The 69,842-nt window shown below is 34.7% G+C and overlaps 3 protein-coding genes across 3 annotated transcripts; 1 reads left to right on the top strand and 2 right to left on the bottom strand.

Moving 5' to 3' along the window:
• Positions 1-183: 183 nt before the first annotated feature.
• Positions 184-13,464, top strand: LOC128551457 (sodium-dependent dopamine transporter-like). The gene is made up of 5 exons (XM_053532316.1): positions 184-396; positions 1,036-1,135; positions 1,953-2,053; positions 2,483-2,650; positions 13,244-13,464. The coding sequence occupies exons 1-5, from the start codon at positions 283-285 to the stop codon at positions 13,451-13,453; spliced, it is 693 nt and encodes a 230-aa protein (XP_053388291.1). The 5' UTR covers positions 184-282; the 3' UTR covers positions 13,454-13,464.
• Positions 13,441-21,100, bottom strand: LOC128551458 (uncharacterized). The gene is made up of 3 exons (XM_053532318.1): positions 20,914-21,100; positions 15,651-15,769; positions 13,441-14,389 (listed from the first exon to the last, which is right to left on the bottom strand). Exons 1-3 carry the CDS (start codon positions 20,927-20,929, stop codon positions 14,165-14,167), a joined length of 360 nt encoding a protein of 119 aa, XP_053388293.1. The 5' UTR covers positions 20,930-21,100; the 3' UTR covers positions 13,441-14,164.
• A 19,366-nt stretch (positions 21,101-40,466) lies between these two features.
• Positions 40,467-68,340, bottom strand: LOC128551456 (uncharacterized). Its single transcript, XM_053532315.1, has 3 exons — positions 68,157-68,340; positions 62,070-62,188; positions 40,467-43,404 (listed from the first exon to the last, which is right to left on the bottom strand). The coding sequence occupies exons 1-3, from the start codon at positions 68,170-68,172 to the stop codon at positions 43,177-43,179; spliced, it is 363 nt and encodes a 120-aa protein (XP_053388290.1). The 5' UTR covers positions 68,173-68,340; the 3' UTR covers positions 40,467-43,176.
• Positions 68,341-69,842: the final 1,502 nt, after the last annotated feature.

The following is a 69,842-nucleotide window of genomic DNA, read 5'->3' as shown; positions in this document are numbered from 1 at the left end:
AATGCAAATTTAATTCATATACCGTGTCATTTTCTTTTTTTTTTTGTTTTAATAGGGCTGATATGTAATTTGCTTTTTGCATAGGAGCGTGAATGTATAAATAGAATTGCTAACGTTAACAGCATGTTATCTTGTTAACACATCTTTACTCTCATGTATAAAAATAATTACAATAGGTTGATATTAGAACATACATTTGGCAAGATACTTACCTATTTAGAGCATAATGTACACTTTTATTGATACTGGTTCATTTTACAGGTGTTATCCACAGAAACGGTCATGAGCTGCTTGGAAGATATGTTCCCAAAATGGTTCAAAGGTACAAGAAGACTTTTTATGATTGCCTTTATCAACGCCGGCTTCTTTCTCCTAACTATTCCATTTTGCACGAGGGTAAGGATTCTACCTTAAATACATTCAAGAAAAAGAAGTGCGGTTAAAAAGATGTTACACAGCTGCGTATGTCATAAGACGGTGTCCCATCATTCTGTAGAGCAATCTATTCATCTATAACTTCTATATATAATTTTCATTATTCTGCCTTGTATGCTTAGAAAACAGCCATATCCTTTTCTTCCTTCAATTTTTCGTTTCAAAATGACTGTAATTTCTATAACCATGAATAATGTAATGTGGGAGATATTGCCAGATCACATCGCAAATCTATAACTCGGAACATTTCCTAGAACACGAAATGCATCGCATCAAGCTACAAAATTACATTAAAGTGGGCAAATAAAGGCAATGAAAGACAGAAAGCGGATGGTTTATTGAAACGGGACTGTAAACTCGTATTTTGATTTATAACCATCCGGCCAAATTAAAGCATTAAACATTCAAGAACCAGGCAATCCGCATTCTTGTTTCCTTAAATTCATTTGACAGGTTATTCTTAGACTGTCATGTGACAGGTTATTTTTATACTGTAACTAGATCGAGTGTGTAGTTATCAAAATCGACAGCCTATCATTACTATCTTAATACTTCAAATTTTAAAGTGAAAGTTGACCATTTTCATTCTTCTGTTAACAGGGAGGAATGTATCTTTTCCAACTGTTAGACTGGTATGCTGCTGCCTGGACACTACTGTTTGTTTGCTTCATAGAATGTGTCGTGTTTACCTGGGTCTATGGTAAGTAAACCAAACACACACATTTCTTTTGTTCTATAAAAGTAATCAATAGAGAAATTCAAAATTCCCGGGATTTCGTAGGTCTTGCCGACGGACCCCTTGCGTTTTATGCGCGAAAACATAAGCACATAGTTTCTTCTCCATGTATGTGAGTTAGAAAAGAACAGTAAAAATGTAACCGTTCTGGAATGGGTTTTTGTTGTCATTTTTCTGAGGTTAAAGTCTTTTTAACGCACGTGTATTTCAACATTCAAATAGAAAGTATGCAAACCTATTTCTTTGTCTTTCCATGTTACAAATTGTTCTGATCTGTGACGTCAACATAATATCGTTGTGATGATCAAAGCATTGTTAGTCATATTAGAATGAATGTTACTCATTGCAGAGTTGGTGCAGCCGTTTCTGCGCATGCGCAGAATTATTATCAATTGGAGGGCATGCAAAATTACTCTTTTTTTTTGCATGTCCACACGCATTTAGTGTATAGTATGCATAATATACTGACTAAAGATTAGGGTTAGTATCACCATGGTTACAAAATATATACATTTAAGATGTTTTCGTTCAAATTTAGTTAATCCGGTATATACCGGAGTCTGTAATATATCACAGGCGCACCAACTCTGTTTTTAGTCACAGCCTATTAGAATAATTGGTAGCAACTTTTGACGTTACGTCATTAAGAATAGAACCGTTCTGAAATGGATTTCTGTTGTGATTTTTCTGAGGTTAAAGGCTCTTTAAGGCACCTGTATAGAAAGTATCAACTCTATTTCTTTGTCTCTACATCTTACAAAATGTTCTGATCTGTCATCAGGTACTGAACGTTTGAGCAAGGATATTGAGATAATGGTCGGTCGTCCGCTACCAACGTTCATCCGGATATCAGGCGCATTTATTTCACCTTGTATCTTTTTGGTTAGTTGCATCAGTTATCATATAGTTACTATCTTAGTAAAGGGCGGAAGATAACTTGTCCGTTGATTGCCATCATCACGTAAGAAAGTTTTTTTTGTTTATTTTTTGCAGTATTCGTTTCTTTATGGAATGCTGTACGACCGTCGATATTGCGTGCAAGTATTTTTTGTCATGTTATGCCTATGTACAAATGGACCTTGCTCTTTGGTAAATAATTGCAAAGTCTTGGTTTTCTATTTAAGACGCACTTTAATAATATCCGCGGATAAATTTATTACTTTGTTTTAAAAGCAAAACTATTACAAAATGATGGCCCAATATCTTTACAATCAAGGGGACCTTGATTGTATTGAAAGTTTGTAAATAAAGTAAAAGAATAAACTTTAAATAATTTCTAAACGGAATTAATACGTGTGTCTTTTATTACAGGTAGTGCTGATTCTGTCTTTTGTTCAGTACCGTCCACCAACATACGGGAGCTATAGTTACCCTGCATTCGCTGAAGGTCTAGGCTGGTGTCTGGCTTTCCTCGTTGTCTCACCCATTGTTGTCGTCCTTGTGCTCAATTTGATTATAGCAGGAAGATCCACGAAAACGGTAATTGAGTTATTATTGTAAATGATCTGACACTTTTGACCTATGATGACTAACCCGATTTAATTTTCCAAATGTTATTTTGTGGACACCATTCTCTAATGTTGCTGACTGGACACGTTTTGGAAATTATTAAGTTCACGACTTAGTAAGCGGTTTTTTTTTTTTTTTTTTTGTTTTTTTGTTTTTTTTTTTAATAAAGAAATAAAAAACGACAGCATTTATAGCACTTCTTGGACAAATGCAGTCAATGTGTGGATTCGAGTCGCACTCTGCGGCTGAAGTCGAATTCACCACCAATATATCTTGCAGAAGATTGGTTGTTCTACACAGGTGCCCGGTCACGTTTTAAATAATGTCCGGGATCACTTCAAACTTCAAGTATCAGTAAAAATGCTAGAAGATCGTAACTGTGCTGAAAATTAGTATTTCATTTACAGTAACACTCAGATAGAGATCGTAAGTGGGAAAGACGATAATGCTTCAATTTTCTAGGGTTCTAGAGATCAATCAAAACATAGAAAAGATAAGAAAATGGATTGCTCGAGTAATCCCGCGTATTCAAATAGAGAAAAGTGGAAACTTCACAGGTCGTCACAAAAGCCATATCTATTCAAGAAAGCGGTGTCTTATGTATACTTTTGGTTTGTCATCCTCCTCTGTGGATTTGATTTTGATAAATATTTTCAGTTATCGGAAGAAATAAAAAGACACTCGATTCTGGGACCATATGATGACATTGCCATGGAAGAATACACTGACAAGGCAGAGAATATAGGATTTGTCTGTACTTTCATATACAACCTTACAGGCAGATCTAAGGAAACAAAAGCAGCGACATATCATAGCAACGAACCACATTTCTATAAAGATATCAATCAACAGATGTTAGTAATTTTCGATTTTGTAAAACATATTATTTCAGTTTTTTCTGAAGTTTAGACTAATTTATATCAAATCTTGTTTTCTCATGTAATCAAATTTCTATGAAAAATAATGGCACGTGTGTAAACAGAGCAATTACATGCACTCTTCTCATATACTTTATCTCCGTTTTGTGCAACGTGTCATCCTATTCGTAACGATACCGGTAGTTTCAATATGTGAAATCGGCGAATTTTTTGTAGACTAATTTTGCTTGTATTTCACAATATGCTATTTAGAATGCATAGGTGACATTGATATTATAAAATATTGAAATAAAGTAGTATTATAAATAAGCTGAAATTGTTTTCTTGTTTTTAAAACATTTTAGATTTATGGATATATCTGATTGTACATTGAAACATTTGGTCTCATGCTCTCGTATGTTTTGAATTATTGCGAGAGAGAGAAATAGAAGTTGAAGTGTCACAAAAGGCAGGATTTGTCAAAATACAAATGTATATACGAGAAGATGCTATATAACTCCCTTGTCTTAATATAATATTTTGTGTCGAGTCTCATTCAGAGCTTTGGTTCGCATATTCACTGAACGACTCCGGTAATATTTCGCCAACATTGTATTTGTTACCTCCAGCACTCCGGTGCTCTCAAGTTCATTAATGTTTATAAATAAGGCTATATATATACTAGAAGTTGGATCTCATTTCAACAAAGTAATTTTTAAACACAGATAATCTGTGCTTTTCTAGAACCAAGGTTTTCTCTCCTACTATCCTGACTATTCTCGATAATTGTACCATCTGCTCTCTCCTTCTTGTCACTTTGTTGTTACTCTTGAGTTTTGATATATGTATCTGATAATCTTCGACTTGAACCAAGGTAATATCCTGAGTCTGGACAACAACTTCGCCTATATATTGATTAAGACGTCCAAACTGTAAGCTGAAACACAAAAAGGACAATTTTCATTGATATAAATTCATGAACTAACTGCTATATTCAGTATTCAATTTACCAATTGTCAGAAGCCGCCTTTGCAGGAGATTGTGTATTGGGATTATCATAAGGATTTATCATGTGCTGACATTTAGTATATCTTGGATATGCTCTGTTCTTGTGAAATATCAGAAACGTGTTAGAAAAATATCGAGAAGCACAGTGTTGTGTAACAGACGTTTTCTTTAATTTAGCCGATCATATTATTATTCAAAAAATTTGGTGCTTATCTCACACCTTTAGTAGAATCTCCAAAAAGCGAATGTGGTTTTGTGGTTTCCCGCAGATCGTAATAGACACTGGTTTAAAAGTACGCTGTGTTCTCAAAACATATTCCCTTAAGCATCTAGTAATATATAAATAGAACATACGCGTGAAAGTTTTGCTCAGTTAATAAATCGGTAGTTGTTTGCACCTGTACTTGTCTCGTTAATTATTAAACTTAGCAGAAAATAAAGAAATTAAATAATTCATTAAAAGAATATAAAAGTTTTAGATGAAAATTATAAAAGAACAACAGAAAAAAACAAACATCGACCATCGGTATATTAAATAAATGTAATAGGTCTAGCTATGTAATACGCGTTTCGCAAGTCTACTGAATGGCCAAAAACGTTTTTTGCTAAACAATGACTGATTTAAATTGATCAGGCAGCATTAAGATCATGATAATTTCGTTGTTAAAAAACACCATTAAAATCTTCATACTTCTAGTTTGTGCACATATGTGGATAAATTTTTGTACTGATATTATAAATGTACGAATTTCTATTTGACAAACGGTCATTTATGAAAAAATGGCCCTTTCCCTCGTGTTTTCCATTGTGGGAATAGGAGTGATAGTATCAATTTTATAACGAGTAGGGAAGCATTAAGATGCTATTAAATCACAAAACGTTTTACATCATTATAATAATGAAAGATTAAAGTTTGTGCTCATATGTGGATAAGTTATGTGGCTTAAAAAATGAAAACGTTATTACAAATTAAAAAGATATTTTCCTATATTTCTCTATAGTAGCAAAATCAATCAGATAGAGAAATCGATAACGTCGATAGCGTATTTTCAACGGAGACAATTTCATTGATAAGCCAGCGATTTGGTTATGAAAGCTGGCAATGATTGTATCAGATTGCTGTATGCTTGGACCAATAAAATATAAAAGCATACTGAATCTAAATGATTTTCAATAGTATTCTTACCTTGATAAACCCAAATAGTAGATTTCCAAATCCAAGTCTGAAGCCGATAATGTAGTATATCATATCACTGAATGGAACTCCCATGCACACGATTATAATCCCAAGTAAATTGAAAACAACTGAAATCAATATAAGAATAATAAATAGTCTCAGTTTCATTTAATTTTCTAACTTGTTTTAGCAACTCCATGTATGTGTGTTTGTCTGTGTATAACTTCTATGTTACTATTGCTGTCGCAAATATCAATGTGTACATACACATAGCTATATGGGCACACTTACATATATATGAAAAGTGATTAGAATATGAGATTTTTAAGCAATGCACGTATAGACTTGATAATCGGGATACTGTTTATTTGTTTAAAATTCTCCTTCTATTCATGAACACAGTTTCTGTAGAAACAATAGTCTGATGTCATCATTATTATTTACAAAAATGAACTTTATTGATAAACTTGTCACTTAAAACAATATATATAAAGATAATACAGTCTTTGAAAACGACTACACAGGACAATGTCAAAACTTTTTTATGGCCGAGATTTAGAGTGGTTGACTTTAAGAGAAGTAACAAAGGAAACAAACTAATAGAGATAGAGCTTACCCTAGCTCTCCAAAAAAGACGGGTTTTGTATTCGAATGTCAGAAAATAAAGTTTCTTATACAAATACTGCGCGAATGTTCTTAGAATTCGTCCGCCTCCAAAAAGCAGCTATCCGGCACCAGTTTGTGATGTAAAAGTGTTAAAGTTTGTTTGTATATGGAGAAAATGAAAGCATGGCATGTATTACACAGATATTATGTTCTATAAAATACTGGTATAATTGCGTTAGTGTGAGAGTTAAAGCAAGCACAACATGTATGTTCTCTTAAAATGATCTGACCTCCTAACCATATTAATTGGGTATATAGTGTTAAAAAGTTATTGGTCAACGTTAGGTTTTTATGAGATATGGTTAAACCAAGGAGTTGGTGACAATAATGTATTCTTACAAACCTTGAAGATAGTCTTTATGACATATTTAAACCAAAAACCGGGGATCCTCTCGGGCTTTATTTCACAGAATAATTGCTCGTATTACTTTTAGAAATATTTGAACGACGTTATTGTTAAAAACATAAATAACTTTTTGTCTCGATTAGGAATGTCATTTATAGGCTAGAAATAGAAAAACATGTAAGCGTCTCTTTAGATCAAAGCCAATGTTATTTTGTTATATACCGAAGGAAGAATTTACCATTTTGTTTATCGAAAACTCTCTATATACTTATTAAAGACAGTACATTAGAAATACAATTGCTTTCATCCTAATTTTATCAATGTTATGGACCTGTTAAACTGAAAATGTCAGTTTGTGTAAACAAGGTGTTTGAAAAACGAAACTGCTTTTGAATTCATGTAGCAACCTTTTATAAATGTTATTTATTGAAAGTCTCTGTTACGTTGTAACACTTCATATTGTCATAATGTTACATAATGCTCCCACAGTCTACCCGTCTTTCACGATGTAACATATACTTGATGGATACTAGATGGTACTTATTTTTTTCAAGTCAAAGGTATGAAGTTAAAAAGCTTTGAAATGCAGGAAATTATCCATTTATTTCTCAAAAATAGATATATTGATAATATTTTTATCCAAAACGTATAGTTATGAGTATTGATATTTTGATATTTTCGTATAAAAGAAATTTTTGATCAAGGAAATGTAACAGGGAGAGCAGAACACTCAAAGGGACATAATATACTGGATATTTTCTGTTTGGGTGTAGATCTCTATTTCATTTAACATTCAGCAGTGATCTGGATTAAACTTATAATACTTGGTATGAAGTATGCATACATTGGATTATCACAAAACGACCAAGTCCTAGCAAATCATTTAGACAACGTACAATATAACAGTAAATACAATTCACTAGAAATCCAAAATGAATTGATTGGTATTTGCGCAAACCAGGTAAAGACACAACATTTGTAAGGCTGTCGGTCGTGTCCCTATCACGCCATCATGTTTGATTAAGCAAAAGACAAAACTGCAAAAAAACAACTGTCTTTTTGCGTGCGTTTCGTCGATGGGAGTTGTGCAGTCCGAGAAGAATTTCTTGGATTCGTCGAGTGTGAGTCTATCAAAGGAGTTGCACTTTGCGCAAATATAGTGGAGTTCTTGGAAGAAGCCAATCTCGATATATTGAAGATCAGAGCTGAGTGCTATGACGGTGCGTCTAACATGTCTGGGAAATTTCGGGGACTTCACTTATGCGTGAACGTTTGCCACATGCAAATTACGTGCATTGTAAAACACATTTTTGAATCTGTCTTTGGTCCATAGTTCTAATATTCCATGTGTGCGAACCATGAATTGTCAACTGTTCAAGACATAAGTTTCCTCTTTGATTATTCAGCAAAACGGTTGTTTGCATTCCAGGACGAGCTGTTGCGGGATGTTGCTACGCAAGACGAAATGAACTGGCGCGCTGTGTGCAATACGTTGATCTAATCGGACAGATGCTCTTGAAACGTTCAAGAATGCGTTCCCTGTACAATAGCGGTTCACGCACTGGTGACCTTGCAGGCAGATGGCGGCGAAAAGGCGGGACAATATCTTGCGACCACATTGCGCTTTGAGTTTATCATCGCGCTATTTGTGGCGGAACACATTCTGAATAGCACCGTTCCCTTGATCAAACTTTTTCAAAAGCAGGACATCAATTTGTTGCACGGTGGTGAGTGAAACATGCGCTGTTATTTAGTTTGTGCAACGATGAAAGGGCTGACAGTATGTTTAGATGTTCGTACGACAAGGCCGTGATGTTGGCGCCAAATTTGACAATTAACCATTATGCGAGGAAGCTGGCCGACAGCAGAACAGGCAAACCCTGAGATCCAAACGTTGTCCTACTACAACAGGGTCACTTTATATAATGTCTTCCAGGACCATTTACTGCAGGAAATGGAAACTCGCATCCGGTAATGAACATAGTACTGTGCGCAACACTTATTGCCTTCCAAACTGGCTGACTTGCCGGTATGATAGCTACCGACAATATATCGCCGCCTTGCTACCGACCTTCCTCCCAAACACATATGAGACATTCAAGTTATAGATGGAGAGTCAGATGGAGCATGTCAGACATTAAGGCTTTCAGACTCAAAGACAATCTTCAGCAGACGTGCAAGGACTTGTATCCTTTCTTTTGTACCATCATCGGGTCATTTTGACCACACCGCCGACGTTTGCCACAAGCGAAAGGTCATTTAGTGGAACGAAATGAATAAAGAACTATTTGCGAACAACAATGGCGTACAGGCTGTCATCGTTAGCCCTGATCCATGTACATAAGGGCATAACCAAGTGATTAACGTGTTTGCGTCAAAGAAATGCAGAAAACTAGGTTATTTTCTAACCTGACATTGTATTATTGGTACTGTGACGTTGACTGATAACGCATTCAGACCTTGGAACTTTACACATTTATTTTTTACTGTGATGAAACTTAATGTCGCTAGTTTTTTGTTGTTTTTTGTTTTGTTTTTTGTTTTGTTTTTTGTGTTTTTTATTTTTTTTAAGGTATACAAATTTTGCTCGAGGGTCAAAGTACTGCTATAGGGTTAAAATATATTCAGTTGTTTAAGAATAAAGGCAAAACATATATTTAATTCAGTTATTAGTGTTATTGCAGAAAACAAGTCAAACGTCAAGTGGAAAATGTACGGTAGGCACTAAGGTAACTGCGGTCCGGGTTTTAGTAATAATAGCAATCAGACAGTGTTTTAATTCACAGTAATAAATCAACGTTCAATTAAAGTCACATTTATTCCAGTCATGAGACATAAATGTAAGTAAAAAGTAAAATGTAATGATTTATATGGTCTAAGAAACATTCTTAATTGTTCAAATGAGACTCCAAAACACACCTCCGACACTCTAGGACCAAACAATTTTCGTGGTAGTGGGTGGGGGGTGACGAATTTAGTCTACACATTCATTTAATCCAAGCTACGTCCCTGACATGCATTTCGTTTACACTTAAAATTACCTAAACTGTGTATAAAAACCCTTAATTCTCACAGTCTTTTATAGAAGTAGGCTTTAAATATTTCAAATGCGTGTGTAAAATAATTTATTGACAGTTAAACATTCGTTGACATAAAGTTTTTTGTTTATTTTTTTGAAGTGCAAAGCACTTAAAGATTTATTCGTTTTGAATTTTATCTTGAAAATGGAAGCATACATAATTATGGTGAAATAAAGTATTTGATCTTGAATTTATTTGTTTACTTTTAAGTGGACTATTCTAAAAATATGTAGAGCTGTCGCACTCACAGAGGTATGAATCTTTTCCAATCAAGGAAATTTTGTGTGTAAGCTTAAGCTTAGTAAACATTAGTTGGAATGAACTGAAACTTCACACACTCGTTCATTGCGAGGACCTGGCATGTAGTGCATGACGTTAAATTTCTTTGTAGATCGACTATTCAAAGAATAGGTAGAGCTAATGGAGCTAGGTTATGGTATGACCACAATGATAATGGATTGAAACTTCACACACTTACTATGATAATCTGACTTACATTGCACGGTTCCTATAACTGTCTATAAATTATGCCCCTTTTTCGACTTGCATATTCATTCAATTTACAAAGCTGTTGAAAAGCCGAGCGTTGTTGTCCAACGGCAGCTTTTATTTACAAAGTTTTCCTTCTTTATTAGGTTAACATTTTCTATTAAATTGCTGTATGTAAGCTTGTATCTCAACAACCATTAGTTAGAATGGATTTAAACTTCAAATATGTGTCCACTGTGATGATCAGACATACAACGTGGCAAATTTCCTAATTCTGTTTTGCATTTTAATGCCTCTTTTTCTACTCAGAAAGTATAGGTAAGGTTTTATATATGTATATACGCTGATATGTCAGTAACCAATAGTGATAACTGATTTAAATTTCACATGCTCATTGTAATGTTTTTACATGAAAGACATAGGTCGTACAACTCTGCTTTGTTTATTCACAAAGGAATGGTCCTTATTCGACATATTTTTGTCGTGTGTGTCATCTCATTAATTATCACGAGAGTTTCACTTCTAACTGTTTTTTTTGTATTGGTTTTTGTCTATGTTTTCATATCAAACTTTTTAAGTGAAAATGCTTCGTTGTTGACAGTTGACAGCTCTTACTTTGTTCAGCTTTTAAATATCAAAAGGCAATAAGGTAATGAAAGAAACTGACCTTTTGAATTAAAACATACTCACCACTGATTCCAGCCATAATGTACCAACAATTTCCACAACAAACGAAGCATTCCCTAATCCGAGCACAGCAAGGGATGAAGAAGGTTTTAACACAGCATTCGATTTTGAGACTTACTTTCACGACAACTAAGAGTTCAGTAAAGAGGGTGAATACTATAAAAGCAAAATATCCTCCATAGTGCTGAACACCTACAAATCAGAAAGCAAGTTTAAAAAAGCTATGAAACATGCTCTACTGCCAATTCTTTGTGATTTAAGCATATATGGTATCAAAACATTTAGCAGATTGGTATTAAATCAGGCTGAATAAAGGCAGTCTAGTTTATTGGCAACAGTTTCTTAGAAAAATATTATACGAGGGGCGTTCAATAAATAATGTTTCTCCGTATGTTCTTCCGTAATCCATGGTTGTTTTTAATGCTGTTTTCGGTACATTATGGAGCAAATCATTATAAACAAAATGCCATAAGAATGATGAAAATCGGTACACTCAAAGTAAAATTATTAAAATTTTGAAGAGAGAGGTGTACTCGGGTATACTGAACCATTTTATGTCTGTAATATGCAGTTCCTTGATTCTACTATTCAACAACTAGAACTGTAGTTCAATTTTCAGTTTAACATTTGAAACAAATCATCACTTTTTTACATTAACATTTGAAAACCAAACTAAACTAGAATGGGTCTGTAGGACACAGGGTGTGACCCCCCGCCTCCCCCACCCCACACAAACACAGACTCGCACGCACGCACGCACACACTGGCACATTTGTCACTAAAAGGGGCAATAATTCAAATGTTTGCAGTCTTAATGGGGTATAGCCTCAACAAACATTTTTTAAAAAGGATTCATTATTCTAGGCCATATACTTTTTTGAGCTGTGAGCATCACAAACCAAAAATTGTCGGTCGTCCGCTACCAACGTTCATCCGGATATCAGGGGCGTTTATTTCACCTTGTATCTTTTTGGTAAGTTGCATCAGTTATCAGATAGTTGCTTTCATAGTAAAGGACGGAAGAAAACTTGTCCATTGATTGCCATCATCACGTAAGAAAGCTTTTTTGTTTATTTTTTTGCAGCATTCGTTTCTTTATGGAATGCTGTACGACTGTCGGTATTGCGTGCAAGTAACTTTTGTCATGTTATGCCTATGTACAAATGCGCACATGGACCTTTCTCTTTGGTAAATAATTGCAAAAGTCTTGGCTTTCTGTTTAAGACGCACATTAATAATATCCGCGGATAAATTTATTACTTTGTTTTAAAAGCGGAACTATTACAAAATGACGGCCTAATATCTTTACAATCAAGGGGACCTTGATTGATTTGAAAATTTGTAAATAAAGTAAAAGAATAAACTTTAAATAATTTCAAAACGGAATTAATAAGTGTGTCTTTTATTACAGGTAGTGTTGATTCTGTCTTTTGTTCAGTACCGTCCACCAACATACGGGAGCTATAGTTACCCTGCATTCGCTGAAGGTCTAGGCTGGTGTCTGGCTTTCCTCGTTGTCTCACCTATTGTTGTCGTCCTTGTGCTCAATTTGATTTTAGCAGGAAGATCCACGAAAACGGTAATTGAGTTATTATTGTAAATGATCTGACACTTTTGACCTATGATGACTAACCCGATTTAATTTTCCAAATGTTATTTTGTGGACACCATTCTCTAATGTTGCTGACTGGACACGTTTTGAAAATTATTAAGTTCACGACGTAGTAAGCGTTTTTTTTTTGTTTGTTTTTTTTTTTAAATAAAGAAATAAAAAACGACAGCATTTACGGCACTTCTTGGACAAATGCAGTCAATGTGTGGATTCGAGTCGCACCCTGCGACTGGAGTTGAATTCACCACCAATATATCTTGCAGATTGGTTGTTCTACACAGGTGCCCGGTCACGTTTTAAATAATGTCCGGGATCACTTCAAACTTCAAGTATCAGTAAAAATGCTAGAAGATCGTAACTGTGCTGAAAATTAGTATTTCATTTACAGTAACACTCAGATAGAGATCGTAAGTGGGAAAGACGATAATGCTTCAATTTTCTAGGGTTCTAGAGATCAATCAAAACATAGAAAAGATAAGAAAATCGGATTGCTCGAGTAATCCCGCGTATTCAAATAGAGAAAAGTGGAAACTTCACAGGTCGCTCAACAAAAGCCATATCTATTCAAGAAAGCGGTGTCTTATGTATACTTTTGGTTTGTCATCCTCCTCTGTGGATTTGATTTTGATAAATATTTTCAGTTATCGGAAGAAATAAAAAGACCCTCTGATTCCTGGGGACCATATGATGACATTGCCATGGAAGAATACACTGACAAAGGCAGAGAATATATAGGATTTGTCTGTACTTTCATATACAACCTTACAGGCAGATCTAAGGAAACAAAAGCAGCGACATATCATAGCAACGGACCACATTTCTATAAAGATATCAAATCAACAGATGTTTAGTATATTTTCGATTTTGTAAAACATATTATTTCAGTTTTTCTGAAGTTTAGACTAATTTATATCAAATCTTGTTTTCATGTAATCAAATTTCTATGAAAAATAATGCACGTGTGTAAACAGAGCAATTACATGCACTCTTCTCATTACTTTATCTCCTTTTTGTGCAACGTGTCATCCTATTCGTAACGATACCGGTAGTTTCAATATGTGAAATCGGCGAATTTTTGTAGACTAATTTTGCTTGTATTTCACAATATGCTATTTAGAATGCATAGGTGACATAGATATTATACAATATTGAAATAAAGTAGTATTATAAATAAGCTGAAATTGTTTTCTTGTTTTTAAAATCATTTTAGATTTATGGAATATATCTGATTGTTTATTGAAACATTTGGTCTCATGCTCTCGTATGTTTTGAATGATTGCGAGAGAGAGAAATAGAAGTTGAAGTGTTACAAAAGGCAGGATTTGTTAAAATACAAATGTATATGCGAGAAGATGCTATATAACTCCCTTGTCTTAATATAATATTTTGTGTCGAGTCTCATTCAGAGTTTTGGTTCGCATATTCACTGAACGGCTCCGGTAATATTTCGCCAACATTGTATTTGCTACCTCCAGCACTCGGGTGCTCTCAAGTTCATTAATGTTTATAAATAAGGCTATATATATACTAGAAGTTTGGATCTCATTTCAACAAAGTAATTTTTAAACACAGATAATCTGTGCTTTTCTAGAACCAAGGTTTTCTCTCCCTACTTCCTGACTATTCTCGATAATTGTACCATCTGCTCTTCTCCTTCTTGTCACTTCTGTTGTTACTCTTGTAGTTTTGATATATGTATCTGATAATCTTCGACTTGAACCAAGGTAATATCCTGAGTCTGGACAACAACTTCGCCTATATATTGAATAAGACGTCCAAACTGTAAGCTGAAACACAAAAAGGACAATTTTCATTGATATAAATTCATGAACTAACTGCTATATTCAGTATTCAATTTACCAGTTATCAGAAGCCGCCTTTGCAGGAGATTGTGTATTGGGATTATCATAAGGATTTATCATGTGCTGACATTTAGTATATCTTGGACATGCTCTGTTCTTGTGAAATATCAGAAACGTGTTAGAAAAATATCGAGAAGCACAGTGTTGTGTAACAGACGTTTTCTTTAATTTAGCCGATTATATTTTTATCCAAAAATTCGGTGATTATCTCACAGCTTTAGTAGAATCTCCAAAAAGCGAATGTGGTTTTGTGGTTTCCCGTAGATCGTAATAGACACTGGTTTAAAAGTACGCTGTGTTCTCAAAACATATTCCCTTAAAGCATCTAGTAAAATATATAAATAGAACATACGCGTGAAAGTTTTGCTCAGTTAATAAATCGGTAGTTGGTTGCACCTGTACTTGTCTCGTTAATTATTAAACTTAGCAGAAAATAAAGAAATTAAATAATTCATTAAAAAGAATATAAAAGTTTTAGATGAAAATTATAAAAGAACAACAGAAAAAAACAAACATCGACCATCGGTATATTAAATAAATGTAATAGGTCTAGCTATGTAATACGCGTTTCGCAAGTCTACTGAATGGCCAGAAAACGTTTTTTGCTAAAGCATGACTGATTTAAATTGATCAGGGAAGCATTAAGATCATGATAATTTCGTTGTTAAAAACACCATTAAAATCTTCATACTTTATAGTTTGTGCACATATGTGGATAAATTTTGTACTGAAATTATAAATGTACGAAATTTCTATTTGACAAACGGTCATTTATGAAAAAATGGCCCTTTCCCTCGTGTTTTCCATTGTGGGAATAGGGAGTGATAGTATCAATTTTATAACGAGTAGGGAAGCATTAAGATGCTATTAAATCACAAAACGTTTTACATCATTATAATAATGAAAGATTAAAGTTTGTGCTCATATGTGGATAAGTTATGTGGCTTAAAAATGAAAACGTTATTACAAATTAAAAAGATATTTCCTATATATCTCTATAGTAGCAAAATCAATCAGATAGAGAAATCGATAACGTCGATAGCGTATTTTCAAGGGAGACAATTTCATTGATAAGCCAGCGATTTGGTTATGAAAGCTGGCAATGATTGTATCAGATTGCTGTATGCTTGGACCAACAAAATATAAAAGCATACTGAATCTAAATGATTTTCAATAGTATTCTTACCTTGATAAACCCAAATAGTAGATTTCCAAATCCAAGTCTGAAGCCGATAATGTAGTATATCATATCACTGAATGGAACTCCCATGCACACGATTATAATCCCAAGTAAATTGAAAACAACTGAAATCAATATAAGAATAATAAATAGTCTCAGTTTCATTTAATTTTCTAACTTGTTTTAGCAACTCCTTGTATGTGTGTTTGTCTATGTATAACTTCTATGTTACTATTGCTGTCGCAAATATCAATGTGTACATACACATAGCTATATGGGCACACTTACATATATATGAAAAGTGATTAGAATATGAGATTTTTAAGCAATGCACGTATAGACTTGATAATCGGGATACTGTTTATTTGTTTAAAATTCTCCTTCTATTCATGAACACAGTGTTCTGTAGAAACAATAATCTGATGTCATCATTATTATTTACAAAAATGAACTTTATTGATAAACTTGTCACTTAAAACAATATATATAAAGATAATACAGCCTTTGAAAACGACTACACAGGACAATGTCAAAACTTTTTTATGGCCGAGATATTAGAGTGGTTGACTTTAAGAGAAGTAACAAAGGAAACAAACTAATAGAGATAGAGCTTACCCTAGCTCTCCAAAAAAGACGGGTTTTGTATTCGAATGTCAGAAAATAAAGCTTCTTATACAAATACTGCGCGAATGTTCTTAGAATTCGTCCGCCTCCAAAAAGCAGCTATCCGGCACCAGTTTGTGATGTAAAAGTGTTAAAGTTTGTTTGTATATGGAGAAAATGGAAGCATGGCATGTATTACACAGATATTACGTACTATAAAATACTGGTATAATTGCGTTAGTGTGAAGAGTTAAAGCATGCACAACATGTATGTTCTCTTAAAATGATCTGACCTCCTAACCATATTAATTGGGTATATAGTGTTAAAAAGTTATTGGTCAACGTTAGGTTTTTATGAGATGTGGTTAAACCAAGGAGTTGGTGACAATAATGTATTCTTACAAACCTTGAAGATAGTCTTTATGACATATTTAAACAAAAACCGGGGATCCTCTCGGGCTTTATTTCACAGAATAATTGCTCGTATTACTTTTTAGAAATATTTGAACGACGTCATTGTTGAAAAACATAAATAACTTTTTGTCTCGATTAGGAATGTCATTTCATAGGCTAGAAACAGAAAAACCTGTAAGCGTCTCTTTAGATCAAAGTAAATGTTTATTTTGTTATATACTGAAGGAAGAATTTACCATTTTGTTATCGAAAGCTCTCTATATACTTATTAAAGGCAGTACATTAGAAGATACAATTGCTTTCATCCTAATTTTATCAATGTTATGGACCTGATTAAAACTGAAAATGTCAGTTTATGTATACAAGGTGTTTGAAAAACGAAACTGCTTTTGAATTCAATGTAGCAACCATTTATAAATGTTATTTATTGAAAGTCTCTGTTACGTTGTGACACTTCATATTTGTCATAATGTTACATAATGCTCCCACAGTCTACCCGTCTTTCACGGATGTAACATATACTTGATGGATACTAGATGGTACTTATTTTTTTCAAGTCAAAGGTATGAAGTTAAAAAAGCTTTGAAATGCAGGAAATTATCCATTTATTTCTCAAAAATAGATATATTGATAATATTTTATCCAAAAGCGTATAGTTATGAGTATTTGATATTTTGATATTTTCGTATAAAAGAAATTTTTGATCAAGGAAATGTAACAGGGAGAGCAGAAACATCAAAGGGACATAATATACTGGATATTTTCTGTTTGGGTGTAGATCTCTATTTCATTTAACATTCAGCAGTGATCTGGATTAAACTTATAATACTTGGTATGAAGTATGCATACATTGGATTATCACAAAACGACCAAGTCCTAGCAAATCATTTAGACAACGTACAATATAACAGTAAATAAAATTCACTAGAAATCCAAAATGAATTGATTGGTATTTGCGCAAACCAGGTAAAGACACAACATTTGTAAGGCTGTCGGTCGTGTCCCTATCACGCCATCATCTTTGATTAAGCAAAAGACAAATCTGCAAAAGAACAACGGTCTTTTTGCATATGTTTCGTCGATGGGAGTTGCGCAGTCAGTGAAGAATTTCTTGGATTCGTCCAGTGTGAGTCTGCAAAAGGAGTCGGACTTTGCACAAACATAGTGGAGTTCTTACAAGAAGCCAATCTCGATATATTGAAAATCAGAACTGAGCTATGACGGTGCGTCTAACATGTCTGGGAAATTTTAGGGACTTCACTTATGCGTGAACGTTTGCCACATGCAAATTACGTGCATTGTAAAACACATTTTTTGAATCTGTCTTTGGTCCATAGTTCTAATATTCCATGTGTGCGAACCATGAATTGTCAACTGTTCAAGACATAAGTTTCCTCTTTGATTATTCAGCAAAACGGTTGTTTGAATTCCAGGACGAGCTGTTGCGGGATGTTGCTACGCAAGACGAAATGAACTGGCGCGCTGTGTGCAATACGTTGATCTAATCGGACAGATGCTCTTGAAACGTTCAAGAATGCGTTCCCTGTACAATAGCGGTTCACGCACTGGTGACCTTGCAGGCAGATGGCGGCGAAAAGGCGGGACAATATCTTGCGACCACATTGCGCTTTGAGTTTATCATCGCGCTATTTGTGGCGGAACACATTCTGAATAGCACCGTTCCCTTGATCAAACTTTTTCAAAAGCAGGACATCAATTTGTTGCACGGTGTGAGTGAAACATGCGCTGTTATTTAGTTGTGCAACGATGAAAGGGCTGACTAGTATGTTTAGATGTTCTGTACGACAAGGCCGTAGATGTTGGCGCCAAATTTGACAATTAACCATTTATGCCGAGGAAAGCTGGCCGACAGCAGAACAGAGCAAACCCTGAGATCCAAACGTTGTCCTATTACAACAGGGTCACTTTATATAATGTCTTCCAGGACCATTTACTGCAGGAAATGGAAAATCGCATCCCGGGTAATGAACATAGGTACTGTGCGCAACACTTATTGCCTTCCAAACTGGCTGACTTGCGGTATGATATGCTACCGACAATATATGCCACCTTTGCTACCGACCTTCCTCAAACACATATGAGACATTCAAGTTATAGATAGAGAGTCAGATGGAGCATGTCAGACATTAAGGCTTTCAATCTCAAAGACAATCTTCAGCAGACGTGCAAGGACTTGTATCCTTTCTTTTGTACCATCATCGGGTCATTTTGACCACACCGCCGACGTTTGCCACAAGCGAAAGGTCATTTAGTGGAACGAAATGAATAAAGAACTATTTGCGAACAACAATGGCGTCTGACAGGCTGTCATCGTTAGCCCTGATCCATGTACATAAGGGCATAACCAAGTGATTAACGTGTTTGCGTCAAAGAAATGCAGAAAACTAGGGGTTTTTTTCTAACCTGACATTGTATTATTGGTACTGTGACGTTGACTGATAACGCATTCAGACCTTGGAACTTTACACATTTATTTTTTACTGTGATGAAACTTAATGTCGCTAGTTTTTTGTTGTTTTTTGTTTTGTTTTTTGTTTTGTTTTTTATTTTTTTTAAGGTATACAAATTTTGCTCGAGGGTTAAAGTACTGCTATAGGGTTAAAATATATTCAGTTGTTTAAGAATAAAGGCAAAACATATATTTAATTCAGCTATTAGTGTTATTGCAGAAAACAAGTCAAACGTCAAGTGGAAAATGTACGGTAGGCACTAAGGTAACTGCGGTCCGGGTTTTAGTAATAATAGCAATCAGACGGTGTTTTAAATCACAGTAATAAATCAACGTTCAATTAAAGTCACATTTATTCCAGTCATGAGACATAAATGTAAGTAAAAAGTAAAATGTAATGATTTATATGGTCTAAGAAACATTCTTAATTGTTCAAATGAGACTCCAAAACACACCTCCGACACTCTAGGACGAAACAATTTTCGTGGTAGGGGGGTGATGACTAATTTGATCTACACATTCATTTAATCCAAGCTACGTCCCTGACATGCATTTCGCTTGCACTTAAGATTACCTAAACTGTGTATAAAAACCCTTAATTCTCATAGTCTTTTATAGAAGTAGGCTTTAGATATTTCAAATGCGTGTGTAAAATAATTTATTGACAGTTAAACATTCGTTGACATAACGTCTCTCTTTTTTTTTTTTTTTTTTTTTTACTTAAAGATTTATTCGTTTTGAATTTTATCTTGAAAATGGAAGCATATATAATTATGGTGAAATAAAGTATTTGATCTTGAATTTATTTGTTTACTTTTAAGTGGACTATTCGAAAAATATGTAGAGCTGTCGCACTCATAGAGGTATGAATCTTTTCCAAACAAGGAAAATTTGTGTGTAAGCTTAGTAAACATTAGTTGGAATGAACTGAAACTTCACACACTCGTTCATTACGAAGACCTGACATGTAGTGCATGACGTTAAATTTCTTTGTAGATTGAATATTCAAAGAATAGGTAGAACTAATGGAGCTAGGTTATAGTATAACCACAATGATAATGGATTGAAGCTTCACACACTTACTGACTGACTATGATAATCTGACTAACATTGCACGGTTCCTACAACTGTCTATAAATTATACCCCTTTTTCGACTTGTATATTCATTCAATTTACAAAGCTGTTGAAAAGCCGAGCGTTGCTGTCCAACGGCAGCTTTTATTTACAAAGTTTTCCTTCTTTATTAGGTTAACATTTTCTATTAAATTGCTGTATGTAAGCTAGTATCTCAACAACCATTAGTAAGAATGGATTTAAACTTCAAATATGTGTCCACTGTGATGATCAGACATACAACGTGCAGATTTCCTAATTCTGTTTTGCATTTTAATGCCCCTTTTTCTACTCAGAAAGTATATGTAAGGTTTTATATAAATACGCTGATATGTCAGTAACCAATAGTGATAACTGATTTAAATTTCACATGCTCATTGTAATGTTTTTACATGAAAGACATAGGTCGTACAACTCTGCTTTGTTTATTCACAAAGGAATGGTCCTTATTCGTATATTTTGTCGTGTGTGTCATCTCATTAATTATCACATAGTTTCATTTTTAACTGTTTTTTGTATTGGTTTTTGTCTATGTTTGCATATCAAACTTTTTAAGTGAAAATGCTTCGTTGTTGACAACTGACAGCTCTTACTTTGTTCAGCTTTTAAATATCAAAAGGCAATAAGGTAATGAAAGAAACTGACCTTTTGAATTAAAAAATACTCACCACTGATTCCAGCCATAACGTACCAACAATTTCCACAACAAACGAAGCATTCCCAAATCCGAGCACAGCAAGGGATGAAGAAGGTTTTAACACAGCATTCGATTTTGAGACTTACTTTCACGACAACTAAGAGTTCAGTAAAGAGGGTGATTACTATAAAAGCAAAATATCCTCCATAGTGCTGAACACCTACAAATCAGAAAGCAAGTTTAAAAAAGCTATGAAACATGCTCTACTGCCAATTCTTTGTGATTTAAGCATATATGGTATCAAAACATTTAGCAGATTGGTATTAAATCAGGCTGAATAAAAAAGGCAGTCTAGTTTATTGGCAACAGTTTCTTAGAAAAATATTATACGAGGGGCGTTCAATAAATAATGTTACTCCGTATGTTCTTCCGTAATCCATGGTTGTTTTTAATGCTGTTTTCGGTACATTATGGAGCAATTCATTATAAACAAAATGCCATAAGAATGATGTAAATCGGTAGACTCAAAGTAAAATTATTAAAATTTTCAAGAGAGAGGTGTACTCGGGTATACTGTACCATTTTATGTCCAAAATATTGAGATTGTAATATGCAGTTCCTTGATTCTACTATTCAACAACTAGAACTGTAGTTCAATTTTCAGTTTAACATTTGAAACAAATCATCACTTTTTTAAATTAACATTTGAAAACCAAACTAAACTAGAATGGGTCTGTAGGACACAGGGTGTGACCCCCCGCCTCCCCCCACCGCACACAAACACACACTCGCACGCACGCACGCACATACTGGCACATTTGTCACTAAAATGGGCAATAATTCAAATGTTTGCAGTCTTAATGGAGTATAGCCTCAACAAACATTTTTTGAAAAGGATTCATTATTCTAGGCCATATACTTTTTTGAGCTGTGAGCATCACAAACAAAAAATCCACTCTTTTGGCTATTTCAAGTGCCATAACTCTGTAATAAGTGCTAAGATTCTCAAGAAGAGTACCAAGTGTGCAAGGTCACATCATGATAAAGACTTAAGCAAGGTGTCATAAATTAACATCAAATGCTCTTTGAGCTAGGCACATAATTAGGCGAAAATGTGATTTTTTTTACCATTTCAGGGTCCATAACATTAAGGTATTGGACTTGTAATAGCGTACCTCCTTTTTGAAGTAAGTTTTTACTTCTTTCAAGACTTATTATGGATGTATTGTACAGAAGTGGAAAATTTTCATTTTATAAGTGATTTCTTGCTGTTCAAAGTGAATTTATCTCTGAATCAGGAGGGGTAGAGTTAGACATCTTTAAAAATACTGAGTTACATGCGGTAAAAGTTCTCTATTTTGCCTTCATTCTTTAGATTACATATTGTGGAAGAAATGAAGGTAGGTGTTACTTCTGCCCCAAGGTTATTTTTGAATGAAGTGAGAAAAATTCAAAACAGACCCACAGGATTTGACCTTAATTTTTCAATGTTAGAATTCTGTCTCATTAAATCTGTTTACTTAAGGCACCCTAGAAAAAAAAGATATTTACAGTTTTATTTTGTGTTTTATAATTGTTTAACAATAGTTTGATGTTTCTTTTATCAAAATTAATGCTGTAATGAATTCTCTGCAAACGTTTTAGATAGTGGCCATCACATTGAAATTTGTCTCTACTTGAGCTTGAGGAAATTCCATAAATTATACAAAATTTACAAAAAAAACGGCACGGTAGAAGTTGTTTAAAATTTGCAACACAGTGCGAAACATTGTCAACTTTAAGAATATACCAAGCAAATGTCATTTTTTAAACATTACTATTAGGGGTCCAATACCTTAAAAATAGGGGACGGAGCCAACCAGAAAATAAGAGAAGTGCAAGGTTATATCATGATAAAAACCCATGCAAGTTTTCAACCATTTATATCACATACTTTTTGAGCTAGTTGCGTCACAAGGTGTAAAATCTGCATTTTTGACTATTTCAGGGGCAGTCACTCTGAAAATAGGAGGCGAAGAAATATAGGAGGTGCAAAAGTCCATATTATGATAAAGACTCATGCAAGGTTTAATCAATTTATATCTAATATTTTTTCAGTTAGGCGCATCACATGGTGAAACTTGAAGACGTTGTGATTTCACATCTAATTTACCGAGGTAGCACGGTCGTAAAAAGTTGTTACCATTTATTCTTACACCACTGATACTGCGTAGCAGCTTCTTGTGAACACCAAGAGCACGAAGCGCTGGAGTTGTTTCGAAAAGTCCGTGCGCAGGTCTTTGCTACAGAGAAAGGCCGATGTTAAAGGTTAATATCCGACTTACATACCGTCTTTCCTTTTCAAAATGTCCAACGGTAATGATTCTGACGAAATTGTATCGCAGGCATTAAATCTATATAATTGACTTGAAGACAGAAAGATTTTCCTGATACAGAATACATTCATGTAAGGAATTTATGTTACTTTTAGAAAATTGCGTTCATTCGTAGAAGTTATGGCGTAATAATCTTTCTCGTACTTCAGTTTATATAGGTGTAGGAAGTGGAAATAGTGCACATGTAAGACCGGGAAGGTATGTTACCCTATGAAATATTACCTGAAAGGTTGATGTAGGATAATAATCGCAGGCATACCAAAACAGTACTTCGAGATCGGTAGACAATATGAAACCCCGGAAAAGGAAAAAATCATTTCTTTAGAGAAGATTATACATTTTGTGGTCACAAAAAACCAAAGATATTGTCAAAACTGTTTGAAAAACCTTTTACTAAAAGCGTCCATGAAGAAACTTAATATAATTTGACAAAGGTCACTTAAATCCGTCCGTCCCGATCCATATGGAATAAAATTTCATATACATGTTCACCACTATAGGGAAATGGGACCCGTCAATTTTCAGTCGGACTGCCAAAGTAACACCTGAATTATGCCTCTTAGTAGGTTCTAGTGTTAATTATATAGGGTACTATAAATATGGCAATTTCTGCTTCTTAACCTGTGACATATTTTTATTAATTTCAGAGTTATTGTCCTTTAACTGTTTAAAAGCCAACATATGTGTACATTACAAACTAACCAATTGGTAGAATTTCATTACACTTCTTTCATTTTTTTACGGAAGCATTTCTTATCAACATATGAAGTTGTGTACCCACACCCGGTCACCCGAACGCCCTGGTCACACTTTTTCCCCTTCCAACACAACAATCTTTTTCTTTTTTTTCTGTTTTTGAAACTTAAACGTTTCATCAATATTTATCAACATGCAAAGATGTACCCTCTCCCAACCTTACTCCTCCACCCAGCCAACCCACCATGATTATGCACCCTATCCCAACATTTTGTATTTTATTTCTTCCATCAGTATTTATTACATTTATTAAACATGTGAAGTTTCGTACCCTCACCGCCCCCGCCCCACCCCCACACACGTAAAATATAAAACGAATTCAAGTCTTCAATAAATGCTAATCAACGTATGAAATTGTTCTAAAAGGTAAGCCTATTACATTAATTATAATTTCATTCAAAAAAGTTTCATAAGTCAGGACCAACTTAGCATACATTTATTAAGTACAGCACTTGGACATTCGTTTTCTGTTAAATTGATCCTGACTGAAGAAATCATTTGCTTCTTATAAACATCCTTAACTATGTGCCGCATATTTCTTTGCCATTCCTCATTACAAACCCATTTTCATGGGGATACAAATTTGCTTGTTAAAATCTGTATAGCTTAAAATTCAAATTTATTCAACTAAAAATAATGTTATGAGTGGAATATGCTGGGAACTGGTGAATTTAATAACATTTTAGTCTGCCTCGGTGGTAGAGCGGTGATTCTTTATTTTGACTTATTATTTTGATTTCACATACATATCTTTTCCTCTCATCTTTTACTTAATGTGAAAATTAGTTTTTTTTTTTCAATCTTAATTATGCATACATGTAAGGTGCACTTAATAACAAAAAAAAAGTGTTAATGAAGTTATGCACGCTTTTCTTGAAAATCCGTTTTTATTTAAACCACTGGTTATTTTATTAGGTGATCATATGCAATTATGATGAATTCACCATAAAAAGCATGCTATTGAAACATATTAATGTGTTTGATAAATGCTATTTCATCTTTTTTTTCGCTTGCTCAAGTCTGGGTCAGAACAGCTAGACATCCGCACGAGAAATCTTTTGTTCACAGAGGTCTTTCACAAAAAATGTAGACCTCTGTCTAACAAAAGAAGAGGTATCTAAGTACAATGTAAGATGCCTATACTTGTCGTGGAAATTATTTCTATTTCGTTTGCGATAAAAACTTAAAGCTGACATCAGAATTTAAGTACACTAAAAATAGTTAATAGTTTTCTTCAAGAAAAGTGCTAAAGTGAGGAAAACCTACCGACTGGATCATCCACTATCTCATTATCCAATTTTCCCGTATTGTCTGTACTGTTCATACAGTATGCCCTGTCCGCCGGTACATTGTTACACAGTCCTTGATATGAATATGCAACACTAAGCACTTGTAACACTAGTCCTGTCAAACACGAAAGAAACAGTGAAACTGTCAACCACGGTCTGTCCTGTTCATCTCGTGACGGCATGTTTCACGACAGTATCTGTTTCTATCGATTACAAAAAAAATGAAATCAAAATATGCAAATATCGATATTTCAAGTATGCGTTATCTCACAATAATTCTTCCTTATTATTTCGTACTCTACACTAGTTATATTTAAGAAACAAATAGATAACGTTGATCGATGTTTTATCTCTATATATATATTTGTTTTCTCATTCAAAGGCAATGACCTCCAGACATGGACAAAAATTATCTTTTTCAAATTGAAATTCGTTCATATCATGAACATTAGAATATTAGTTTTTTTTTTTTTTGTAAAATATTTTAAATATTCCAAATCAAGAAAAAAAAAAGACCTCGTCGGGAATCGAACCCCGGACCGCCGCGGCAATATAGACATTTTTCCGTCGTCGTAACCAATACCGCTATAGCGGAACTAGTGAATTATGTCTTCAAAATATAGATATTTATAATAGAGACAGTTTACCTGGAGTAAAGCGTTACAAACGTTTTTCGATTTTCATCGTAAAAAGTAGTAAAAACAGTAAAGCCTTATGTGTTTCCGTAACTTACAGTTTGTCAGTAATTAAGTTTTAAGCCTTCCTAAGAAAGACAGCATTCATTTCCAGATATCTAAAAAAGAATTTTGTTGTTGTTGTCGAACGATCTGGCTACTCTCGTTAGGCCTAAAGTCTTTGTTCCTGGTAATATGCTAAAAAGGTTAGGTAATGAAGGTCGGACCTTTTTTTTGGCCAAAAGTTGAAAAAATATTCTCCAAGGCCATAAAAAACATTTGGATCGGGCCGAATGTTTAGGGTAGGAAACCGGAAACAAACAATTTTTACGCTTTATATAACGCGTTTTGAATCATCCGTTGCATTAAAAGAAACCCGACGATTTAAACAACTTAATCTGTATTGTCAATTTTATATGTTTGTGACTTATGGGCATCGCTGCATCAATTAAGCTGTTTAAATCGTCGGGTTTCCTATATCTTATGGCGCTTTATTCACATATATATATACAGTCGAATACCGTTACCTCGATATTCAAGGGACTGTAAACATTGCATCGACGTATCCGAAGTTCGACGTAACGATATCGACTATCCCTTTACTCCATAGATACGCTTTTTACCACCTCTATCCATTCCCTGATAGATACCCTTTTTACCACCTCTATCCATTCCCTGATAGATACTCTATTTGACGCCTTCAAGTTTAAAAGCAAATTATGAATAAAGTACAACATCAAGGAATCCCACAAAAGCATTTTTGTAAAGTTTAAACCATGTACAAATGACATCTGTCAAAAAATATATGGTTTATATTTGATTTTTAATGGTAATTTAAACCTGAAATGAGGTAGTGTATTTATGGAAAATTACTGTGAGGAAAGTTTCATCTTGAGCTAAAATTAGCCTGATCAAGGCTAATTATACCCCCAAGTTTATCTTTACAGATTATGAATTTGTGTAGTACTTATTTGTACAAATTGTGAAATTGTGCAAGCTAAAAATAGTACTGTAAATTTTTTTTAGGTTTCTGCATTTCCCAGGTGATTTAGAAAGCGGAATTTTTTTTTCAATGGATTTATATAAAAAATATACACTTTATGATGGATTAAAAAAGTAACTGTTGCAAATACATATTGGTCTGATTTACCCTGAAGACAAATTAACAGCTAATTACCTGCTGCACTAAGGAATTTTATGACATATGTCTGTATATTACCTATCAGTGTGGGGTATGGTTGGTTGGGGTGATCTTTGGATAATTGGCTTGTGCTATGGATAATTGTAGGCAACTTTGATGTTAATCCAATTAAGAAATTTTACTGATAAGTGTTTTTATAAGCTGATAAAATTGCTTTTGATCAATTATTCTTATAAAAACATTATGTAACTAATATACCAGGGGAAAATGCAGAAATAAATAAGTACCATCAATAGAAAGGTAGCTAAAATTATTATAGAAAAGTAAACTAATGAGTTTAAAGCTTTGTATGTCAAGAAATATTTATCACACTTGTATGTAAAATGTACCATTAGAAAGAAAATTTAATTGTGAAAAAACTTTATGTTGGTTACTAAGTGTTTAAAACAATATTAAATATAGTAATATTGAATTGAATAACACAGGTATAAATTCTGCATTTTTCCCAAATATCCTGTATGGAGATAGTGTACTGATTATCAGTAAAGCTGTATGGATATGATAAGCCTAATTAGGCTAAATGTATATGGAGTAAAGGGCTATCTGGGACTACTTTGTACTTGTGTCGGACGTCTATATTGTCATTATATCCAATGCTTTTTTAAAATAATATAAAACGTAAATACGATTTTAATTTTATTTACAAATAAAACATCTTTATTAAATACATACATACAACTTTTTATTTTTTCAAAATATACATTTAAACATTAGCAATTTTATTCCTTCCCTTAACAAGCCTGAATGCAGCGGTAATGTTCCTAGTCGAGTAGTCATTTTGACTGTGCTTCGACAGCGAAAATTTGCCAGTTAAATACGCATATATTGTTACTCAATCCTAAATGGCAGATTTTTACTCCGTAAAACAGAAAATATTTCATCCAAATTATGTTACATCGGAAAACAGCTTTCCTGCTTGCACGGTGTTTTATAAGAGTAATTATTGGGAATTAAATGCAAACTTCCTGACATTTAAATTGGATTAAAGATTAAATAACAAACAAAACAAACACACAAACTATCTTGAATATGATTAATACATCGCCGGACAACAATAAGTTGATTTTCACATCTTACAAATAATATGGATATTTTTGACAAGCTGTGATATCGACGAAACCAGGTGTAAAAACAGTACAGGTAAGTTGGCGGGACTGAAAAATCTCGAGCTAAACAAAATATCGAGCTATGCATATCGAGGTAATGATAAATAATTACATTAACGACGCTCGCTACATTTTCGTAATTTTTTTCTCAATAATAGATTTTGATGAAATGTTTTGTATTAAAAGATCATGTTATGATGTATTGAAAAATGAAATAAAAATACTAGGTCACCAGCTTTGTTTCAGTTTAATTTGCCCCTAGATATGGTGCTATTTTAAACATTTTTCAAAATTTCTGTAATCCTAAAATATGTTTCAGTAAAGTACAATAATCAACATAAATTTGATTATCTAAGCATTTTTATAACGGAAAACAATATATCTATTTGAAACATGCTCAGAGAAATCAAAAGATCATGATTTTGTAAAGAAAGGAATACTTGTTCAGCAGACCCAAGGGCTATTTTTGCATATTTTTGTCAGTTTTAAGTAGGTACTTCTGCTATTTTATCTAGTTTCACATAATAGAATTTAATCAAACTCTGCACATACCTTTGGTTATGTCTACCTAATCTAAAACAAAAAGAAAATTGATAGGTCACCATATTAGATTTCGCTTAAATCAAATTACAACGAGGTGGGGTGTGGCGGGCATTTATACAACGCAGGTTGACACGAAATACTCTTGAAGTGTTTGAGCAAATGACTTAGAAATGTATATATAAAATTATCAAACGGCAGATTTCTTAATAATCGGATTTTAATGTGTTTCTGAAGCATTTTGATGGCATAGAACGATGAAAGTTTCCGCCTTTGTTTTTAACAAAACCTATAGTTTACGAATGTACGGTACGGGTACGGTACGGGATTAGAAATAGCTGCGACTCAATGCAGAGTCGGAGCGTTGGTATAAATAACAGACTCCAGTATATGTCGGATTGAAGTAATTTGAACTAAAAGTACTTTAAATGTATATTTTTTTTGTAACCATGGTGATACTTACCATAACCTTTAGTTAGTATATTATACATTTTGTACATTCAATGCATGCGAACATCCAATAATTTGCGAATTTTTGCCGTACGCGACATTAGATAATCACTTCCGGGCATGCGCAGAAGACCGCACCAACACTGCAGTGAGCTACATCGAAACCAAACTGGCGCGGTGTTGGGGAAAATATATAACGACCCGTCCGGAAAAACTGTAGCGAGTGCCTTTAAGATAAATAGGGGAAAATCGGGACCGACTCAAACACATCGTGCTAACCCGAGTATCGAGCTAACCGATATCGAGGTAACTATATTCAACTGTATATACTTGACAATCAAAAGACTCGGCACAAGATGGAAGTCTATAAATCAAATAAATAAAATGACTTCACATGCCTTTCCATCAGTATTTAATTATAAAAATACAAACTAGTTTCGCCTATCGGCTCATCAGTGTACATACAATGTAACGTGACGTTACTATGGTAATGACGCGACGTCAATATAAAGGGACGTAATTCTGATTATATATATATAATTCTGAATAATTAAATAACAACATAAGATAAAGGAAACTCGACGATTTAAATTCAAAACGCGTTATTTATCTAAATAGCGTACAGTTTTCTTAAAATATAATTGCGAAAAGTTTCGAATATTATCTTGATAGATGGATGCAGTTTCGAGTATAAATGCAAATTTGGCGCTAAAACATTTTTGAAAAATAAAAAGAAATATCTAGATTTTTTTTGCTGTTATGGGTTCAGAATACGGCACACATTACTTGGAAAATTTAGAATATTATAGTGATAGCTACCTAGCTATCTTTTAGCAGAAATATGCCACCATACTATTGCTCTTACAGTATTCCAGTAAAGTGGAAATAAACAAGAATTTCCAATTTTATAGGCTTGAGACCACCAACTGTTTTCCCATAGACGTCCATTATAACCTTACGGCGTGTACGGCCTTACGGAAGCAGAAACGTATTTCTTGCATACTATACTGTGGTTTCCGGTGATTTCCCCGGTGCTAGAATTTAACCCTTAGCCTGCTGGCGGCAAGTTATTCTGCCTTTGCGACCAGTGCAGACCAAGATCAGCCTGCACATCCGTGCAGTCTGATCATGGCCTGCACTGTTCGCCATTCAGTCAGTATCTTTTTGGTAAACACCCCTTTTAACAGTTAATGGTATTGTCCAAAATGAAAAATGGACCAGTCCATTACAGAAATTTAGCAGGCTAAGGGTTAAAATTATTTCACTGGTTGAAGGTGCAGTAGGGTAAACAGTTCCCTGGGAACCGGATATTCCTATTCCTATTCCTACCTACAGCCAGTGATAGAATGTTTTTCTTGCATGCTAGTTCAACACACAATAGCAAAATAAAATTAAACGAATGAATATTATTTAATCAATCATTTTACAATAAAATCTGTACAAAGATCCTTTGGAAGCAAAGAATGCAACCAATAAGAACAATAGCAGACTCGGTTTGATTGAGTCTGTTCATGAAAGGTAATGAAATGTGCAACACCTCTAAAGCCCCCTAGCACCGGCTTAAGCGGAACCCTATTACACACATGTTGAATGGACTCAATGATCCCAAAGGACCAGAAAATATAACAACACTGAATCCAAGTACGGGTAGACTTTAACAACCGCCACACGGCACTTAAAGATTGCTGTTGTAATAGTTCATAAAATCTGTAAAAAGATCCAAGACACAAAACAAAATATATACAATCAAGTTAAATGGCACAATGAACATGTATGCGGCCCCTTCTCTGTTATTAAAACATACGTATCACAATATATTCATTCATTATTCAGTATATTCATGGCATTTAAGTGTATTACATTGTTTACTTTCCTGTTAGTGATATCTAAACATAATTATGTAAAATTTAAACAGTTTAACAATATATATCATAGTTACGTTCTCGATAGTGAATTACTAATGAAATAAGCTTTAATAATGCTAAATCCGACTAGAGACAGTATGGTATCAAGACAATAACGGCTCGAGTCTGAATTCTTATAGCCCATAACAACAGATTTTGAATTTCGTAGATTCTTGCATATGTCATCTGGTTCCGGACATTCTATGAAAACATGTTCATAAGTTTCCAAAACAGTTCGGTGATTTCAACTTTTTCCATCTTTATACATGGAAATATTCTATTTATCAATTTATACTTGAATTCTTTTATTCTATCATGAAGAATACGAGATTAATATCCGAACTTTGATAAAAAAAATAGTTTGGAAATATGTTCTATTTAGCTTGTTTTCCATCTAGAAGGGAGTGTATCTATTTAATTTTAATTGAGATAATTTAAGACTCAATATTAAATCAGTGTAATTCTTTTTATTTTTTTTCGTTTACCATTCCAACGAAAAATCAAGTATCAGCTTGTTACTCTAGTGCATGAAAAGCGTATATGCCAAAATAGACACTTTTCTTTTTTCCAGTTATCAAGTATCGTTTTGCATTTGATTTTTTGTGCTCAGTTTAATTTAGATCATTTTGATGCATTGTGACCAAAATAAATGCCTAAATCTTTGATTGGTCTTTCAGGCCAATTAATCCAAAAAATTTGCTTCGTTGCTGAATTTTGATTTTCCAATCCACATCCCTTCAGTTTTGTTTTTTGTTAATTTTAATCCCGACAAGTTGCCAAACTTTAAAATCATTTCCAACACTTTCTCAATTTCCGTTTCTGTACCCAAAAATGAAGTTGCATCATCTGCTAACTGCGAATTTTTTAATGATTGTTTTTCCTATTTCTGAATTTACTGTTATATCATCCGAGTTCCTAATACTCAAGCCATAATTTCTGCTACCAATATAAAGAGCAGAGCTGAACTTGGACAGCCTTGTCTTATACCACGATGTAATTTAAAGCCATTATTTAGAATACAAGACATGCTATTATAATAAAGTGTTTTGTTCCACTGAATAAAAGCTGATTTGAAGCCAAACTGTTTAAGTACGAAAAAAAAAACGGAAGTCCCACTCAACTGTATCAAAAGCTTTCCTAAAATCTATAATAGATTTGCTCCTTCTATTTGAAGATATAGTCTATTGTATTTGTCTCAGATTATAACCGAGAAATCTATTTTTATATATCCTTGGTATGCAGTGTCTATTATTTTGTAAATATTTTTTTTTTAAGTCTAGCCTGCAATTTTGTAATCGTTATTCAAATCTTTATCGGTCGCCAGGTCTTTAGATTTTGTGGTTACCTTTCTTATATATCAATGATAAAACCCCTAGCCTTTGTGCATTTAAAAGTTGTGTTTTTGCAAGCCCTGCATTTAGAGAGTCTGTAACCAAAGAACATATATGTAAGTCCAAAGCTGTTTATAAACTGATTATAAAGTTTACAAGCAAGACTTCTATCTATCTTGTTTATCATCTGTTTAAAATGTTCGTTTCGTCTTATATTTTCAAGAATCAGAACATATTTTGTATTTCCTTCGCCTTCTGTTATGTATTCTACTCTTGACGTTATTTTTGCTTTAACTTCATATATTGTTTGGATCTCTTTTTCTACACTTTCGATTTTGCATTCTGGCATTGAATTTACGTAAAGACTTTGTATTTTTTCTCCAGTGTATTTATTTTCTCTTTCCTTTGTTTACATTTCTTGTTTGTGTACATTATGGTTTTATTTTTAATTTCTTATATACAAAATCCCATGATAATTGTTAAGGTATATTACTTACATCAAATGTTTCTATCACATAAGAAATAGTGTTAACGCACTCTTCATAACTAAGTGCATGTTATTCAATTTCCAATATCCGTTACCTCTTTTTCAGGTTTCATTATCATAATCGATTATGATAGGTGGTCCGTAAACTTAAGTAAGCTGGCCTTATATCTGGTTTATGTACTAGTGGAATTAAATTGTTTTGATTTTTAGAACCAGAAGTCTACTCTACTTTTCTCAGTACCATTTTCCTTCCGCCATGTATACTGTCGTTTGTCTATTTAATTCGCGCCATATATCACTTACCTTGTGTGTTTTTTTTATAACTGACGCAAGACTTTTTACTGGTGTTTTATTTATATTACTATTTCGATTTACCCTCTCGAACGCTTAAGAGTATCGTTCATGTCTCCTCCGATAATTTTCATACTCTGAGATTTTTCGTTTAGAAGTTTATCTATAGTTTTAAAGAAAATATTCCTACTATTTTTGTCATTATTTGCGTAAAAAAATATTAAAATATATGTGTCACTTTCTATCATATCGTAAATGAATACAAATTTACCATTTACATCATGTTCAAAATCAATTATGCCATACATGCCTATTATTAAAAAGCACTGAACACCCACTGCTGTGACTTGTCTCCTATGAATGAAATACCTCCCAGTCATTAAATTTAATTTGTATTTTATAAGTGGGTTTCCTATAAAAGCAAGATATCAACCTTTTGATTTATAACACAAAACGAAGAAGTAAATAGTAGAAAAATAACCGTTTACCGAATGTATATATCCTTAAACAATCGATGTTCAATTCACACTGACAGGTATTTTCCTTGCCAGTACTACACATATATACCTGTATACCATGATTAAAGACTGTGCGACCATGTTATCACAGTGTTGATTCATACTACATGATCTGTTTACAAATTGCTTAAACGATATTGTTGAAACAAGGGAAATAATTGTTCATTTTTAGAATGATATCCGCACATATACTTGATAAAATTTAAACAATTCCGTACTTTGTTTTCCGCTTTAGATACATTTTGTCTAATGGGAAACAGTTCTGAATCACGATTATCCGTTTGGAGCGAATGGCAATCTTGACAATAGTATCACACTGAAAGGTCATTCTTTATCACGATTTTTTGCGGCGCCATTCATTTCTTCCGCAGGCGTTTCAGACGACCTAGCGATTGACCCAGATTTGAACTTGCTTGGTGTGCTTCCTCCATGCATTACGTATTTGTCCATTTGTGTTTTCATCCACTAATTTGGGCATGTTGTGATTTATTTTCATGTTTACCTCTAGGATTCTTTTGTTGTCCACGATCATGATGCTCCGTTAGGGAAATGTAGGGTTTGCCTCTGTCTATGGCCTTATTTGTCTCTTTTACTATTTGACTTTGGTTGCTATCGGCGCCCTTTGTCTCAACCGAATGTGTATCGTCATCGTCGTCTGACTTTCTTTGCAGCACTTGTTTCTTTAATTAGAGTATTTAAACAAAGCGAGGGAAATCAGCATCCGTAAACAGGATTACTGCCCTTTGATACAAGTTTTACAAGTATACAAGTTTGTTTCATTTTTATACAGAAGGTCTTAGACTAATGTGGAATAAACAACAGACAAATATGACGACAAATCTTCAAATAATGTTATCATAAAACAAATACATATCTGTTGTCCACATAATTTCATGTCAATTACAACACAATAAGTTACATCTATAGTACCATACCATTGAAATAAATGCATGTGTAAAATTAAATATGTATTATTTAAACAACTGATTGATCTTTATTTTGTATCTTAAACTGTTCATTTTCTTTTTTAATGTTATTTTTAGACGTTATTAAAGTAATCCCCATTTTATGTACGGACCTACCGAACATTCGAAATAGCAACAACAACATTTAATAGCACTATCGACAATTGCATGTCTTGGCTAACGAACAGTAAAAATATAATAGATATGGTTTGTACAACATGCGTAAACAAAAACAAAATTTACTATCTCAACAAATAAACTTCCTTCAGAAATTTACAAATATTATTCCGAGTTCTAAGCAAATATTCATATATCTCGGACAAGTCATAAATGCATGCATGTAAGTGACAATATGTACATAATCTTTGATTTCTAACTATACCTCTATATCTACAAGTTTCAACAGCTAAACAATGAGAATACATTTTAAAACAAGTAAACAACTTTCTTAAATTATCGTTATCAATAATATTCAAATATGACTCAAAACTAAACGTTTAAAACCTGGCGTAGTATTCTAGATTCAGCAAACTAGTTACATTGTTATACCATTCTTGTACAAATTGATCTCGTAGTCGGATTTTTAACATAAAAAAAAAACCCATAAAAATATATTAACAGTCAATTCAATATTGCCCAATAGATATCCATATCTACGGTGTGTGATCAATCCTATATTGTTGGTAAAAAAGTCGCGTCTTCAACACACTTGTGCGTGCACGCACCTTACTTTTCCTATTAGTGTAAGTCGGAAGTGTAGTGACCTTATTTATCATTCCTTTATTCTTATATTTGTCTTTACTTCATAACTTGGATGATTTTTCGGAACAAATCGAAAATGTAATCGAAACAGTATTTTGCCAAATATTGTATCCGATGTATGAAACAAAATGTGTTTTCAGTTTCATGTCATAGTAGGAAAGGTGACATTTGTGTTGAAAATGCATTTTGTTATCCCTATCTACCAATCAGCGAACGCAATCACGTGACCAGACCCTTCAGAGATAAGATGCTATCTAACTGACTAGACTCTCATTTTATAAATCTAGGATAAATTCAAAATTATTTTTGTTAATAGAATAAAAACAGGCTTATTGTGGATTAAATTATTCCTGACAGTTTATGGAATCTTTTTATGTGCTTTCATGTACTGTGTCGGACTAGTTATTCAAGGATTGGGTTGGATTTCTTAACGTGTTACACTGATTCTCAGGAACAATGGCGGAAGGGACTGATTCAGTCCCTACGTCCCAGACTCAGACTGAACTGAATTCTGGAAATTCTGAGCCTCTTCAGGTCAGACCTGGGGTCAATTGCTTTAAAATGTAATTAATTAAATTACCATTACATTGAGAAATGTCCAATTAAATTACAATTACCATTACATGAAATTTAGCAATGTAATTAATTAAATTACAATTACATCAGAAATTGTAATTAATTACATTCAATTACAATACCAAATGTGGTGCTTCTTACACGAACACTGTAGCAAGCTGGTACTACACAAACATGATAATCCACATGTAAACTGATTTCAGTTATTTCAAAATTGAATTTAAGCTCAAAGTAAAACCTGTTTGCAGGAGAACATTACTCTGTCTTTAATATTATTGCAAAAAGAGCTACAATCAGCCCTAATCAATAGTTAATACATCGTCTAGCAGAATTCGGTTTGAGAAGATGCATGTAAAGTCAGGTATTTCTCTGAGGTCTGAATTTCTCTGAAGTTTATAGGATCATGGTTCTGCAATATGTTTCAAATTTAACTAGTCTAGTTCAGTATTTAATCATTTACATTTTAAACATATATTTAAGTTTTTATCCTTGACACTACAAGTTATCCAAAGGACCACATCGAAAATAAGCTGTAAAACTTTCATGAGTCATCCTAGAATAACTATGTCACTAACACTGTAGAATACTCATAATGTCTACAATAATAATTAAATTTTTTATCTTGTTAGAACTGTGAAATGCTATGTTGTTTATATCATTAATACAACAAATTTTATCACAGATAAAAAATGATTAAACTAAATGCTAAGCATTTCAATTTTTGCTCCAATAAAAATCTAAATAATAATTATGCAAGTAACAATTTCAAATCCTAATTTGATCATTTTCTCCAAAAACATAGTGACAAACATCATCAAAGATTACCAGTTGGTTCTAATGAAACAAATATCAGAACAAAGGAGCTATGTCCAATGGGTTAACACCTACCATAATATTCTATTGTTATTTTTCACAGCTATGAAATGCATATTAGCATGTTAAAGTGAAGTGTCACTGGTAATAAACATAAAATAATAATCCAGTTTGTTGAACAAATTATATATACTATTTGTTCAACAAACTGGATTAGCATGTGCCATGTAATTGGAAAGTAATTAAAATGTAATTGTCAATTACACCCTAGAACTGTTCTGTAATTAATTAAATTACAATTACATGTAATTGATGTAAATGACACAATTACAAATTACATTCAATTACTTGGGAAACGTAATTTAATTGCAATTAATTACAATTACATTTTTAATTACCCCAGGTCTGCTTCAGGTCTATAAGCCTTTAACGGCGCCTGGGCCTCAAGTTCAACGACAGAAAGGACACATAATAGTCAGTCTCGCCATGGTATTTTTCGGGTGTTTGCTGGCATGTCGCCAGGCACTCCAGCGTCAATGGCGGATTCGTAATTGCATAACAATTGTATGAACGGAAGTGCCACATCATTCGCTGACAACACAGTTGGAGGTGACGTAACCGGAACTGAGATGACCGGAAGTCACTTGGGAAAGTAAACACCAAGAACTGAAACGCTTGGCAACATGTGGCTTCCTGGATACGGGTCGCCGAGATTCTCGAGTGATCCGAGATTAAATATGGCCGCTAACAAGAACAATGACAATATCATGAGGCTGTTATACGAGCAGTACAATGAAACAAAAGAACTCTTTAAACAACAACAACCTACAATTGAGAAATTAACTAATGTGGTAAATAACATGGCAAACAACCGCTCGAGAACCGATGTGACACAGAGACAAGTACATAGCGAATGCTCAGACATTATTAACATGTATTAACATTAACATAATACTTCATTCACCTGTTTTGTCAAACTAAAAGTTACCTTGTTCACATGTAGTAATACTTTAACAATTTTATATTGATAACAATGATATAAAACCATAAAAACACTTTATATATTATATATTTGTTTGCAATTTCATGGTTATCATTAGGTCTATTCACTAGCTTTACATCCAGCTACCCCAAGGCTGGTAGGCAGATTTGTTTTGTTAACGAATTCTTATGGGAGTTGACGCACAGGTAATTGTTACACTAAAATGATTAATTTTACGAGGATTGTTCAAATATGAACGCATCTAAGCACATAAAAATGTATCCTTGATAGATTTCAATGAAAATTTTATTTGGTCCCCTCGAAGTATTCACCTCCAACAGATATGCAAAGTTTCAGTCTTATAATCCAATCCTTGAAGGCATTTCCATATTCGTATCTAGGTATACTATGAAGACACTGGAATATTGCAGAACCGAGGTGTTTGCGCTGCACAAATTTTAAGAAAGGTATTTTTTGAGCCTTGGGAACAAAAAGAAGTCACACGGAGCAAGGTCAGACGAATAAGGAGGGTGAAGGAGCACAACCTGCTTCAGAAAGTCTTGTACAATAGACGCCTTGTGCGATAACGCATTGTCATGTAGCAATCTGACATTGGCCAAACCAGTTGCGGGTCTTCGATTTTTGAAATATTTCTTCAGTTGTCGAAGAACTCTAGTCTTGTAAAACTTCGCATTTACGGATTTGCGTTTAGGTACAGCAACCTAAATGGTAGGACCATAAGTTGTGAAGAATATGGCATACATTACATTCTTGACACTCATGGTCCACTTTACAATGCATGGTCTTTTGCCAGACGTTGTTGCCCATATTTTGTTCTGAATCTTTCGTTTGGGCTCAAAAACGTAAACCCATATCTCGTCACCAGTGACGACATTTGCGAAAGACCGTGCATTGTAATTTGGAAACTGTTTAAGCAACAATTTTACGAATTGCACGCGTGCCTTTTTCTGCTCATCTGTCAACAGATGGGGAATCCATCTAGCACAGATCTTTCTTATTTTCAAATTACGTTTCAGAATTGTATGAGCTGCTCCTAATGAGATGCCAACCATACTAGCTATTTGCCTAACGGTGTATCTTGCATCAGTAGCAACTATTCCTTTCACTCTAACAACCATCTTGGCAGACGTTGCTGTTTTCGGCCAACGGCCATGTGGTGCATCTTCTGTTGAAACTAACCCACATTTGAATTTCTTAAACCAACGAATAACTGTCGAAAAAGATATTTCATTATGCCCATAAACAGACCATTTTTCATCAAATATGTCTTTACACCCTATGCCAAGAATACAACAATTCTTAATACAGGACCGTATTTCAACGGCGTACGCTGACCTTCTTCCAACCATTTTTGTCCTCGTATTGCTATTTCATTAGCTTTTATCCATAAAAATGCACCATTTCAAAAATATTCTTTACTGACTAAATACTTATTACACACGCACATTTGTAAATTGCGACTTTCTGTTTCGTTTCGTTTTGTCGAAACTATTAAAATACGTTCGGCCGTTAAATCATGTTCGTGTATTCATAATACAACAGCAAAATACATAGTCCTCATTGCCAAGTCATTTTTTAAATGGAACTGTTCTAGAATGAATTTGTGTTCTTTATTTTCTAAGAGAAAGGGTTCTATAAGGCATCTGTATTTTCAGATGAAAGAATGCAAACCTGTTTCTTTGTCTGTACATGTTGCAATATGTTCTGATCTGAAGACAGGTACTGAGCGTTTGAGCAGGGATATTGAGATAATGGTCGGTCGCCCGCTACCAACGTTCATCCGGATATCAGGTGCATTTATTTCACCATGTATTTTCCTAGTAAGTTACATTTTTGTTACTTTTTATTATTGAATAGTTGCGCTTTGTAAAAGATGGCAAATACACATGTCGATCAGTACTAGGCGATCGAGATCCACCAAGTGCCAAAGACTTTTAGAATGTTTGTTGCCCAGAGTACTAGCTATACAAACTGCTACATACGATAATCTATATTGCGCGCAAGTACCTTTTCTTACTGTTATACATGTGATGGATCTTGCTAATTGGTAAGACAATAGTAAAAAACAAAGACAAATATCAAACAGGGAATGCCACGTACCAAAATCGCAGCCTCCCCAAAACGAAACCTACAGCACGCAGACGTGCACACCACACACACTCACATACACATACACGCGCACACACACAAAGTCAACAAAACGAACAAACAAAGGAACACACACACAAACACGCGCACACACACAAAGCCTACACAAGAGGACAAAACGAACGAACAAACAAAGGAACACAGTGGGGCACCGCCTTGGAACGGTCAGTGGCAAAAACACCACTGGGGAGCTTAAACCGGTTTATGGTGCGCACCCAACCTCACTCTTACACCCACCATGTTCCAAAGACACGGGACAGTGTAAATAAAAGTAATCCCCTCCAGGTGAATCTCTAACACACGTAATGGAAACAAAAAGGCATGGCATGTAAAACACAAAAATGCTCGTGTATAAAAATATAGACCTTAGATATTAGACAGGGGCCTCCGTGGCCATGGTCGCTGACTTCAAATCACTTGCCCCACATCGATGTGGGTTCGAGCCTCTCTCGTGGCGTTGAATTCTACATGTGAGGAAGCCATCCAGCTGGCTTACGGAAGGTCGGTGGTCCTACCCAGGTGCCCGCTCGTGATGAAATAATGCACGGAGGGGCACCTGGGGTCTTCCTCCACCATTAAAGCTGGAAAGTCGCCATATGACCTATCATGTGTCGGTGCGACGTAAAATCCAACAAAAAGAATTTATTAGACACATATTTATAATGCATTTATCGCTTTGTTAAAAACTTTAAAACAAGAGCACCGCGATGCGGAGCAATATACGCCCAAATGTATCTTGAAATATTAATAGTTAGGTTAACTCGGGTGCGCTCTGCACGTCGTCTCAATGTGGTGTATATTTGTGCCAAGTTTCTTTAAAATTCTCCAAGCAGTTCCAAGAGTTATAAAGCGGACATGAAACAAAGTCACATGACCTTTGACCCCTAAGTGTGACCTTGTCCTTAAAGGTAGCCATCCGAGACATGAATTCTGGTTCTGCTTGTCGTTTTGATGTGGGGATTATTTGTGCCAAGTTTCTTCAAAATCCTTCAGGCAGTTCAAGAATTACAGAGCGGACACAAAAGTAATTATATGACATTCGGCCCCTAAGTATAATCTTGGTCTTGAAGCGAGCCGTCCAAAACATGCGCTATGCACGTCGTCTTGATGTGGTGAACATTTGTTTCAGGTTTCTTCGAAACCCTTAAAGTGGTTACAGAGCGGACAAGAAATAGCACTAACGGACGGACGAACGGATGGAAACCGGCCTCATACCATAATACGCCCCCTGTGGGCGTATAACAAAATGGCGGCGGACGTACCTGGTGTTAAGCAAGGTATATTAATCTTTACAATCAAGGGGACCTTGAACGTATTGAAGATTTGTAAATCAAGTAAAACCTAAACAATATTTTAAACGGAATTCATGTGTCTGTTATGACAGGTAGTATTGATTCAGTCTTTTGTTCAGTAGGCTGGCGTTATCTCACCTATTGTTGTCGTCCTTGTGCTCAATTTGATTAAAACAGGAAGATCCACGAAAAAGGTAACTAGGAAAAAATTTGCTGTTATTATTGTTAATGATTTGACCTATGATGACTATCCCGATTTAATTTACAAAATGTTATTGTTTAGACATTATTTTCTTGATAGTACTTTGTGGACACCATTTTCCTACTGACTGGACACTCTTTAGAAATTATGAAGTCCATCACTTAAAAAGATATTAAAGAAAGAAAGAAAATATCTATAACATTTCCTGGACGAATTCAATCAACGTTACATTTAGGTTCTTATATATCTGTCATCGGTTCTTAATTGAATCCGAGTGTTCAAGGACGGCGAATCTTCCCTTAAAGCTGTTGGTTTGAGTCGCTTCGAGTGATTGAGGTCGAATTCGCCACTATTATATCTTGCCGAAGATCGGCTGTTCTACATATGTACCCGGTCACGCTTGAAATAACGCCCGGGACCCAGTTAAAATTACTGAAAGCCCGTATTTTTCATCCTCTTCTAAGAATCTGATTTTGCCTTTCATTGATATTTCCAGTTACTGGAGGAAACAAAAACGCCCTCTGATTCCTGGGGACCATATGATGTCATTGCCATGGAAGATTACCCTGATAAAAGCAGAGAATATATAGGATTTGTCTGTATTTTCATATACAAACGTACAGGCAGATCTATAAAACCAATAACAGCGACATATCATTGCAACGGTTCTCATTTTTACAAAGATATCAAATCAACGTATATTTTTGATTTTGTATAAAAAAACTCAGTTTTTCTGAACTTTAGACTTATCTATTTGAAATCTCATTTTCATGTAATCAAATGTCTTGGAAAAATGCACGTGTGTGAAAAAAAAGCAATTATGCGTAATATCGTCATTGTTTTATAACTGTTTTGTACAAATCACGTGCCATCCTATTCGTAACAATAGTTTCAATATTTGAAATCGGCAAATTTTTGCAGATAATGTTTGCTTCGTATTTCACAATATAATATTTATAATTCATAGGTGACATTGATATTATAAAACATTGAAATAAAATAATCTTATGTATTAGCTGAAATGTTTTGTTGTTTTTAAAGCATATTAGATATGTGGATAAGCTAAAATGTTTTTGTTGTTTTTAAAGCATATTATATATATCAGGATATTTGGTCCCGATTTCCCGAATATGTAATAAGTTAAGTTATTATACTTAAGTCATTAAATTGGCTTAAGAGTGTTACGTTGTTTAAGTTTTTACTTTTCTTAAGCAAATTAACGTATTTAAGTCAATTAACAAAGTTAAGTATTTTCGTTAAATCAGGGCCTGGTAGTACATTAAATACTGTAGTCACATGTCCACGCATGTTCTGAATAATTGCGTGGAACAGAATTCGAAGCGTTACAAAAAAGGCAGGTTTTATTAAAATACAAATGTTTATGCGAGAAGAAGCAACATAATTCCCTTGTCTTATAACATTTATGTGGAGTCTCATTCAGAGCTTTGGTTCAGATATGTAAACGTGAGAACATTCACTAAACGACTCCGGCAATGTTGCGCCAACATTACATTTGCTACCTCTGGCACTTGAGTGTTCTCAAGGTCGTAAATGTTTACAGTAAGGCTACATATGTACAAATAGTTCGATCTCATTTCAACAAAGTTAACTTTAAACACAGGAAATGTCTACTTTTCTGGTACCAAGGTCTTCTCTGCCTACTTCCCGTCTATTTTCGCTAATAATTGTACCATCTGCTCTTCTCCTTCTTGTCACTTCTGTTGTTACTCTTGTAGTTTTGATATATGTATCTGATAATCTTCGACTTGAACCAAGGTAATATGCCGAATCTGGACAACAACTTCGCCTGTATATTGAATAAGACGTCCAAACTGTAAGCTGGAACATAAAACAGGACACGATTGATATAAATTCATTAACAAATTGCTATGAATTCATTAACACACTGCTATATTCAATATTCAAATTACTATTTATTAGAAGCCGCCCTGCAGGGTGGTGTGTATTGGAATATGGTAAAGCAAATATTCATCACATAGTGACACATAGTATATCTTGGAGATGTTCTGTTATTGTTAAATATCAGAAACATGTGAAATATGCAATATATTTTTAATTGAAAAAAATACTGAAAAGCACAGAGTTGTGTTAAAGAAGTTTTCATAAATTAAGCAGACTGAAATAACAAACACATTTCAGTATTCAAATAAATTGGTAATAATAACTTTTAATAACTTTTATAACCTCCTACATCGGAGAGTATAAAATATTTACAACAATATATAACATATTTACAGACAAAGCAATTCGTAGGCATCTAAAACCGTTATAAAATACTACTAGTAGTAGGGGTAAAACTGCGCAAGAAATCTGAGTGTTTTTGGAAAATCAAGGGCCATAATTCCGAAGTGCCTAGGCCGATTTGGCTAGTTATCGAACTTGGCCGAGCACTTATTAGCAGACACATTATGTTGAAGTTTGGTGAAAATCGGGCGAGAAATGTTTGATTTAGAATGCGGACAAGCTTTGTGACAGACACACAGACACACACACTGGAGTAAATCAATATGTCTCCCACACCACTGTGTGGTGGGAGACATAATTAACTGGAGCTCCCTAGGATAAATGGTATCCACCAATTGACCAAAAAACGGATTATCCATATTAAGAATATCATCCAGATAGCGTGATGTATAATTAAATGCAGTTATAATATCTGCCTGCGTATCTGGAGGAAGGCTCAACAAAGTCTCTTTCATAACAATATAAATACAAATCTGCGACAAGGGGTGCACAATTTGTTCCCATGGGGAAAAAACTGCATTCCCAAACCTGATGTAAATGTTGTTCAGTAAAAAGGAAAGGGTTTTACAAACTTCGTCACAGGTCCACATTATATAATGCTAGTAAAAATGTTTTATCAAAATTGCAAGCGAGAAATGTAGCATTCTCTCTGCCAAAAGTCTTTTTGAATTAGGGCAATTAGTTTGTCATTTATCAAATTTTGTAGTAAAGTGGTATACAAAGTAGAAAACTCGTATGTACTGACTGCAGATACGAGGGTTGTTCAAACATAACGTAGACTTTTGCTGTCAAATGTTGCTTATTGTGTAAATAATAATGTGAAATATATCGTTGTAATTCGGAATCTCTCTGTAATTTGGTCATGTATTTTTGTAACATTTTTGCTGATTGGCGAAGTGCGTCGAACGTTTTTATTACCATGGCTACGCATAACCGGCGCAGTCGTGTTTGATATGTCGCGATTTGAATTCGATCGCTAATGTTCGCAGCTAAAAGTAGACTTTTTGCCCAAAAAAATCCCAAAGTGCAGCAACACTTCAGTGCGACATGTACCTAAAGTATGGCGTCATTCCGACGTGGGAGACGGAAGAAAAGAACGTTTGAACTAAGTGAGTATTACTGTTTATAATGCATGTAATGTCATCATCGGCTCACATGGATGATAAGACAGTTGCTTAGTTATGGCGAACAGCAACTTCAAATCATAAATCAACGAAGCAGACGCAACAACAATGTTCAGTCATCTGTGTTTTCACCTTAAAGTGGTATAAACGATTCTCAAATGGTCCAGAATTGCTTAAAAACAGCGGAGATCGAGGGAGAAAACGGAAAGACTGCGAATGGACGTAAACGCCAATGTATGACGCCGTAGATGAAGGCCAAGTACTCACGTTGAGTACCCTGTGTGAGACGCGTGTCGTAAGTGTTCATACATATTAAGTATTCTAACCAAACAACTTGTTTTGACTTAAGTATTGCTCATGAAAATTTATAAAAAAAAATTATCAATATGAATTAATGCAAACTTAATGAAAGCATCACAATGAAGGCACGACGTCGTTAACGTCGTTGAAATATGATCGCCGTGCGCCGGGTCCGTGTAAGTGACTGTTTTTGAGGATGCGTAATTCCTGAATGCATGATCATAATCACGTCAAAATTGCAGTGCAGTTAGTAGAAAGACTGCAAATCATGATGGTATATTTCTTGTTTCCTTTTATTAAAGTATATAAAAGCTAGAGAAAAAGTCTACGTTATTTTTGAAGAGACCTCGTACCTTGTAATTATTAATTTTAAACTTATCCAGGATTTCGCCAAGGTTTTTAATCGAGCAAAGTAAGTGTTTACCAGTTTTTTTTTTGTACACTTTATCGCAGTATCTTTTCACGTGGGCTTTCACAGCAGTTAGACATGATGTTAATAGTTTTGAAATTTTTGTAGTGGTACTAGAGCTTGAATTAGCGATGAAGCGAGCTTTATATGGTTGTTTACGCAATTAAGGAATCCAGTACATGGTTGGAAATTAAATCTGTTGATCGTCTATACGAACTTTCAAATTTGGATTAGAAACTTCAGTGATGTGATCAATGACCAAATTATTTTCAACAGAAGGATTCTATGGATAAGCTTTAGTGTTATTTAATTCGTTTTGTAAAACATTAATATAATGTAGGCGTCAAATGATGATAATATTGTTGGCCGCATTGTCTGCTGGAACTAATAAAATCTGTAAAAAAGGCTAAGACATACTTAGAATGAAATTTTTGGATTTCCCTTTTCTAATGTCTTAAAGTAAACTTGGGTTTTGGTGGAAGTAGGTGTTCATTTGTTTGACAAAATTTTTTTCGAGAATCAACAATGTTGAAAATATTTCGTTAAACTACACAAAACTCCATATAAAGCACGATTCATTGCTTTAACCTTATGCATAACAAAAACATTTATCTACTTTTGGCTTCTTGTGTCACTGCAATAAAAGACCACGTACAGAAGTATTGCTCCCAGGTATATGAGAATTCAGGGGATAATCTGTTTCGGTCCATCAAGAATTCAGGAGATGTTATCCAATAGCTAATAAACGAACACTCCAAATGTTCGACTATAAGTACTTATGACATTTTTATTCCTTATAGTAATTTACCATATAGTCCTATTAAAGAAATCCTGGTAGCTTTAATTGAGAAAGCATTTGATTTCATGGTTAGATTGCCCACCGAGACACAATTTGAAATTATTGAAGCTTTTAATGGAACCTCGAGGTATCTTGATGATATTTTGAATATGGATAACCTATCCTTTTCAAAAATAGTAGAAAACATTTACCCAAAAGAGTTACAGCTTAACAAGGCTATTACCTCAGATTCAGAAGCATCAGTTTTGAACTTCAATTTAACAATTGTGAATAATGATCTAGAAACGAAAATATATGATAAAAAAGACGATTCTCAACTTCCGCCACCTTGATGGAGATGTCCCTCGAGCAACATCATACGGTGTCTATATTTCACAACTTATTCGTTTTACAAGAGCTTGCTTAAAGTTAGAGGATATTTATAATTGAAATATTCATATCACCACAGCGTTATGATAAGCTACGGAAAGCTTTCAGTAAATTTTACTACAGATCGTCCGAACTGTTAAAGACATATGAGCCGTGCCATGAGAAAACCAACATAGTGGGTTTGCGACCAGCATGGATCCAGACCAGCCTGCGCATTCGCGCAGTCTGGTGTGGATCCATGCTGTTCGCTAACAGTTTCTCAATTGTGTTAGGCTTTGAAAGCGAACAGCATTGATCCTCACCAGACTGCGCGGAAGCGCAGGCTGGTCTGGGTCCATGCTGGTCGCAAACCCACTATGTTGGTTTTCTCATGGCTAATAATACTAACCTTAAAACACTTTTAAAAAATGGTCTTACATACCCGGAAAAAATATGGAGATGCAGTTTATAAAATTCGGAAAATAAAACATAGATTTTTTTTTATCAGACATTTGTAAAATGTGTTAAAAACTTTATCAAAAGAGAATACGATGCGAAAATCATGAAGCACAGTGCATGTTTGGTGATTGACCCATCTACATTTAATCGCTAAGCTTTCTTATTTGATAGTGCAATGACTAACAAAGTGTAAGACTCCTTGATGCTTTTCTCCCAAATCCTACAAAAACAGAGGGAGGGAGTGGAATTTTATCTTGCAAGTTTCTTAGTCGTGCACTTTAAAGTTAGGCTCTTGGAGCTCTGACTTCAAACAAGTTGTTCAGTACATTGGTGTAATTATACCATATTTACCACAGTTTTATGTTTTACTTAATATGATCTGTTATTTTTTTTACTAATGTTAGAGCGTTTCTCAACGGCGAATGATTTTATTTACATTGTGTTGTCTAACTTGTTGAAAACAGGGTAAGTGCGAGGTTGGCATGCCTTAAACGCGTTTAAACCCCCAGTTTCCTTTATATAGGTTACTGACCATTCCAAAGTTTTCTGTCTTTTGTGTTGTGTATGTTGTCTTTGTTGTTAGCGTTTCTTTTCTCTTTCTCCTCACTCCCCCTATCGTCCCCCATCCTTTCCCCTTGCATTTTCGCTCCCTTGCTTTGGCATCCCCTCTCCTTTCACTATGAGTAAGTTATCGTATCCACTTTAATTTTGGCTGCCGGAATCCAAAGGCGGTGCCCGCTTGTTGTTTTTTCCTGCTTATGTGTATGCGTTTGTGCACTTGTGCGTCTGTGTGTCTTGGGCGTGCCTTACAATGTTGTTATATCTTACTTGTCTGTTTTTCTATGTAAGATAATAGTGTGTGTGTGTGTGTGTGTGTGTGTGTGTGCGTGCGTGCGTGCGTTGGTGTGTCTTTTGTACATGTGTGTCCGCGTTGCTGTGGTTTACGTTGTAGGATAATGTGATTCAGGAACGTAGCATTCCCTTTTGATTATTCATCCGTATTCCACTTTCTCTTTCAACCCCCTACCACTTCCTCCCGCGTTTTCTATATTTTGCATAAAATTAAAATGTATTTGTTGGATTTTTAAAGCAACCCGTCTATAATATTTTTCCGTTACAGCTTCTTTTTGTTGTGGGCCTACTTAACAAATATGTGACTCTAAGGCTGTGTTTTAGGTGCTCTGTGCTTCCGAGAAATCGTGTCAACCCCAACAAGGATTTTTCAGAACAATTTTGTCACCTAGTGTCACCTATCATGGACTTACATAACCATATATGCATGAATTATATACTGCCTGTAAATATCTAAATACCTAGTTTTTGACCCGAAATGACCCAGATTCGAACTTGAACTAAAGATCATCAAGATTAACATTCTGACTAAGCTTCATGAAGATACAATCATAAATGTGGCCTCTAGAGTGTAAACAAGCTTTTCCTTTGATTTGACCTAGTGACCTAGTTTTGACTCCACCTGACCCAGATTTAAACTTGACTTATATAGTCTCAAGATTAATATACTGACCAAGTTTCATTAAGATATGGTCATAAATGAGGCCTCTACAGTGTAAACTAGCTTTTCCTTTGACCTGGTGACCTACTTTTCGATTCTACATGACCCAGATTCAAACTGGACCTTGAGATCATCAAGATTAGCATTCAGACCAAGTTTCATGAAGATACATTCATAAATGTGGCCTCTGCAGTATTAAAAAGCTTTTCCTTTAATTTGACCTGGTGACCTAGTTTTTGACCCAAGATGACCCAATATAGGACTCCTCCAAAACTTTATTGAGGGTAACAACCTGACCAAGTTTTTTTAAGATTGGCTCAAAATTGTGACCTCTAGAGTGTTAACAAGCTTTTCATTTGATTTGACCTGTTGACCTAGTTTTTAAACTCAGATGACCTAATGTCGAACTCGTCCAAGATTTTATTAAGGTTAACATTATAACAAAGTTTCATTAATATTGGGCTAAAAATTTGACCTCTGGAGTATTAACAAGCTTTTCCTTTGATTTGACCTGGTGACCTAGTTTTTGACCTCATATGACCCAATATCGAACTCGTCCAATACTTTATTGACATTCAGACCAAGTTTCATTAAGATTGGGCCAAAATTGTGACCTCAAGAGTGTTAACAAGCTTTTCCTTTGATTTGACCTGGTGACCTAGTTTTGGACCACATATGACCCAATATCGAACTTGTCCAAGATTTTATTGAGGGTAACATCGAACTCGTCCAATACTTTATTGACATTCAGACCAAGTTTCATTAAAATTGGGCCAAAATTGTGACTTCTAGAGTGTTAACAAGCTTTTCCTTTGATTTGACCTGGTGACCTAGTTTTGGACCCCATATGACCCAATATCGAACTCGTCCAATATTTTATTGAGGGTAACATTCTGACCAAGTTTCATTAAGATTGGCTCAAAATTGTGACCTCTAGAGTGTTAACATTCAAATTGTTGACGACGACGACGACGGCGGACGACAGATGACGGACGACGACGGACACAAGGCGATCACAAAAGCTCACCTTTGAGCACTTCGTGCTCAGGTGAGCTAAAAAGACAGATCTACGCACAAAATTAATTAAGCTATAATGTATCCAAATAGTCATTAGCATAGAGTCTGCCTGTGCGTAATGCAGAGTCCACCTGTGCATCAAAACTGGTGTGCAGAGAGACCGACGGTTCCCCGACAAAACCGAAAGTAAGGGGTTTTGAATAATTCCATTTACATTTCGGCCTATTTGTCAGTATTTTTTTGGAAGAATATTGAAAAATGAATACAAATAGTGTGCCTGATAAGTCTGATATCAAAGCAAAAACTCGTTAAAGACTGTGGAAAAGCTCGGGCTAGTTTTCCATGTCAGTACTCCATCAACTAATTTCATCAAGTTTTCAAGCAAAACGGCTGATATTTTTTTTTGTTGGATTTAATGTCGCACCAACACATGATAGGTCATATGACGACTTTCCGGCTTTAGTGGTGGAGGAAGACCTCAGATGCCCCTCCGTGCATTATTTCATCACGAGCGGGCACCTGGGTAGAACCAACGACCTTCCGTAAACCAGTCGGATGGCTTCCTCACATGAAGAATTCAACGCCCCGAGTGAGGCTTGAATCCACATCGATGAAGGGCAAGTGATTTGAAGTCAACGACCCTAACCACTCGACCACGAAGTCCCCCGCTGATAATTAAAAAGGAAACACTACAATACATAGTATACTTTTGAGCAATATACCTATGATCATGAATGGCAGCTCGATTTTTCGCCTGCTCTACTGACCTGGACATTGTTTATAGCAAAGAATCAACGGTGCCGACGCAAAGAAACCGCCGATATAGCAGAGTTCGCAAAGAGTCCGCCCAAATGGATATGCACCGTGTATTAAATGCTGATAATAATAAGTATTCACCAAAACACTGTAAGCATGCAAGTTAACAAATTTTATCAATTGTAATTGCAAATTTCGGAAACTCGAGTTTATATTCTTCCATTTCAACAGCCATTTGTAACAAAAAGTCACATTGCTCTAATGGTGTCAACTGTATAAAGCATCAAGTCCCTTACTTTGAAGAACAAAACTCCATAACATTTTATGACAATCGTGGAAAACAGTTTATGAAGCATGAAATCATTCGTAGCACAGTCGAATTTGGGGCATTTTGTGATGTATTTGCTTGACACATTGACACATGGCGGGATATTAAAGTAAGAAGTTTCTAACAACGGGGGAGTAATCTAGGCTTATTACTGGCAACAATCCATAACTTGCAGGGCTTATCTCTGCAACAAGTGTTCATGATGATGGAACTTCTGACAGAAGCACATCCCAGGGTTTTTAAATTCCTAGTTCTTGAAATTTTCGTTTCCATGCTCCTTTTAAAGGGAAAATGCATTCAGTAAGACAATCATCTAATACAATGCACAAGTTCCGGACTCTGTTGGTAACAATTAGGGTTGACATTGCAAAAGTAGTTGAATTCCCAGCAGGAAAAGATTCAATGCTTTTTTCTTCTTTTTTTAACAAAATCAATGAGACCTTTCCAAACAGTTAAGGTCGGAAGCTGAGAGCGAGGTCCATAATTAACATCCGTAATGGGCATTGGGTATGACGTTGGCCAAGTATAATGTCCTTCAAGTAATCGGGTTTAATCCCTAAGACTGATCCCGCTGTTAAGAATACTCAGATAGGTTCCCCTCAGTATGTTGCAAACATCTTCAAATATGTATTTGGTTGTAAGAGATGAATCAGTTTTTATACCGAGATGGCCATAACTCGTCTTCTTTAGAATAACGAACGACAGGGTTATTGCACGATAGTTATCTGGATTGTCTATTCGTTGTTTTTTTTTCTCACCTTTATGCAAAGTCACATTTACATCTTTCTTGGAAATATGCGCACGTCATAACATACATGTGAATAAGTTCGCTAACACAGGTGCTTATACATCTCTAGCGTAAATAAGATTTCGTACTGCATCATATCGTATCCACTAGATTTGCATTTGGAATACAGATTAACAGCGGTTTTGACAGTTTCTGGTAACACAACTACTTAATCGTCCGGTTGTAAAGTGTCCAATGAAGTCTAAAAAGTTTGTGTTATCACATTTTCAAAGTTGTAATCATACGACTTATCATCACTTTTTGAAGACAATTTCTTAAAGTAATCAGGCCAGCCCTGAGTTATCTTAGCATGGCCTCTAACAATAGATCCATCAAAGTTGATGCCAGCGCTGAGAGCTGTATACTGGTATTCCCTTTTCTTGCGATTATATACCATTTTCCAAAACTTACAGGAGTCCACTTCTACAGCTTAATCATTTTCATTATTCAATTTAATTAAATACTCATTAACAAAACGTCTATGCATTCGTCGAAAATCACGTTTAGCGTCATTGTATACCACGCAAAAACTGTCATTCACGCCACGTTGTCACCACTCCTGCCTTAATTCTTTTATCCGATTGTAGGCACTGTTTAAGTCCTTATTCCAGTAAAGCGTTAAATTTTCAAGGCGTCGTTTCTTTGGCAAATATTCATTCGCATGATTCAACACTTTGTCTATTAAAATCGAATAAGCATTGTTTGTGGATGTTGCACCTAATAAATCGTAATATGCTAATTGCATTTAATCATTGTCAGAGAACAGTAAATTATTATACATGATGAAGTTTTCATCTGTACATTTACCCCAGTTGATATGATTAACACCATTTTCAATAGACATATCATAGTTTGTATAACAGGGAAAAATAAAATTACATAAGAAAGATCTGTAACTTGATAAATTTAGACAATCATCATCCGGAATTTCACAGTTATACACACAATCAACAATTTCAAATGGTATAGAAATGAAGTCTATCATTGAATGATATTTACCATCATAGGATACATATGAACTTTGTGCACCTCTACAATTTCCTTTGACATTGATTGGGGTTACATTTGTATCTGTTAAAACTGATACACGTATAAGTCTATGGCATGTCAAACGTTGCTGAATCATATATGTATGTTATGATTTTTGTATGTTTGTCATTCATATTCTAAAATTTGCTATTGTTATTGTATATGTCGTTATTCTTGTGGTATGTTCGATATTGTTATGGTAAAAGTCATTATTGTTATTCTATGTTTCGTTATTGTGATTGTATCTTTGATATTGTTATTCAATGTCGTGTCATTCATATTCTAACTCTTACCATTGTTATTGTATATGTCGTTATTTTTATTGTATGTTCGATATTCTTATGGTAAAAGTCATTATTGTTATTCTATATTTCGTTATTCTTATTGTATCTTTGATATTGTTATTCAATGTCATGTCATTCATATTCTAAGTGTTACCATTGTTTTTCTATATGTCGTTATACTTATTGTATGTTCGATATTCTTATTGTAAAAGACGTTATTGTTGTTGTATATTCATTATTGTTTTTGTAAGGTTGATATTCGTATTGTATGTGCGATTTCCCGCGATATAAATAGCACAGCGACGCTATACAAATACAATCGCACAACATAGAATAAGAATGGCACGTTTTGTAAATAGAATCGTCAGATACTGAACAACAATGATAACTTTTACCGTAAGAATATCGAACATACAATAAGAATAACGACATATACAATAACAATGGTAATACTTAGAATATGAATGACAGACATTGAATAACAATATCAAAGATACAATAAGAATAACGAAATATAGAATAACAATAATGACGTTTACCATAAGAATATCGAACATACAATAAGAATAACGACATATAGAATAACAGTGGTAAGACTTAGAATATGAATGACACGACATTGAATAACAATATCAAAGATACAATAAGAATAACGATATAGAATAACAATGGTAAGACTTAGAATATGAATGACAAGACATTGAATAACAATAACAAACATACAATAATAATAACATACATATATAATTTAGCAACGTTTGACATGCCATATATGTCTCTTGAGCGCATACTATTAAGTTCATATTTCGAGTTAAAAGAACCTACATAGACAACAGTACAAAACTGCGAGTATGTGTTCCAGATATCATATAACTTTCCTATATATTCTCTGCAGAGTTCGGTGAAATGAATTAACTTGTATTGAAAGTAGAAATTGGTTTTGTGGCATTTGATTTGAACACCAACAATTCTGTTATCGTTTATTTTGTATGGAACAACATTTCTATCATGTTCTTCTTTCTTCTTCAAATTCCTCCCCACCACCATTTTACCACTTCCTCACCCTCTATCTATATTTCACATAAAGTAATATGTACTTGTTAGATGTTTGAAGCAATCCGTCTGTAATATTTTTTCCATTACAGCTTCTTTTTGTTGTGGGCCTACTTTGCTAATGCGTGGCTCTGAGGCTGTGTTTTAGGTGCTCTGTGCTTCCGAGAAATCTACCCTTACATATTATCTTTTGTAGTCACAACAGCAGACATTTAGTGCCGTGTGATAGCTGTAAAGGTTTCCCCGTACTATGTCTCAGTGTTGTTATAGATATACTGATTCCTTGGAATCATTGAGCATTAATTTGCACGACTGGTGACTTATGGTTTAACGCCTTTTCAACGTTTTGATTCTGTTTTTTTTTACTTTCCACGCTTACTGGAAATCGAAGGTAATTACATCTGGGCGCTTTGCTTCTATTATCTACCAATTTTAAAGTAGCCATGTTGAAGATTATGCATTGACCGGATATTTATGTTTTTTATTCAGAGAGTCCTGTCTCATATTTCATCTATTTGTAGGGGTTGAGATTTAGGTTGTACTTTTCTGAACCGTCTACGGGTTTATAGTGTTTCCCGTTGGATCAATTTCACAATTAGTCTGGTTAAAATAGATTCCATTATTAGAATTTTATATAAGGACTATTACTATTAAGTTATATTTACTAAATGATTCTGTACATTTCTCCTATGACTTAATTATCATTAACCTTACAAGGCGGTGCCCTAGAGTATATATGCATACATTAATTTCTGTATCGAACTAGATAGACTATTACGTCATATACGAGTCTATTTAGTAAAGTTATCAAAACAAAGACAAAAATCAAACACCAAAATCGCAGCCTCCCCAAAACGAAACCCACAGCACGCAGACGCGCACACCACAAACACACACACACACACAAAGCCAACACACGAGGACAAAACGAACAAACAAAGGCACACACACACATACACACACACACAAAGCCTACACAAGAGGACAAAACGAACAAACAAAGGAACACAGTGGGGCACCGCCTTGGAACGGTCAGTGGCAAAAACCACTTGGGAGCTTAAACCGGTTTATGGTGCGCACCCCACCTCACTCTTACCCCCACCATGTTCCAAAGACACGGGACAGTGTAAATAAAAGTAATCCCCTCCAGGTGAATCTCTAACACACGTAATTGAAACAAAAAGGCATGGCATGTAAAACACAAAAATGCTCGTGTATAAAAATATAAAAAGCAAACCTTTAGAACCAAAAACGTATGTACTCAATGCCTTTTCAGAAGACAGAGCAACAAGAGAAACACCCTTAAGGGCCCGACGAAACAGGCCAGAAGACAGAAGCCATCAAGTTATGAATTTGCTTCGGTTTAAAGAATGGGAGACACGCTGAAATATAATTGTGATGAGACACACTGAAATACAATTGTGTCTCCCATTCTTTAGAAAACAACAATTTTTTAATTAAATAAACTCTGTAAATCGTTTTGGCACCTTTTAACATTATTTTTGTCTCATTCTGGCTCTTTCTACACCTTATAATTATTTCTACTCTTTTACTTGATTTTGGTATTTTGTTTTCATGTTATCAAGAAAATGTTTTTCAACCAGAAAAACACAGGGAAGAATATCCAACAGGAAAATAAAATCTGAAAAGTAGATCCATCGGAAGCACCGAAAACAAGGCAAACAGTGAAAATTGCAGACTCGGTTTGATTGAGTCTGTTCATGAGCAGTAATGGAAAATGCAACACTGCCCACGCCCCCTAGCACCGGCTTAAGCAGTATTCAATCTTCAAATCTAAATGAGTTGAAATCAAAAGCCACGCTCCAAAAACGCAGAATTCTTGTTTGATTTTAACAAAGGGTTAATTCCCATTGATTTCCAATTTCACTGGATGCATAATGGCTCTTCCATTTCAAACAAAATGAGCAGATTTATGAAAATAAATACTTATACAAAGAAAAATACTGATTGTGTGATATCTAAGGTGTCCAGTAGATACTTAACCTCCGTATCTACTAGCTATAATATGGCGACCGGTGGTCATTTACCTTTACATTCAGATAATTCTAGGAGAACCATAAAAAACACCCCACTTTACAACAATAATTTAAAAGTATTGATTTCAACAATTAAATCACCTATTCTTAGAAAATACAACATAAAAACATATTCTACTGAACACGTAAGGTTTCATTCAGTCTCTAAGTGCCATTCTAGGCAGACATTTCTTGAATTCCTCTGATGTTATTTATGTTCTTACATGAAATGCCAATATTTGTGGTATACAGTATGTTGGGCAAACGAAACGACCTTTCAAAACAAGATTTCGGGAACACTGTTACAAAATTCGCAATAATAATAAATTTCAAACTTCTTATACAACCATTTTCGTAAAACTGGACATTTGGTTAAAGATGTTTCTGTTCAAGCTGTTGAACAATGAAAGTATGAGGTCAATATAACTTCTGGCTTCAAAACAAAGCTCAAACATGTCTCTGAACTTAAATGGACTAAATTTCTACAAACACCCTTTCCTTTAGGTTTAAATGATAACATTTATCAAAAGGGAAATATTTCAAAAGATTCTGGAATTGATATATTCTCTATCTATTCCCCAAGAAGTCGCAGAACTCGTTCTCATGGTGTTCGACGAAATGGGAATATCAAACGTAAACTTCGCAAAAGAATGACTGTTGCTGATTGCCATATGATACTAAAACGTTCTGGTAGACATGCTATGTTATCATGTTTAACCTCCATATCTATCTGTTTCTTCGTTGAGGCAAATTGATCATGATAATATCTATATGCGTACACATCCATTTTACGACACTGCTTTATTGATTCAAAACTATACACAGCATTTTCTTAAGACCTCATATTGATTCTGAATCCGATCATAAACGAAATTTTCTAAAATTATCTTTCATAAATAAAGGAATCTAATTTATTGATTTTTCTAGTATTTTAAGAGACCAGTCTGTAGTTAACTCTATTCCTAAATATTTCAAGAATACAGAAACACCTATTATATCTTATAAATATAATAAACCAGTTAGAAACGTTATATTTAATTACAATCAAATTGTCTCGGATTTAGACATCAGCTTAATGTTCCAGATAGTTGTAACTGTAAAGAATCTAAATACTGTAACCAACAAGTTGGTCATATCATAACTAGTAATTTTAAATTTTTTAATGATAAAAGAATCAGAAACATTTCCATCAAAGGTCCAAAATATAGAATTCCCTCGTCTATTAGAAAAATGTCTGTCTGAAATAACTCAGTCTATTGATGACTATATTAAAAATTGTGTCGGAAAGAAAATGCAGATCAGAACGCTCTCATTGAATTGAAAAAGAATTTATTCAAAATCATAAAAACTCGAGTTGAATTATATGAACCAAACCCTTCCTTATTACCTCCTAAAGTTTTCACTTCAAAGTTTAAAGAAATCTTTATCCAAGGTACACATGAATTTTGTTTTTACTCCTGCAGACAAAGTTTCTAATAATAATATTATTATATGACGTATTTATTTCACAGAAATATTACAAAACGAACTGAAACATACAAAAACTTACCAGATATCACAACAAGATGTGAAAAGTATTGTAAAAGTCATGTAAATCAATGTATGAATTTTAATGTCGCACTTGACGACAGTCAGATGAAGCTTCGTACTCTTTATTCGATTCCTAAACTTCACAAAACTCCATATAAAGCTCGATTCATCGCAAATTCAACCTTATGCACTACAAAAAAAAACATTTTTCTACTTTTGCAATAAAAGACCACGTACAGAAGTATTGCTCCAAGGTATATGAGAACTCGGGCGTTAATCTGTTTTGGTACATAAAGAACTCTGGAGATGTTATCAAAAATGCTTAAAAACAAACACTTCAAATGTTCGAATATAAGTACTTACAATTTTTCTACTCTTTATACTAATTTATCACATAATCTTATTAAGGACAAGCTAGTAGCTTTAATTGAGAAAACATTTGGAAGAGAAAACGTTAATCTAGCTTGCAATTCTTTTCTAACAATGCATTTAAGAGATATAACCTAGGGAGTTGTGATCAGGTTTGTGAAGCTCTAAGGTTTCTACTAGATAACATATTTATCAAATTTGGCAATAAAACTTACAGACAAGTAATTGGTATCCCGATGGGAACCAACTGCACCCCACTCATTGCTGATTTATTCTTATACTATTATGAACGAGATTTCATGCTTAGCTTATCCACTGAGACACAATTTGAAATTATAGAAGCTTTTAATGGAACCTCAAGGTATCTTGATAATATCTTAAATATGGACAAGCAATATTTTTCAGAAATGGTGAAACATATTTACCCAAAAGAGTTACAGCTTAACAAAAAAAAAAACAAAGACAAATATCAAACAGGGAATCAAACAAGGCTAATTCTTCAAATTTAGAATAGTCATTTCTGGATTTAAATTTAACAATTGTAAATAATAATCTAGAAACGAAAATATATGATAAAAGGGAGATTTTAATTTTGAAATTGTCAACTTCAACATTGTGGGGGTAAGAGTGAGGTTGGGTGCGCACCATAAACGGGTTTAAGTTTTGTCCTGTGTGTGTGTGTGGTGCACGCGTTTGCGTGCTGGGGGGTTCGTTTTGAGGAGGCTGCGCTTTTGGTGCGTGGCATTTCCTGTTTGATATTTTTCTTTGTTTTTAAGCTCCTCAGTGGTGTTTTTGCCACTGACCGTTCCAAGGCGGTGCCCCACTGTGTTCCTTTGTTCGTTTTGTCCTCATGTGTTGGCTTTGTGTGAGCGCGTGTATGTGTATGTGTGTGTATGTTTAAGGTGTGCACGTCTGCGTGCTGTAGGTTTCATTTTGGGGAGGCTGCGTTTTTAGTACGTGACATTCCCTGTTTGATATTTGTCTTTGTTTTTTTCCCCACCTTGATGGAGATGTCCCTCGAGCAACATCATACGGAGTCTATATTTCACAACTTATTCGTTTTGCAAGAGCTTGCTCAAAGATAGAAGACTTTAGTGACAGAAATCTTCATATCACCAACAAATTGTTACAACAGGGTTACCGTTATCATAAGCTACGAAAAGCTTTCAGTAAATTTTACTACAGATCGTCGGAATTGTTAGAAAAATACAATACGAACCTAAAACACTTTTAAAACTATGACTTCCACACTCGGAATATTATGGAGATGTAGTTTATAAAATTCGGAAAATTAAACATAGTCCTTATTTTAATCAAATATTTGTAAAATGTGTTAAAAAGTTTATCTACAGTTAATCGCTACGCTTTCCTGTTTGATGGTGCGATGACTAATAAAGTGTAAGACTCCATGATGCTTTTCTCCTAAATCCTACGAAGGAAGTTGATTTTTGTCTTGCAGTTTTTTCTTTGTCATGCTCTTAAAAGTTAGGCTCTTGGTGCTTTGACTTCAGACAAGTTGTTGAGTATACTGGTGTAATTATACCTTAGATTTACCTTAATTTTATGCTTTACTTTATTAATTTGTAATTTTTGCGCTAATGTTAGAGCCTTCTCAGCGTGGATTTTATATACATTGTGTTGTCTAACTTGTTGAAAATAGGGTAAGTGCTAGGTTGGCATGCCCTAAACGCGTTTAAACCCCCAGTTTCCTTCATATAGGTTACTGACCGTTCCAATGCGGTGCCCCTATTTTCCACTGGTTTTCTGTCTGTCTTGTATTGTCTGTTGTGTATGTTTTCTTGTTTGTTGTATGTGTCTTTTTCCTCCTTACTTCCCCTATTGCCCCCCCCCCCCCCCCACCCCTATCCCCTTGCATTTGCGCTACTTTTTGCATCCCTCCCCCTTTACTTTGAGTTAGTTTTCGTGTCTCCCCTTTATTCGGGCTGAAGGAATCCTAAGAAGGTACACAATTTTTTTTTGTCAGTCTAATTATGTGTGTGTTCGGGTTTAACGTCTTTTTCAACAATTTTTCAGTCTAAGACGGTGCCCTATTGTTTTTAATGTTATTTAGTTGGGTATGGTTGTGTGTTTGATTGTGGTATACGAGTGTCTGCGCTTACGTTGTAGTGTGACTGAAGGAACGTAGCATTCCCTTTGTATTTTCATCCTTGTCCTTCTTTTCTCTTCAAATTCCTCTCTACTTCCACCACACACACCATTTTACCACTTCCTCACCCTGTATTTATATTTCACATAAAGTAAATAGAAAAAGTGGAATATGTACTTGTTAGATGTTTGAAGCAACCCGTCTGTAATATTTTTCCATTACATCTTCTTTTTGTTGTGGGCCTACTTTGCTAATGCGTGGCCCTGAGGCTGTGTTTTAGGTGCTCTGTGCTTCCGAGAAATCTACCCTTACCTATTAGATTTTCTATCTTTTGGGTCAGTGATAAAGTTATTTCCAGACTAACCGGGATTAACTCTGGTATCTGATAAAGTTTTTGACCCACTGTAGTAACATTGTGTAGGCACAACACGTTGTGCAACGTTATTATGTACATCAGTGACGTGATATGCTGTCGTTGCTAGCAACGTGACGCTACTTTCCGATTTAAAAGGGGCAACAGACTGCGAAACATTCGAACGAGTTACTCGAGAAATTTGGTTTTCCTCTTCCAAATATTGGTGACTAAACATATTTGTTGACATACATGCCATTTGAGAAATGAAACGCTTTTCTCAATTGTTGTTTCTACAAAGTGCAACTCTTGGATTATATTTGACGCTTGGGACTTAACACGTAACACGTTGTTTGAGATGTATCTTCTACACAAATTCAAATCTCCTTTAATGACAGCAACAGTCGGTTGTATTAACGTCATCTGCTAATTTCTGTTTCTCTGTAGCATGCAATGTCTGTTTAAAGTGAAACATGTCAGCTTGCAAAGCACATCTGTCGCAGTCCACCAAGATCAGTCTCAGATGACGAAAATTCCCGAAGTGTCCGAGTGTTAGACATACCCTCGGGAAGATCTGTATACCAAGTTATTAACCTATTATACTCCAATAAAAACATATAATCCCCGACAATTTTATATCATCCCCAACGATCTTGATTATTTATCGTCGTCATAAGTCTCTGTGTATGTCGTAAACGGTACCTTCACACTCGTATTGTCATCCAGTTGAACAGGCTCAAGTTCGCCTAGGATCGTCACCTCATCTTGAACATTGAGGCTACTCGGGACTGAAATACAATCTCGATTAGCTATTATCGCCTATTATCAACAACGTCTATATAGTCCGTATTGCTTTCCGTATAAAAGTTGCAGTACAATACATGAACGTACCCGTTAAGGAGTGCTACTTTGTGTTCACAAATATCTCACCACAAAAGAATCCAAATTAATCCCAAAAATTATTCGTTTGTTTTCTTTGTCTATGAAGAAAATGTTCATTGCATCAAAACAACACAACATTTTCAAACACCATTTAGCCGATTCTCTAGCAACACAGTTCACAATTCTAGCAAAATACATTATGTATATAAATTTATTGCATAAACTTTAATAAATCCAGATGGTTTAACTTGACTACCACACGTATTTCATTATCCGGATTTGGTGTTAATGTATGATACATACAATCTCCCTAAAAATCACAGGTCGGGAAGCATCTCCAAAAAGCGGATATTGTGTCAATATATGATACATTTTCACTTAGAAATATTACAGGTCGGGAAGCATCTCCAGAAAGCGGATATTGTGTCAACGTATGATACAATCTCACTTAAAATATCACAGGTCGGGTAGCATCTCCAGAAAGCGGATATTTTGTTAATGTATGATACATACAATATCCCTAAATATCACATGTCGGGTAGTATCGCCAGAAAGCGGATATTCTGTAAATGTATGATACAATCTCCCTTAAAACCACAGGTCTGGTAGTATCTCCCGAAAACAAATATTTTGTTAATGTATGCCATCCCTAAAAATCACAGGTCGGGTAGCGTCTCCAGAAAGCGGATATTGTGTTAATGTATGAAACAATCTCCCTAAAAAATCAAAAATATCTAATTATTTTTAGTATTCTTACCTTGATAAAACCTAACAGCAGATTTCCGAATGCTAGTCTGAATCCGATGATATAGTCTATCATATCACTAAATGGAACTGCCCTACACACTGATATAATCCCAAGTAAATTGAGAGCAACTGAAATCAAAATGTAAAATATCATCTACAAGAAAATGTTAACAATGGAAAATGTGTCAGTTTCATTTAAATTTCTGACTTGTTTTAGTAATTCCATGTATATGTGTGTCTGTTTGTAACTTCCATGTTGTTATTGCATTCTTAAATATAACTGTATACATATGCTCAGTCATACACTTACACAACCCAATTTTTCCATGTAGAGTACTGTATGGGCGACTGCGTTCTTATCAACAAGAATGTACATATCAGTGGATAGTAGTAGTAGTAGAAGTAGTAAGTAACAATATCTTTATTTAAAGATGGTAACACATTAATAAATATATCAAGTTTAGCCGTTATATACATCTTATATCAAACGTGGCCTTCTGAAATTAAAAACAAACCTACATGTACAATCAAAAGTGAAATATGAATGATACTAAAACAGAATAGAACAGAAATAAATGTATATAATCAAATGATTGTCACTTTCATACATTTTACGATGGCACTTATATAGAAATATTATATATTAGGACTAGTTCATTTTATTGATATTTGAAAGGAAAAATCATAGATTCTGAAACCGGAACAGAAAATACATTTTTAACTGTTTTGTTAACCCAAGCATCCACAAATTACAAAGCTCAAACCACGGCCTCTATGCAAGCTTCCAAAACCATGTCTGAGATATAACTCCTGACGGTCAGGCACGTAGCTAGGGCATTTTTTATAGTAGGCAGAGGTAATGGGAGTTTGGGATCGGGGTATCCTCCCCTTGATTATTTACTGATGTGAGAACTGCAAATGGTGCATCTGAGCGTGTATTTGAAACAAAAACATTGCACGAAAATATTCATTGTTATTTTTTTATATAAAATATTTCATTTTACTAGGTTTGTGCGTAATATTGCACGAGCAAATGTGGTTAAGTGATCCATGTTATATACAAGTATGTGCAAGTATTAATTCAAAACAAATGGTAATTTGTGACACATTTATAAAATATCATTATGATTGGCCAAATCATCCAAGAGATATGTCTGTAGGTATATAGACGATAGTTGTAACAAGGAATTTGCCATAACTCCAAATTGAATACTAGACTAGTCATTAAAGACATGCTTAGTCTTATGATACTGATACAAATGTACCAAATCTGAAACTGATACCGGCAAAGGTCAGCGACGTCTTCATTACATCAACTTCGTGAATGGTATTTCCCTTAACTTTTTTCTACTAACCAGTATTCTGCAAAATGTTTCTTATACCTTTAAATTAATTTGCGGTTTCGCCATCCAGACCTCGCGCTTCATGCATCGCTTTCTCTAGCGATATGTAAAACGCGACATAACAGTGGCGAAGCGTGAGATCGCGAAACTTTACAATTTCGCGCTCCGCAATCGTGATTTCGAGCTGAGATCACATGCGTATCGCCTGCAGATGTGAGGGTTTGGTGAAGCGCGAAATCACGATGGCAAAGCGCAAGATCACGATGACGAAACAAAAAAAAAAATTACGACAATTCTCGATTTTACGCTTCGTCATCGTGATCTCGGGCTTAGCCATCGTGATCCCGCGCTTCGCGTATCGCCTGCTCATGATGGAGACACAGACACTTGGATGTCAACCCTCTCCCCGCCTGCCAAATATCAGCCAATATTTATAGTCTTTTAAAACACACTGAACACATATCTCAAACATTGAATATATGTTTTGTTACAAATTCAGCATGTTTTGAAAACTACCATACTTTTTCATTTGCATTGATAATAAATCGTATTTTTTAGCTCACCAGAGCACAAAGTGCTCAAGGTGAGCTATTGTGACCGGTCATTGTCCGGCGTGCGCCGCCCGTCGTCCGTCGTCATTTGCATTGTGAACACTCTAGAGACCACATTTTGACCCAATCTTTATGAAACTCAGTCAGAATGTTTGACTTGACAATCTCTAGGTCAGGTTTAAAACTGGGTCATGTGGGGTCAAAAACTAGGCCAGTAGGTCAGATCAAAGGAAAAGCTTGTGAACACTCTAGAGACCACATTTGTGACCCAATCTTTATGAAATTTAGTCAAACGTTAGTCTTGATGATCTCTAGATCAAGTTTGAAACTGGGTCATGTGGAGTCAAAAACTAGGTCAGGTCAGATCAAAGGAAAAGATTGTGAATACTCTAGAGACCACATTTTTAACCCGTTCTTTATGAAACTTGTTCAGAATGTTTGTATTGACAATCTCTAGGTCAGGTTTAAAACTGGGTCATGTGGGGTCAAAAACTAGGTCAGTAGGTCAGATCAATGGAAAAGCTTATGAACACTCTAGAGACCACATGTTTGACCCAATCTTTATGAAACATGGTCAGAAAGTTAGTCTTGATGATTTCTAGGTCAAGTTCGAAATTGGGTCATGTGGGTCAAAAACTAGGTCAGTAGGTCAGATCAAAGGAAAAGCATGTGAACACTCTAGAGACCACATTTCTGACCTAATCTTTATGAAATTTGGTCAGAATGTTAGTCTTGATGATCTCTAGTTCAGGTTCGAAACTGGGTCATGTGGGTCAAAAACTAGATCAGTAGGTCAGATCAAAGGAAAAGCTTATGAACACTCTAGAGACCACATTTTTGACCCAATCTTTATGAAACATGGTCAGATCGTTAGTCTTGATGATCTCTAGGTCAGATTTGAAACTGGGTCATGTGGGGTCAAAATCTAGGTCAGTAGTTCAGATCAAAGGAAAAGCTTATGAACACTCTAGCGACCACATTTGTGACCTAATCTTTATGAAACTTTGTCAGAACGTTTGTCTTGATAATCTCTAGGTCAGGTTCGAATCTGGGTCATGTGGAATTAAAAACTAGGTCAGTAGATCAGATCAAAGAAATAGCTTTTGAACACTCTAGAGACCACATTTGTGTCCCAATATTTATGAAACTTGATCAGTATGTTAGTATTGATGATCACTAAGTCAAATTTGAATCTGGGTCATGTTGGGTCAAAAACAAGGTTAGTAGGTCAGATCAGTTGAAAAGCTTGTTAACATTCTAGAGGCCACAGTTGTGACCAAATATTTTTAAAACTTAGTCAGAAAGTTAGGCTTGATGATTTCTAGGTTAAATTTCAACCTGGGCCATGTGGGGTCAAAAACTAGGTCACCTGGTCAAATCAAAGGAAAAGCTTGTGAACACTTCAGAGGCCACATTTGTGACTCAATCTTTATGAAACTGGGTCAGAATGTTTGTCTTAATCATTTCTAGGTCAAGTATGAATCTGGGTTATGTGGGGTCAAAAACTAGGTCACTAGGCTAGATCAAAGGAAATTCTTTTCAACACTCTAGAGACCACAATTTAAGTTGGAAACTCATGGGATTTAGTCCGAATGTTTGCTTTGATAATCTATAGGCCAAGTTCGAATCTGTGTCATGTGGGGTCAAAACCTAGGTCACCTGTCAAATCAAAGGAAAAGCTTGTGAACACTCTAGAGGCCACAGTTGTAACCAAACCTTTATGAAATTTAGTCAGAATGTTTGTCTTGATGTTCTTTAGGTCAAGTTCAACTCTTGGTCATGTGGGGTCAAAACCTAGGTCAGTAGGCCAGATCAACTCTGGTGAGCGATGTATAGGGCCATCATGGCCCTCTTGTTAAAACATGCTGAATTTGTAACAAAACATATTCAATGTTTGAGATATGTGCTCAGTGTGTTTTAAAAGACTGTAAATATTGGCTGATATTTGGCAGGGCGGAGAGGGGAGGGGTGTTGACTTCCAACTGTCTGTGGATAGAGAAGCACGAAACGCGAAATCACGATGGCGAAGCGCGAGATCACAATGGCGAAGTGCGAATGTATGAACATTTCAGGCTTTAACATTGGCATTGGATACTAAGACTGGATAGACATTGTACCAACAATATTGAATCATAAAATGTATCAAAAATATAGCGTGATAGTTGATATATCTCAATGACATCTAAAACCAAGTATTACACTGAAATCTTGATTGGATTTTTTTTTTTGAGATTGTTGTTTAAGGTCTTCTGAAATATAATACATATAATTTAGTTACCTATTAGCCATTGAAAAAGCTGTAATCATCAAAATTAGAAAGAAAGAACATATTAATCTCACTGTGAATTGGTTGTCAAATACTGTAATATTGTATGACTTGTTCTTGTGTCAGACCTGGGCAATACGCGTAGGATTTAACAAGGTGTAATTATTTGATTTCTATTATAATTTATTTACAACATTGGGACCATGGAATGATTGATAATTTTATACATTTAAGTAAAATAATAGGTTATCTGAAAATAACCTAATAATGATTATGCGTGTCAAACTACATCTGCAGTATTATACAAAATTTCCTATTCAAAAGCTTTTAGCTTTGAAAATGTCTTTTTGCCGATTTCTCAACCAACATTTTATCAATTTTTGACCTGCATTATAATTTCATTATAGAAATTTGCCTCTTTATGTAGGCATGGCTATGCCAATTCCTCTTTCGGTAATCAACATCAATCTTATTACACAGTATAGTCTGGAACAAACATCCATAAACAGTGTCTTATATTTTTAGTTTTATACTTTGATTATTTTTTTAAGTTAAGTATTTCTGTGTTTAATGTTTGATTTACATAATTATAGTCAAACTTTTAACAAATGTCATCTAACAATAAGACAAAAAAAACTGGCCTTTAAACCAAGGTGACTTGCATATTACAGTATCCTTGTTCTATTATCTCAATGTAGGTTTCTTACAGGCTGACCTTCAGCAATATCAGAAAAATGGTCTTTCTTGAGAGGTGGCCGTTTGCACAACATTGACTGTTTGTCCTTCCAAAATACCAGTTGATCAATATATGACTGTATATAGTGGTAAAGGTGTTTATAACAGTGAACTGTTTAGTCAATAGTCATTGCTGCGTATTCATAAGCTGTTCTCCTAAGGAGGAGGTGAAGAAAACAACAACAACAACAATACCCAACGTAATCGTCAACATATAACACTTGGTTATAATTTTCTTCTCTCTTTTAAACTTAGTTTCACGCCCCTATGCGGGATAAAATGATGTTTGTTGTGTTTCATTCATTGTAAATCTTCGTCCTTCCTCATCATTTAACTTAAAGGTATCATATAATGCCCACATTCCTGATTAGACGTTTATCAGAATAATGATATTAATAACATCTGAGCCAAGTTTGAAACTCAGTCATTTCTGATGAACAACTAAGTAAATATAATCCAAAAAGTAGATCCCTTGGAAGCACCGAGAACAATGCAAACAGTGACCAGAAAATATAACAACAATGAGATGAAGTCGGGCGACTTTTTACGGCCGCCAAACAGCACTTAACACCCGCTGTTGTGAAGTAAATATAATCCGGAAAGTAGATCCCTCGGAAGCACCGAGAACAATGCAAACAGTGAAAATTGCAGACTCGGTTTATTTGTGTCTGTTCATGAGCAGTAATAAAAAATGCAACACTGCCCACGTCCCCTAGCACTGGCTTAAGCAGTATTCAATTTTCAAATCTAAATGAGTTGAAATCAATGATCCCGAAGGACCAGGAAATATAACATCACTGAGATGAAGTCGGGGCGACTTTTTACGGCCGCCACACAGCACTTAAGTCTGAATTAACACACAACCTTGTGTATGCAATACATTTCATTCCATATACCGAAACTTAGAGGTCAGTTTCGTATATGGGTCAAGATCAGTCAATAATTAGGTCACTGAATACAACAATAAAAATCCTGCTCACACTACAAAGGCATATGTATTTGACAACATCTGGCGTGTATTCGGGAGAATATAAATCTTATACCGGACCTTTATAGTGACTTTATCTTTTTAAATGACAATGCTTTTGAATATTCCAGCGTTGCTAACCTCCGACAGCTGTTGCTTTTTGTTCATCTTTTTAAATATCAAAAGGCAACAAGGTTTAAAAAGAAACTGAATTTCTGAATTACAAATTACTCACCACTGATTCCAGCCATAACGTACCAACAATTTCCACAACAAACGCAGCTTTCCCAAACCCGAGCACAGCAAGGGATGAAGAAGGTTTTAACACAGCATTCGATTTTGAGGCTTACTTTCACGGCAACTAAGAGTTCAGTAAAGAGGGTGAATCCTATAACAATCTGATATCCTTTGTAGAGCAGGACACCTACAAAATAGATGGTAAGTTTAAAAGCTGTGCAACATGCTCTGCTGCCAATTCTTTGTGAATTTAGCATATATGTATCAACACATGTAGTAAATTGGCATCAAATCAGGCTGAATCAACAGAAGGCAGGCTAGTAAATTGGCAACAGTTTCTTAGAAAAATATTATATAAGAGAACGTTACCAATAATATTAAGTTCAATATCATTATAAACAGTGATAAGATGAGATGTTAACAACCTTTCTTACACAATTGTTTTATACTTGCACGGCTTTTGGCAGCAAACGTCTACATTATTTTTGAACAGCTTTCGTACATGTAAAACATTTATAGAAAAAAAAACATTGTTACAGAATAGGCATGCTCATCCTCTGTGGGACAATTTCTCCAAGCGTCCAGTCTCTAGTCTTAATGGCGTAAGCGACGGCATTTTGCAAGAGCAGACATATTGGAGTATGACATTTATCTTTTTATTTGTAGTAAGTATTCCATAAAAGGTATTTTTGTTCGCAGTTTATTTTGATATCAATATTCGTACAACTGTTTAAGACGTACATACAATCAAAATAATTAAACTGTGCTTGCAGTCTAAAAACGAATGTAATGACTATTACACATCACCATTTGGAACTCTGACTGGATGTTCTGTTCATAAAAGTGTGACTGTTGCAGCTTGTTAGAGTAACAGGCATGCGCAGTGTAACAGTTTATGTATCCATTTGGGTCTCGTATGGCAGTCAACACCAGTTTTAATCTTGGCAATGAACAATCAAAAGGTTTCTTTTACAATATTTGATGACCTTATCAGCTTCCATAAAAGCAGTCGTATGAATGTAAAATGTGATATACAGTAACATGTAGGTATTTAAAATGTAATTTGAGCACAATGTAGAAAATATTTATATGGATTAAAAAATAAAATTATGTCATTCTAGATCTGCATTTTACAATCATAGAATTACACCGGTACAGTTGTATGATTCAAATATACCTAGATTTTTACAAGTAATTTGAATATTATATCATTTGTTAGAATGGCTTGGATTACACTTTGACCTTACAAATCTGTAACAGGGTCTCTCGTGAATTGTGACTTTCATCAAGCAAGATTCAGATTTATAAGTGATACACCATTTAAAAGGTATCCGAGTGGTATTATTATGATATCACTTTTTGAAAATTTGAGATGTCTTTGAAAATGTTTATTCATAAACAGTAAAGTCAAAATGGAAATTAAGCAACTTTCTGGTCTTAACTAAAAGTTTGATACCATACCTCGTATTTTTCATTTTGATGCAAGCCAGTAAGATGTGGGACCAAATATTTTAATCTAGTAGTCAATGGCACACAAATATCGGAAAAACATATATATTAGTTCCATTGTAAAATTGATGCTGAACAAATGCAAATCAGTAGGACAATTATTGGTATATATTTGTTTACTGTTGAAAAGGTCAGGGGTCATATTTTCGAATATTAAATTAAAAATATTCTGACT

Source organism: Mercenaria mercenaria, unplaced genomic scaffold (genome assembly GCF_021730395.1).
Source record: "Mercenaria mercenaria strain notata unplaced genomic scaffold, MADL_Memer_1 contig_1102, whole genome shotgun sequence".
In the NCBI taxonomy this organism is placed as follows: Eukaryota; Metazoa; Mollusca; class Bivalvia; order Venerida; family Veneridae; genus Mercenaria; species Mercenaria mercenaria.
The sequence above is the reverse complement of the archived record's forward strand: the minus strand, read 5'-3'. Positions and strand labels throughout refer to the sequence as shown.

Bases quoted from the DNA above. Each gene is read 5' to 3' on its own strand.
- LOC128551457 (XM_053532316.1), top strand. From the start codon at position 283: ATGAGCTGCTTGGAAGATATGTTCCCAAAATGGTTCAAAGGTACAAGA. The intron at 397-1,035 runs GTAAGGATTCTA...TTCTGTTAACAG, and splicing joins CTATTCCATTTTGCACGAGG to GGAGGAATGTATCTTTTCCA. The intron at 2,651-13,243 runs GTAATTGAGTTA...AAATATTTTCAG, and splicing joins CAGGAAGATCCACGAAAACG to TTATCGGAAGAAATAAAAAG.
- LOC128551458 (XM_053532318.1), bottom strand. The intron at 14,390-15,650 runs GTAAGAATACTA...TTTGTGTTTCAG, and splicing joins TACTATTTGGGTTTATCAAG to CTTACAGTTTGGACGTCTTA.
- LOC128551456 (XM_053532315.1), bottom strand. The intron at 43,405-62,069 runs GTAAGAATACTA...TTTATGTTCCAG, and splicing joins TGCTGTTAGGTTTTATCAAG to CTTACAGTTTGGACGTCTTA.